The following is a 72,089-nucleotide window of genomic DNA, read 5'->3' as shown; positions in this document are numbered from 1 at the left end:
ATCTTCTACTGTTTGAAACACCTGACCAACGTACGGTTGCAGCTCGGGCCTGCAATCTGGAATAACTGCAGCTGCACACACGATAGAGAATCATCATCGAATAATGTCATAACTGAATGTCAACGGCCCAATTGGCAAAATATCGTCGCACACTATAGCAGACAAAACGCATTGCTGACAGCTAATGTATACAACATCAGAACAAGCATAAAAAATTAAATAAACTTACACAAAGTCTACGTTTCGAAAACACATTCAAACACATTTCGGAATATAACCTAATGACTATGCATAATATAATCTACATACGATGTCTTCTTTAGTCAAGAACAACAACTTCTATACTATATATTCAACAATTCTTAAACAAAAAAGTACAGAAAACTCAGCATCACCGAGAATGTCATCAAGGTTTGTCATCTCGGAATCTAACTGCAACTATACACCGATAGGGAAGCATCACCAAGAATGTCATCATGAAATGTCAGCGGCCATAGCTACAGATATAACATTGCGATAGAGAATCTACCTTGATCTATGTCAGACATTTCCATTTCATCACAAGCGAGGACGTTGCCCTTGGGCGGGAGAAGAACACTAAAACGCACGTCGAAGAAAATTTGGCTATGACTATCAACGGGAGATTGAAGTTAATATTGCAATGGTGAATAATTAATATATGAAATGATACTAATGGTAGTTTGGGAGAATGGAGATAAATTAGGGAGTCATCACAGTTACAAATAATTGAATATACCAGATTGGAGTAAAATAAGCGTGTATAAAATTGCTGATGCAAAAGGATTTCCATATACACCCCCGGTGCCATAAAATGAACTACCCGGTGACATTGACTTAGTAAACCCTTCCCAACCGCAGATTAGTATCAAAGATGGCGTGTGATTGCAGTTTGGAGTTTGTACGTAAGATGTGAGTTTGCATTTGATCACATCTCTCTCTCTCTCTCTCTCTCTCTCTCTCTATATATATATATATATATATATATATACAACAATTCATGCTTTAGGAATTGAGAATTATACCTTCAACTTGGTTGGTTTTGGTGGTGAAAGAACAAGAATGGTGAAAAAGAATCCTCCTCCTCTTCCCTTCGGTTTCTCTCTCGGCTCTCTCTCGGTTCTCTCTCACTCTCTCTTCTTTTTTTTCTTCTTTTGTGTAGTGTAATGTGTTGAAGAGATGGAAGGCTAATGTAAAGGTTTGGGGTGACTCTTGGATGGAAGCATTGATGGTGGTAGATAGAAGGTTTGCAAGGTGGAGGGTCTCCATGAAGGGGAGAAGCCGTCGACCATATTTTGAGGAAGAAGAAGAAGAAGAAGAAGAATAAACCTTGGGCTTGTTCCCATTTACTTAGAATTGTATTGGGCTTCAATTAATTTAAGTGTTGTTGGGCTCAAGTTATTGTAAGCCCATATTGGAAATATTATTATTTAGTTAGACTTTTAAATAGTTAGGGTCCAGCTATTTTGTAGATAGACAATTGGACTCTAATTAAATTTGCAAAGCCCAACATAAATTCATACTTTATATTTTCGTATTTTCCTTCGATAATTAAAATTACGGGTCTTTATTTAATTTTGTTATCTCGCTCTTCACAAACAAAAATTAAAGAACGTTTAACGGCACAACTTATATTTGGTGTTGTTCCAAATATAATTCCTTCACCCGTTCTTCGATTTACGCACGTCATCTTCCATAAGAAAATATTCATCTCCACGTATTTCATTCGTCATGCTAAATATAGAAATATCGTCGTCATTCTTTCGTAAAAAGTACGGGCGTTACAGAGACGCAAGGACGGAGCTGTGTCATGAATCTGTTACTGAAAAGCATCGTCATTCTAGAAGGAGAACATGTAGCAATCGATGAGTAGCTCACACTCAGCGTGAGCGAATATTCCCTGCCAATATCGTTATCCAGCTGGAGGTCGTGTCGAGCCTATAAATAGAGGATGTGCCACCACATTAGAGAGATCTGATCTTTTACTTTCCGTCTTTAGTTTAGTTTAGCTTAGCTCTCTAGTTTAGTTCAGTTATCTAGATAGCTTAGATAAAGTAATGCTTAGTTAGAAAGGGCGATCGAAGGAGCGCTGCAGAATACTTGATATCTGTCAGCGTATTCTTAAGTTTCCCGCCGAGGATCTCCTCGGTTTTACTTGCTTTCGTATTTTCTGAAATGTTAGCTTAGTTTAAATTTCACGTTGTAGTATTATGAGTTTTAGTTTTAATCAAAGTTGTTTTCGTTTTCATCGTGGTGTTTACTGTTTCACGTAGTTAATTTTCATTCCAGTCTGAAATTCACTTGACCCAGTAGTTAAACTTTCCTTGATCAAGTTAGTAAGTTAAATTCTGTCTAGAGTAAAATCAGTAGTTAAAAACTCCCAAAGTTAAAGCGTGGCAGCAGCCAACCCCTTGTTCACTACTCACACACTTGATACACTAGCTTCTCTGTAGGATCGACCCCGAACTTGCCGCTTTACTGTTAAAATAGTGCAAAATTGGGAGTTTATAAATTACTTTGGTAGGAAACAAGTGAGAGCGAGATTGCATTGATCAAGTGGCAACGACATTTGCTAACTGATCCAACCGGTTCGGGTATCTTGCATATAACTTGATCCATACTCTATTCGCGCTCATTCTCGAGGCCCATCCAGTCCCATTGACATTGTATACATTGTCATTATATATATGGCCCGTGGGTTCATTGCTATTGTATATATGATCCGTAGGTCCATTGCATTGATATCAGACCCAGAGCAAGACTGTCTCATATCCTCTTTAATACAAATGCTTCATATACTTTCAATATCATACGTGAAACATGTCAATTCTATCAACTATATATCCATATTATATTCTACTAAATAATTCCAATATAATATAAAAACATATCCCTTACACTATTCATATATTCATATCATATCCCACCACATAAACCAAATATTCACTCCAATTTAACTTCTCACAATCCACCACATAACACATACTCCCTTCAAAACTCTATAGTTACGTTATAATTCTAAAGTAAAAATATCAGTTATATATCAAGTAATATATAAATCTAGGTAAAAATATCATTTATATATCAAGCAACTGGAAGTAAAGAAAATATGAAAAGCTAAGAATTGGGATGGATGAAAATTTACGCAATTCATAGTCTACCTTTTAAATTTAGAGCTTAAAAGCTCTCGATGTATCTTCTCTCTTTCCCCTTTCTCCTCCCTTTTTTTTAATGCCAAACTTATATACATATAAGAACAAGACCTAGCAACGAACTAGCCAACTTACTTATGTAATTATCTATCTCTTATTATGGGACGATGATACAAACGGGAAGTCCAAGGCCCGGGCTGACCCGACCACGACTCCCCTTAAGCTGCCCGGAAGGCCCGTCACGAGATCAATGAGACAAAGGCTTCGGGAAGGCGTTTCAAACTTCATTAGGAGGGGAATGGAGGAGGCAGATGGAATGCCCGGTCGGGCGAATCCACACCTCCAAAACGCCCGACCGGGCGTTTGTGCGCTGAGCATCGTCCACAGTCCAGAAAGTTCGCCCGACCGGGCGATTTCACCATCCCAGAACGCCCGACCGGGCGTTTGAAGAAGCAGCGCCGAATCCAGAAAGTTCGCCCGACCGGGCGATTTCACTTTCCCAAAACGCCCGGCCGGGCGATTCAACTTTTACATCCGTTTTTCCTTGTTTTTTAGCCCTTTTCTTGGGTTTTCAACCCTAACTATAAATATCCTTTTTGTAAGACTTTAAGGGCAGACTTTGATGAATGTTATTATGAAGACTCCTTTGAGAGCATCTCCCATGTGAGATTTCTATCCAAATTCCTACATTGTAGGTTGCTTGTTTTATGTTCATTTGGCTAAATCAAGTATAGGTATGCATTTATGGTTGTGTAGTCATTAATGTGGAGCCAATGGATTATTTGCTTTGGGTGAAAGTAGCCTAGGGTTGCCCACATCTTTTTGTGGGAGGTCATAGGTCCTCAAAGAGGATTCCTCCTTCTTTACACTTTCTTCTCACCTTCTTTCTCTCCATCCAAAACCATTTTGAGTTTAGTTTTTGTGGCTAGCTCAACTTATCTTTACTTTATCTTTGAAAACACAAAAAAATTGAAATCAAACACCGCTTTGGGTATTTCTTGGGCACATGGAAGGTTTCCCTCACAAGGAACCTTATCATTTGGTATCTAGAGCCTAGGTGCCTACCAAGTGTTTGATTTTAAACCTCTATGAAATTTCATTTTCCTTGTTTTTCCTTATTTCTTTTGTTTTAGCCTTTGCTTGTTTATTGGTCAATTGTTGTAGGATTGAGCTGATTTTTGGTGTGCATGAACCTTGAGATATGAACTATTTTCCTGAAAAATCTCAGCCAAAAATTCCATCATTTGATAGGTCAAATTAATGTGTGAAGTTGCTGCCCTGTTTTGTTCCATAGTTTGACAGATTTGGGGAAAACGTAAAATCGAGGGTCTTCTCGAAAACCTGCTATATTGGGGATATTTTTCCCTCATTCTAAACCCTTTAATCTTGTTATCTACTAAGTTTCATCAATTTTGGGGTTGGGTAGCCATATCAAAAAAAATTCCTAAAGATCAGCCAAGAGTTACATAAATTTTCAGCTCAACTAAGTTTGTTTGTTAGCTTCCTTAGGCATTGAACCTTACTTTCACATGCTTTATTGGCTTTACTTGCTTGGTTATATTGCCTATGTGTATACCTTGATTGATTTGTCTTAGCACTTGCATTTTGGAAGTTGGATATTGAGAGTGAGTGAACCTAGCCCTCACTATATTCTAAGCCCTTTTCCGAGTGACACTGGTGAGTGAATTGGGGGTGGGATTACCAATTGGGAAGTGAGTTCTTACTAAAATCTCCCCTTCTTGTGTGTGTGAGTGTGGATTTTACTAACCCTTAGGACTAGATCCTAGTTTATTTTTATTTCTTATTGTAGGTACCATTGTGAATGCCACCTCGTACTAGATCCACCACGATGGGGGATCCGCAACCGGGTGCGAGCACGAGTCTTAGTGTGGCGGGGGATGAGTTGAAAAACTTGATGGAAAAAATTATGACGGATTTGAGGGATCTAAAAGAAGGCCAAACCACAATGCATGTCACTCAAGATGCTATGTTCGGGGATTTGAAGGAACTCAAGGTGAACCAAGCATCCATCCATGAAAACCAAACTTTTCTCCACGACGAGCTCAACGCTTTGAAGGCCGTGCGACTATCAAGGCCAAACACCCCTAGGAGCAATCACACACATCATGATGCCTCCGAGGGGAGTAATGGAGAGGAAGAGCCATATGGTTGGTACGATCATGGGGGGCGTGGGGGACAAGGAGGATGACGGAATGGGAATAGGAATGGTAGGTTCGGGAACATGGTGGGCGGAAGAGGGAATGGAAACATGGGGCACCATGGGTGGAATGGTAGGCATGGAAGATATAGAAACTATGAGGAGGAGATGGAGCCGCGGTATGATGATCCCACCAAGTCTATCAAGCACACATTTCCCGAGTTCCACGGCAAGTTTGATCCCAAGGCCTACTTGGAATGGGAGTCACAAATGAGCAAAATTTTCTCACTCCATAACTTTTCGGAAGGTGATAAGGTGAAGGTGGCAATAGCCGAGTTTCGTGGCAATGCGGATACATGGTGGAATGATACGATGAGGAGGAGAAGGATGGTTAGGGGAGGGGAAGTGGGTTCGTGGGCGGAGTTGTGTGAGCTCATGAGGACTACCTTTGTACCAAAGTCCTATTTCCTCCGACTTCGAGGGGAGTTTCAAGATTTGAAGCAAGGGACGAAGAGCGTAATGGAGTACTACTATGAACTCCTATCATTGATGAGCAAGGTAGGGGTGGAGGAGCGAGAAGAGGCGACTCAAGATTGATTTATCCATGGCCTTAACATCAACTTGAAGCACAAGGTGCAAGTGGAGGCATTGAGGGGAATTTCCTTGGATGAGGTGATTGGGTTTGCCGACACTTTTGAGAGGCAAAGTAAGGAGTTGGTTTCTAGCCGGGCTAAATGGGCGTCTAGCCAAACCGGAGGGACGGGGACTAGCAAGTGGAGTGCTCCCGGCAAGAAGGTGGAAAACATGGCCAATCCAAACACGTAAGGGAGGCCGATCGCGAAGGCTTTACCGGGTACTCAACCTATTAAAGCTATAGCCCCTATGGAAGACAAGAAGGTTCAATGTTTCAAGTGCAAGGGGTATGGCCATTATGCACGCGAGTGCCCAAACCAACGGGTAATGGTTATCGGGCAAGATGGTAGCGTGTATAGTGAGGAAGATGAAGAAGATGGGGAGGGTGTGGGCACTAAAGAAGTGAGCCCGGACACCGACATAGCTTTTTCTAGTGACGAAGAAGAAGATACACCCTTAAGGGCTATGGTTGTACTCCGAATGCTCAATGTACAACCCAACCTTGAGGAGCATAAGGAGAAAATGTGCAACATCTTTCATATGAAGTGTAAGGTGAAGTCCAAGACGTGCTTGGTCATCATAGATGGAGGGAGTTGTACAAATGTGGTGTGTGACCGGTTGGTGGCCAAGTTGGGATTGAAGGTACTTAAACACCCAAACCCCTACAAATTGCAATGGTTAGGGGACTCCGGAGAGTTGAGGGTGAAGGCTCAATGCAAAGTTCCATTGAAGATTGGAGAAGTTGAGGAAGAAATCCTATGTGATATCATTCCTATGACGGCATGTCATGTTTTGCTAGGGAGGCCATGGGAGTTTGATAGAAGGGCCTACAAAAATGGCTTCACGAATGAGTATTTCTACATGCTCAACGGGTTGAAGGTTCGTTTGAAGCCATTGCTACCTAGTGCCGTGTTTGAGGCTAGCCAACATCTACAAAAGGAAAGAGAGAGAGATAGGGAAAAAAGGCTAGTAGAAGAATGTGAGCTAAAAAAGCCAAGTGAGAGTGGGGGTGGTGAGAGAAAAATAAAAGCGCCCAAAGGAGAGCACCCACAAACAAGAGGGGGAAAGGAATGTTTGATAGCTAGTAAAACCGACCTTGGGTGGGCACTAAACAATCACCTCTCCGTTCTCCTCGTGGTCCGTAAGGATTTGTGCTTAGCAACTAACCTTGACCCGTATCCTTTGATTGTCCAAAGTGTGTTGCAGGAATTTGAAGATGTATTCCCGGAAGAACTCCCGAGTGAACTCCCTCCCATGAGGGGGATCGAGCATCAAATTGACCTTTTGCCGGGATCATCACTCCCAAACCGGGCCGCATACAAGGCGAACCCCAAGGAGACACAAGAGCTACAAGGGCAAGTCGAGGAACTCCTTGCCAAAGGTCTAATTCGTGAATCTCTATCTCCTTGTGCCGTACCCGTCATTCTTGTACCTAAGAAGGACGGAAGTTGGAGGATGTGTGTAGATTGTAGGGCAATTAACAAAATCACCATCAAATATAGACACCCTATACCTAGGTTAGACGACATGTTAGAGGATCTTTGTGGCTCTATATGTTTCTCTAAAATTGATTTGGCTAGTGGATATCACCAAATTCGCATGAAAGAGGGAGATGAATGGAAAACCGCTTTCAAAACCAAATTTGGCTTATATGAATGGCTTGTGATGCCTTTTGGTTTAACTAATGCCCCTTCTACATTCATGCGTTTGATGAATCATGTACTTCGTCCTTTTATTGGGAAATTTGTGGTGGTATATTTTGATGATATCTTGATTTATAGTCGTAGTGTTGAAGAGCATGCTAGTCATCTTAGGAATGTGCTTGAAGTGTTGAGAATGCATACTTTATATGCCAAGTTGCCTAAATGCACTTTTTGTGTTGAGGAAGTTGTGTTTCTTGGTTTTGTTGTGGGAAAGGAAGGAGTGCGGGTAGATGAGGAAAAGGTGAAAGCCATTAGGGAATGGCCAACACCTAGGAATGTGAGTGAGGTTAGGTCCTTTCATGGCCTTGCTAGCTTCTATAGGAGGTTTGTTAGGGATTTTTCCACAAAAGCTTCACCCTTGAACCACCTTGTCAAAAAAAATGTTGAGTTTAAGTGGGGGGAGGAGCAAGAGAGAGCGTTTAGTACTTTGAAAAATGACCTCACGCATGCTCCCTTACTAGCACTCCCTAATTTTGATAAAACTTTTGAACTTGAGTGTGATGCAAGTGGTGTGGGGATCGGGGGAGTTCTCATGCAAGAGGGTAAGCCCATAGCTTACTTCTCGGAAAAACTAAATCAAGCCCAATTGAACTACCCCACATACGACAAGGAGTTGTATGCTATAGTCCGTTGCCTTGAGAATTGGCAACACTACTTGATGCACAAGGAGTTTGTGATACACACGGATCATGAGTCTATTAAGTTCTTAGGAGGTCAACATAAACTTGATAAAAGGCATGCTAAATGGAGTGTTTTCCTAGAGACTTTTCCCTATGTCATTAGGTACAAGAAGGGAAAGGACAATCTGGTTGCCGATGCTCTTTCTAGGAAGCCTTTTGAGACCTTGCATGATGGCACTTTACTTGTGAGTGATACCGTGTGTTTGAGAAAGCGTGTGCTTACTATGTGTGCCTCCAAATATGTTGGATTTGAGTTTATTAAAGACCTTTATGAGCATGATCATGACTTTTCTTCTATTTACGGAGCTTGTGAAAAAGGTGCTTTTGATAAATACTATAAGTTGGATGGCTATCTTTTTAGAGAGAATAGGTTGTGCATACCTTCATGCTCTTTGAGAAACTTGTTGATTAAGGAGGCTCACCTAGGGGGCCTAATGGGTCATTTTGGGTTGCTTAAAACTTTTGACATACTAAGTGAGCATTTCTTTTGGCCTTGCATGAAGAAGCATGTTGAAAAGTTTTGTAGTAGTTGCTTAGAGTGTAGGCAAGCCAAGTCTAAATCTAACAATTATGGTCTTTACACCCCTTTGCCTACTCCTACACATCCTTGGGTAGACTTGTCCATGGACTTTGTTCTAGGTCTCCCAATGTCTCCTCGGAAAAATGATAGCATCTTTGTGGTGGTGGATAGGTTTTCCAAAATGGCTCACTTCATTCCATGTCGGAAGACAAGTGATGCCAAATTCATTGCTAGTTTATTTTTCAAGGAGGTTGTAAGAATCCATGGGGTCCCGAGAACTATTGTAAGTGATAGAGACGTCAAATTTTTGAGTTTCTTTTGGAAAACGCTTTGGGGTAGGATGGGCACCAAACTTCTTTTCTCTACCACCGCACATCCCCAAACGGATGGTCAAACGGAAGTTGTAAACCGCTCATTGGGAACTCTTCTCCGTGCCTTGGTTTTTGAAAATAAAACTTCTTGGGAAGAATGTTTGCCTATAGCCGAATTTGCTTATAATAGGACCATACATTCCACCACCCAACAATCTCCTTTTGAGGTTGTCTATGGTTTCAATCCACTCACCCCGTTGGACTTGTCCACGGCCGATTTGCCTTTGTCTTATATGGTTGATGTAGGCGGGATGAAGAAGGCCAAGTTTGTACAAGACGTGCACACTCGAGTGCAAGAACGAATCCGCAAGATGGGGGAACAAGTAGCTCAAAGGGTGAACAAAGGGCGAAAGAAAATGTTGTTCAACCCCGGAGATTGGGTGTGGGTACACTTTCGGAAAATACGTTTTCCCGACAAAGCAAAATCCAAGCTTGCCCCGCGAGGGGATGGCCCATTTATGGTCCTAGAGCGTGTGAACGACAATGCCTACATCATTGATCTTCCCGGTGAGTATAACGTGAGTTGTACTTTTAATGTGGCTGACTTGAGCCCGTTTGATTTTGTAGGGGACGACCCAGATTTGAGGACAAATCCTTCTCAAGAGGGAGAGGATGATACAAACGGGAAGTCCAAGGCCCGGGCTGACCCGACCACGACTCCCCTTAAGCTGCCCGGAAGGCCCGTCACGAGATCAATGAGACAAAGGCTTCGGGAAGGCGTTTCAAACTTCATTAGGAGGGGAATGGAGGAGGCAGATGGAATGCCCGGTCGGGTGAATCCACACCTCCAAAACGCCCGACCGGGCGTTTGTGCGCTGAGCATCGTCCACAGTCCAGAAAGTTCGCCCGACCGGGCGATTTCACCATCCCAGAACGCCCGACCGGGCGTTTGAAGAAGCAGCGCCGAATCCAGAAAGTTCGCCCGACCGGGCGATTTCACTTTCCCAAAACGCCCGGCCGGGCGATTCAACTTTTACATCCGTTTTTCCTTGTTTTTTAGCCCTTTTCTTGGGTTTCCAACCCTAACTATAAATATCCTTTTTGTAAGACTTTAAGGGCAGACTTTGATGATGTTATTATGAAGACTCCTTTGAGAGCATCTCCCATGTGAGATTTCTATCCAAATTCCTACATTGTAGGTTGCTTGTTTTATGTTCATTTGGCTAAATCAAGTATAGGTATGCATTTATGGTTGTATAGTCATTAATGTGGAGCCAATGGAGTATTTGCTTTGGGTGAAAGTAGCCTAGGGTTGCCCACATCTTTTTGTGGGAGGTCATAGGTCCTCAAAGAGGATTCCTCCTTCTTTACACTTTCTTCTCACCTTCTTTCTCTCCATCCAAAACCATTTTGAGTTTAGTTTTTGTGGCTAGCTCAACTTATCTTTACTTTATCTTTGAAAACACAAAAAAATTGAAATCAAACACCGCTTTGGGTATTTCTTGGGCACATGGAAGGTTTCCCTCACAAGGAACCTTATCAGACGCCTTTTTAATTTAGAGCTTAAAAGCTCTCGTTGTTTCTTCTCTCTTTTCCCTTTCTCCTCCCTTTTTTTTAATGCCAAACTCATACACATAAGAACTAGCAACGAACTAGCCGACTTATGTAATTATCTATTTCTTATTATGAGACGGAGAGAGAACTAGCCGACTTATGTAATTATCTATTTCTTATTATGAGACAGAGAGAGTAATAAAACGTGGGATCAAAGACAAATCAAACTTGAGTCGCACCAATTCCTTCTGCAACAATTGACAGCATAATGCCCTAAAAGCTTCAAATCAAAGGAATATTAACATACAATTTTGGTGGCAGAACGAATATTGTATTTCCCACACAAATAAATAAAAAGTATCTGAACCCAAAACAAACCATAGTCGACAAGTGCAAACAAGTCAGAGAGGCAATAACAAAATTCCACGCCATAATTCTCTCCCAAAAAATTGCTATATATTGTGCGATGCAAAACAGAAGACAAAAAATAAATATGAAACAAAAATCTATCAGCTCAGCAGATGCATTTTTAAGCAACATCAATACTCCTATTCTCTTTTGTTTTCTCAAAGCTCACACTCCCTTAGCGTCAGAGGCCGGTGACTCTCCCCCATCAGCCTCTTCAGCATGTCCATTTTCGGATTTCTCAGCAGGCCCGTTGGCAGACTCATCAGTACTTCAAGATAAACAAGTGTAGTAAAGGTCAGTGATGGCATCAATTACAAAATATTCAGGGAAGTTAAAGATGCAGAAACAAACAAGACAAATACCTAAAACTGATTCACGTTTCCATAGTCCTATCCATTTTTCACAATGGCTCATACGAATATCTCATCCTTCAATCCCCACAACTCAAGAGTGACAACAAGTCCATACATGGAGTACTACGTATTGCATAGTAGCTATTATCACCAAAGTCACTCTCTAAATCCATTTTATTTTAAACTTAGATGGTTTTTTTCTCTTCATCATCATCCAATATTATTCAACAATTTGTGCCAAAGCTAACTAATGAATTGTCAACATAATCCAACTTTAAAGAGAAAACAGACACGTTACAGTCACTAAAAATCCCCCAAAGCCAGGAATGCAGTAGAAACTAGCCACAATTACGGTGGTGTTCAGAAATGCCCTCTAATAAGGCAAGGAGAGGGCTTGGTTAACTATCTGAGTTTTTGTAGATGTAGACCTGGCCAGTGTGCACCAACCCACCAAAAGCTCCACGGCTAACTTATAAATTCAGGAAATATATGTGCATATCATCTGTAGAGATGCATACTTGCAAAATAACTACATGCAGTTGCAGGTGATACTATAACTACAAAGATACTTAAACTGAAAAGAAGATCTAGAATACCATAAGTAGTGTAATTCACAACTAGATATAGTAAACAGATTATCATTCATTTCAGCTTAAAGAGGTCTTCAGAAAACATAAAACTCATAACACTCATGCACAAATATCACAAGAAGCAAAGCATTCAAAAAATTCAAGCATGTCAATAAAAAATTCTCAATTCACCGACCTCTGGGGGTAGGAATCAGCAGATTCTGGCTTTCTCCAAGCCCTCTCAATCTTCTCTTCCTGCCGCCTCTCTCTCCCACTCCAAAAGTTCTTCCTAGGAGGATCCGGTCCATCAGAAACCACCTCCTTAATCTTGGTAGACTCGAGCTTTTCCTCAATCTCCTTCCAATCTTGGCCCTTCTCTTTCAACACCTCCTCTCTCGGCCTCGCCTCACCAAATGGATTGCTCCCTTTTGGCCTCACGGTAACAGCAACCGGAGAAGCAATCTCGGCCTTAGGCTTCTCTGGAGCAGCAATCTCAATCACCGGCATTGTTCTAGGCTGTAAATTCAATCTAGGCCTACTACCAGCACTCATATCCTCTCTTCTCCTACCCCAGCTCTCCGATTCCGCCCCTTCCTGCCCCCCTCTCCTCTCCCTCAAACTATCGAATGCGCCGCCCATCCTCGGCCCTTCCTCTCCTCTTCTCTTTTCCCAACTTCCTGAATCCGCGCCACCATTGCTTGATTCCAATCCAAAGCTTCCCCTCCGCTCATACCTCCTAGGCTCAGAAGGGGCAAAACTCTTATTCGACGCCCAATTATCAACCTCGTCCGCTCGCGATAGCGAATCAGCGAAGAAACCCCCTCTTTCCCCTCTATCCCTCCTCTCAAACCCACCACTAGCAGGAGACATCTTCCCCGTCGCCCAATTATCAGTCTCATCAGCCCTAGACGGCGCCAATTCATGATTCGACTCTCGATTGAAGCTCCCCTGGCGCCGGGGCTGCTCATCCCTCATTCCGCCGCCATAGGATCTGAATCCCCCTCCTAGCTTGTTCCGATCGATCTCCTCCGCCGTTCGCTCGCGCGGACCCGTCGGGAGAGCCATCAACTCGTCCGTCGTCAATCCCTTAGCCTGGAACGCCGCCGGCTTCGCCGCGCTGTAGGTCGTGAATTCCTGGAGCGAGAGAACCTGCTTCTTCTTCTTCTTAGTCTTCGCCGCCGCCAGAGACGGGAAATCCGCCGTCTCGGAGTGGCCATTAGTCGCCGCGGCCGACGTATCTTCCTTCTGTTGCTGGAGGAGCTCCGTCTCGTTCTCCTCCGCGTCCAGGGCCCACGCGCCTGGCTTCGCCCACGCCGTCTTCACCGTCGCCGCCATGATTACTGCTTCTCAATTTCTCTCTACGGTTTATTTCTGTGTGTTTTGAAAGGTGCGTTAGTGTGTGTGGCGATAGGTTTTGTGGGTATATTTGCGTCAATTGCAAGCCAAGGCCAATCTATTATAAGAGCATCCACAATGGCGGCGAACGGACCGGCTAGCCGATTCCCGGTGCTGGCCGGTCCGCTCGCCAAACCATTACAGCAGGCGAGCGCAAAATCTGCGAGAAAAATGGCGAGTGCATGCTTATTCCCGGGCGCTGACCGATGCTCTCGCCGATCGGCTGGCCGCCATTGCAGGCTCCCGATCGGCAAGCGATCGGCCAGCCGATTTTTTAATTCTTTTAATTTAATTTTCAAAACACTATATATAAGCGATTTGCACGTCATTTTCATTCGCACCACTTATTTTAACGAGTTTTCTCTTTATCTTAATTTATGTACAAGATCAATAACGCGAAATGAGTAACGCGGGTGGTAGTAATGGTGGTAGTGGTGGGGATGCTGAGGAGTACGAACGACGAATGAACGAAGAGTTGGAGGCCTATACGTCCCATGAGATAAACCGGCTGATACAAAGGGCCTTGCAGCCGGCGGTACCTCGACCTCGACCCGTTGTCCACCGCCGAGCAGTGATTGAGCGGGATCACGTAGCTGCACATCAGCGGCTATATGAAGACTACTTCGCACCGAGGCCGCGGTTTAACGCCAACCTTTTCAGGCGGCGTTTTAGGATGAGCAGGACCATGTTTATGCGTATTGTTGACGCTTTGGAGCGTCGATATATGTGTTTCCGCTTCAGGCACAATGCGGCTGGCAGACCCGTCCACACACCTATTCAAAAGTGCACTGTGGCAATTAGGCAGTTGGCCTAAGGAGGCGCGGCATACATGTGGAACGAGTACCTCCACATCGGTGAGACGACTGCCCTTAAATGTATGAAGTATTTCTGTCAGGGCGTGGTTGAAATATTCCGTGAACAGTACCTTTGAAGCCCTACCCCCGAAGACTGCGAGGAGCTGATGCAGATGCACGGGGAGAAGCATGGGTTCCCGGGTATGTTAGGCAGCATAGATTGTATGCATTGGGAGTGGAAGAACTGCCCCGCTGCCTGGAAAGGGTTCTACACGACCGGCTACAAGGGAAAGAATCCCACATAATCCTCGAGGCCGTAGCTGATTAGGATTTGGCATGCATATTTTGGGGTAGCGGGGTCGAACAACGACCTCTACGTCCTCAACTCGTCGCCCCTTTACAACGAGCAGTGCCACGGCGTCGGTCCGGCCATCAGTTTTATCGCCAACGGGAACCAGCATGATATGGGCTACTACTTGGCGGATGGGATATACCCTAGGTGGCCCGTCTTTGTGAAGACGATCAGATGCGCATCAGATGAGAGGAAGGCTTACTTTGCAGAACGGCAGGAGTGGGCGCGCAAGGATGTGGAGCGCACATTTGGTGTGCTCCAGTCTCGATGGGCGGCAATTAGGGGTCCAACGCGTTTATGGCACGTCGACTGCATTGCTGATATAATGTACGCCTGTATTATCATGCACAACATGATTGTCGAAGATGAAGGTGTACAACTGACTAGTTGGGCCAATGACGATAATGAAGCCGGTCCAAGCCACGGCGTGGCCGCCCCCAACGTACGAAGTGGGGTACCTCACGATGAAACCGCACGCCTCCTAGCACATGCCGACATGCGCCAAGTGGAAGCTCATATTCGACTCCAAAAGGATTTAATTGAAGAGTTGTGCGTGCAGAGGAATGCACGGCGTTAGTTTTTTTTTTAATTATGTAATTTTTTTTAATATACCTTTTTTTAATTTAAATAAAATTATTGCATTTTCTCGTATCTGTGTCGTAAGCTGAATTCCGTATTTTGTTTGATTGTTATTTTTATAATTTTTTCCTAATGATGTGACATGAGGAGTTTTTAGTGCTGATGATGTGGGAGGAGGAGTTTGTGGCTAGGCTATGGTTGGCCTATTGCCATTGTGGATGCTCTAAACACAGACACGTAGGTTTTGGAGATTTGATCGTACGGCTGTAATCCGTTTGAACTGAAGAATTCGTATCCGATTGGGATTTGTACATGCGATGCACGGCTAAGATTAGGTGTAGTTTTGGAGTTGGGGATTTTTAATTATGTATCTGAACTTTTTTTATATCAATTAAATTTCGGCAATGATACCATAATAATATCAAATAAAATAAAATAAAATAAAATAATCACTATTTGATTAGCTGGCGTGAGTGTTAGTTGACGGTAGTTGTTTCCATATTTGCCATAAATAATGTTTATTAATTTGTTATTTTCAATGATCAAAAGATAGCAGTTAGTCCACTATAAAACGGACACCCCAATAGCCCCGCCTCAGTTTTTGTTCACAGCCCCAAAATTATTGTCCAAAGCTCCAAAAATTTATTTCCGCCACTATGGTGGACACTTCCAATAGCCCCAAATTTTATAATCAATTTTCATTTTAAAATATTTTTAGTTTCAATCAGGTATAATTAAAATCATCGCAATGTAAATAATTAGAAAACGAGGTAATTTGGACCGAATATTCGTTGTATTGAAAATTATAAAATTATACAACGAATATTTAAAATAAAATACAAATAAAAACTCCGCTACCGTCTACTCGGTGTCGGAGTCGGCATCCTCGTCTTCTTCTTCTCCTCCTCCCTCACTGCTGCCAGCCGCGGTTCCCCCAGGAGCATCATCAGCCAACCCTAGACGACGCTCAATCCGAGTGATGAGCTTCTGGTATATATTCATGATGTACGGGTCATCGGTGGCTAGGTATTTGTTGCAGACGTCCTGCAGTTGTTGCATCAACTGCACATCGAGGTTCTCCCTCAAGACCTCGTGGGGACCAGGAACCATGTGCTGTGGGATTGGGGCGGGCTGCGGGATGCGCGATCCAGACGCTGCCGACGATAGGCGGGAGGCACTTCAAGCCCTTCTGGCGCTGCGGATAGAGGCATATTGTCCCGGGGGCCGTCCTCGCCGAGGGTGTGTAGAGGCGGGCTCTTCGACTTGCTCGCCGTTCTGCTCGAACGAGTACGAGCCGCTTCCGCTGCTGTAGTCCCCGGCAAGGTTGTGTCTTGTACGCTTCGGTCCGGGAGCTCCAGTGACTTCTTGTGTGCAGATTGCCTTGCATTTCGGACAATCCGCGAGGACTAGATACTCCTCCCACATTGTGAACTTCGGCCAGCCCTCCGTGTTGTATTGGCCCATCGACAGGGCCTTCACGTCTGCTTCGCTTCGGCCACTCTCAGCGTGGAGAAGGTTGTTCTGGTATATGCACGCGAACCGCTTGGTAGCCGGTAGAATCCTAGACCACTTTTTGCGGATTTGTTCTGGGTCGCGCTTCGGGCGGCGGCAGGTTTGAACTCGTCGTATGCCATCAGGACGCGCTGCCAAAAGCTCCCCTCGGTCTGATCGGTGCCCACTATGGGGTCCGATGTGATGGCATCCCACGCCCTTGCCACGGCAATGGACTCCGCTTTGGTGTAGAGCTTGCCCCGTTTGGAGCCTGAGCCGCCGCCACTGCCGACGCCGCTGCCCGAGCCGCCTCCGGCGCTGCTACCGCCACCGCCATTGCGGCCGCCGCCCCCGGCACTGCTTCGGGTCGGAACGGGCGTTTCCACCCGGGCTGCAGGCGTATCCGGGACGCCGGAACTGAGCATCCCCATCATGGTATCCAGTGCGTCTTGATCTGCTTCAGTGTAAGGAGATTGGTAGGATAGGAAAGGGGACTCTGGACGCGGAAGGTTAAGTGCGTCGATGTTGGGTCTGTCATCTCCAAACGCCGAGCGACTCAGATTCCGCTGAAAAGGTGGGGGCGTTGGAGAAGACCTCCACGACTGAGATGGAGGAAGGTTTGGACTCGATGCCCACGGCGAGGGAGATTGACCCCAAATCCACGGCTGGGACGGAGACCCGCCATATCCTGACAGCTGAGAAGGATAGCCGTCATATCCCGACGGCTGAGAAGGATAGCCGCCGTATCCCGACGGCTGTGAAGGATTGCCGCCATAGCCCGATTCCTGCGAGTCGGGTGATTCGTCGTCTCCACCGTGCATTTTTAGAGAGTGAAAGTGTAGATAGTGAATAAAGGAAGAGTGTGAAAATGGTGTAAAAATGGGTGGTGGATGAGTGGTATTTAAAGAGGTAATTTAAAAAAACAATTTTCGAGAACCGCCGGCGAGCCTATCGCCGGCGCACTATGGCCGGCGCGCCTATAGGCGCGGCTAATGGCCGACCGGCGCGTCCTCGCCCCGCTTTCGCCGAATGGGCATCCGCCCCCGTTTCTCGTCCGCCCCGGGGCGGACGTCGCCTACACTATAATCCGCCCCGGGATTGCCCCCGCCGGGGCTATAGGCGCGGCGATCCCATAGTGGATACCCTTAGTTCTTAATTACAGCCGTCTTTTTAAAATATTTTTTAAAATAATATTAATTTCAATAAATAATTGATAAAGTATGATAAAAGTAATAAAAACTATTTTTCCTCTAATCTATCAATTAGTATGCATTAAAATTTGCATTAACAAATAATGTTTATTAATTTGTTCAATGATCAAAAAGATGGCAGTATTAGTTCTTTGTTACAGCTGTCTTTTTAAAATAATAGAAGTTTTAATAAATAATTGATAAATTAAGAGAAAAATAGAAAAAAAGATTGAAATAATCCATCTATCTTGTAGAATAAATCATTTAAAGAAAATGCGAATTTTAATGCATAATTGATAAAGAAGACGAAAATATAGTTTTTATCAATTTGTAATAAGATTTTGAGATACTCCCTTCCGTCCCCAAAGAATATGTATTTTTGGGGTCGACACGAGTTTTAATAAAAGTATGTTACTGTAGAATGGGTCTCACCTCATTGGAGAAAAAAAACTTTCTAAAATTAAAAAGTGCATATTCTTGTGGGACGGACTAAAAATGAAAGAGTGCATATTCTTGAGGGACGGAGGGAGTATATTTTATTTTTCATTAATACTCCCTTCGTCCCACGTTACTTGGAGCGTTTCTTTTTGGCACGAGATTTAAGAAAGTTGTGTTTAATGAGTTATTAAGATATTACTCTCTCTGTCCCAAGTTACTTGAGTCGTATTCCATTTTGATTTAAAATTCTACATAAGATTATTTTTTAAGACAGATATGATATTGAATTTAAGAGGATGAGTTAGTAGAATGTGAATTCATTTATCAAAATTAATAAAATAGATGAGATAATCATGTCTGACGATTATTCGTAAAGATAGAGATTCTATTTTTTCTATTAGTAAATTATTTTTAATTGTCAAATATGTAAAATATCATGTATTAGTGAAATTTTAGACTTAGATTCATCGTCAAAATGTATAAAAGAATTCCATTTTTCAAAGGTTAAGGTTTCGTTGTGTTGTCATGACTCATATCATATGTTTATCCATTTATGATTAAGTTGTGGGATTATTTTAGTTGGAAAAGGGTGACTATGACTAATACATATTCAATCATGAGATATAATCTTCCTAATCAACAGCCCCTAAGTGTCTATGAAGGGGTTGACAGCGGAAGTGTGCGTTCAAACGGATCACATAACAATTCTGATCTATTTAGCAGATTATTCAGACAAATTCTATTCGCGTAATTCTCACATGTATCATGCTCATAACTTGATTAAACATGCTTTAGCGTAATTAACACATAAAACATGTTTGCTACGGAGTAAGCCAACTTACCTCGTTGATTCACTGAAGAATCGAAGACAGCTCTCGCCTTCTCCACGTGAAGATCTTGAGTACTAAACCACAGATCTTCTGACTGGTTCCCGGACTGTAATCTGATATCAGTGTGGGCTGATCTCACCAGAGTACTAGGACTTAAATAAAGAAGACGGATTCTGCTCGCGGAGGAGAGCAAAAATCGTCCCTCTGCTTGAAGGAGAGGGGGACAAAAATTTTATAAAATAAATCTTGTTTTTTTTTCTGTCTCCTTTATTCTCCTATATATATTAAGTCACATATTGGGCCCAGTCAGGGATCTATGGAAGAATTTGGATATGGCCTCCCCCAATTAGCTTTTTACTAATTAAATTGAACCCACAATTTAATATAAGCTTATATTGAAATATTACGAGCAGCCACTACCGAAGTAATATTGCACTGCCCATCCAAATCCGAAATTACAAGTATTCCGGGTTTCCATTTGTTTGTCATTTATTTCCCGTGTTTAAGATAGAAACATCCATTATTTAATCAATGTCTACTATGAACTTAATTAATTAACATATTATTATCTCCAAGAGTGGACTTAGCAAGAAACACTTATTCATTATTCATAGAGTAATCAAACTCCAACTAGCTAGGTTTCGAATAATAAAACCTTGTTTCGAGCTCCTATTGTGGATGTTATCAAACAAAACTCACCTCGCGCACGATTCCTGTCACGACCACAACTCCCTAGTGCTAGTGAGCGTACTTATTTCGCAACTATATTAAACTCATCAATCATAAACTAATCATAAAAGGAATACTTAACTCAAAAAAATAGTCTTGAAGGCGAATGAGTACAACCAAGTCAAAAACAGAGTATTTAGGCAGATTACATTGTTTTACTAGAGCAATACTTAAATATGAAGCGGAAGGTTCCAAGACAAAATAACATGCATGGAGACATGTTATTTTAGCTACCTAACTACTTATTCATAAGTCCTTCCCAACACCTTCAGCACCTCGATCACCTTCAACCTGCACATTAGAAAAAATAAACATGCATGGCTGAGTATTTGGTATACCCAGTGGACTTAGTGCCAAAAACAGTTCTTATTTAATTGTCAGCCATAGTTGAGTGAACACGGGATTTTTATTTGAAATAAGGCCCGAGTCACTAAATTTTTTTTTGCATTTCATGAATTTGATTGCGCAATCACATAAACATAATACCATATCTGAACTTATGTGAACCGAGAATGTGGCCACATTCCACGACGGTCACTGGACCCGCCAACTCGAAAGCTAGCACACAGTCTCCATATGTGTACACTAGTCCGAGAAGGGTTTGGGGCCTTACTGGGACCCGAATTCGATTTAACATATTTGGAGTTGCCAAGCAGATAGGTAATCATAAAACAAAACGTGCCATGACAACTCATTAAAATATATTCACGTTTTCACATAAAATCACGTTTTGAAAGAAAAAGCCCACCTCATTTTCTTAAACTCTCAAATGAGCGTCCCTCGACTTGATTTCACTTGTCGTGCGACAACGCCCCTTTAAAAGAATAAGATATACTTAAATTAGACTTAAGAACTATTTACTTAGCGTGCATGCATTCCTAAGCATGTGATCATTTTTATTTGTTCTTTTCCTAAATTTATACAAAATCCTTAAGTATTAACAATGCTCAACATAATTCGGTGGCCCGAAATAAATTAATTTCATGGTCCAAATTAATTTAAATTTAGTCAGAGAGTTTAGTCTCATGGCCCTAAATCAATTAATGTAGGGGCCCAATTTAATTTAGGCAGTGGCCCAAATTAATTAAAAGCAACATTGGGCCAATTACTAAAATAAAGTCCCTGACCCGAAAAAAAAAGAAAGAGGCCCAAACAAAAGAAATATACACTCCCTCCCCACGGAGAAATTTCGTTATTAGGGGTTAATTATGCTGACCTTTTGAAATTAGGGGTTAATTTCGCTGACCTTTCAGAATATGGGATCGAGGCGTGCGTATTTTTCAGAACAAGGGATTTCTAATCTTTTTTATCTTTATTCTAATTTTTTCCTATTATTTATTTCCCATCATTTATAAGTGGACTAAACTACCCTTTTTATATTTTCAAAAACACTCTAATAAATCAGCCGAGATTTGTCAATCTTTTAAATGTCTTCCCTTTTAATCATTTCCATACACAATGATATAATAATATGAAAATATTTATTTCAATATCTTCTCTTTTTATATTAAAACTCTCGACAGCCGCCTCCACCCTCTCGACAGCCGCCTCCGCCGTTCGCTGCCTCTATCTCCGCCCTTCTCTTCCCCGTCGTCTCTTCAATCCAAAATAATTGTGATTCTGTAAGAAACCTGTAAATACATATATTCATATTTTCTGTTTTCGATGCATATGCAATATACTTATATGAATATTTATTGTGTCTGTCCACATATGTAGTGTACATATATCAATTTTTTTGTTTAATATTCCATATACACATATAAAATGTCTCAAAAAGTGAAGAATACATGCATATATACATACGTTAAAATAGTGTTATAGCTAATAAGTTTAAATTTATTTGTGTTTTAAAATCACTTGCTTGCTTAAGCAATTGAAAAATCTACCATACATTTATTTGAGGTGTTGTGCTAGAGCATAATACATCTATATATAAATATGTTTGTTTGTGCTAGAGTAGAATGCATACATATATACATTTGTTTGTACATATATATTTGTTTGGAAATTTGTATAATTAAAATTTTTGATATATAATTCTTTTTTTATTCGGTAGGATGGATCACATAGATGAAATTGATATTATTGACTGGGATAGTATAGAAATTACTCCACTTGAAGAATCACAGATTGGTGCTCCTGAAAGCTTGATGGATGAAGAAACAATGTTTGCATTTGTTGGTCTAACCTTAGAGAAACCTAGTGATGCAGCAGTAGATGGAATGAATTATGGTCCAATTGTTGATGAGGTAATGGACATACCAGTTGATGACCGTATTCCTAATGAAGAGAATGTATTTTATGATATGGATGACCCTCCGATGGATGTTGGAACCATATACACAAATATGAATGATTTTAGGAAAGCAGTGAAGCAACATGCTATAAAGACTAAATTTGAACTAGGAACAGAGAAATCCAACCCAAATTTGTCCAGGGGCTTCTGCAAAGCTGAGAGTTGTCCATGGTCAATTGTTGCTAGGTGGATGAAAAATGAAAAGCATGTGAAGGTATAATATGCTAACTATTGATGTAATTAATAAATTTGCTCATTTTAATAATGTGTGCATTTTGTAACTAATATTTTTGTGTCCCTAGGATACAGATTTGTTTGAATAAAGGTGACCATTTTTGTTCATCCACTGGCAGAGTAAGGACCAAGATGGCATCGTATCATTGGGTTGGAGAAAAGGCAATTCCTTTTTTAAAGAAAGATCCAAACATGGGAGCAATTAAGTTGCAAAATGAGTTGCAGGAGAAGTATGTCACCACAATTCATTATTCTACTATATATGCCGGTATGCAGATTGCAAGTGAAAAATTTTATGGAACATGGGAGGACAGTTTTGGGAATTTGTTTAACTTTAAGGCAATGGTTGAGCTTAAAATTCCAGGGAGTGTGGTTGAGATAGGGTTGAAAGAGACTGAAGACGGGGTGTACTTTCAAAGATTTTTTTGTTGCTTCAAACCAAGTATCAATGGCTTCCTAAATGGGTGTAGGCCATATTTAAGTGTAGATGCAACGGCTCTTAATGGTAGATGGAATGGACAGCTAGCTTCAGCTACTGCATTAGATGGGAACAACTGGATATTTCCACTTGCTTTTGGGTTGTTTGAAAGTGAGACCAATGAAGAATGGATTTGGTTTATGGAGCAGCTAAAGAGGGCAATTGGAAGTCCACCTCATTTAGCTATTTGCTCAGATGCATGCAAGGGGTTGGAGAATGCTTTGAAGGCGGTGTTTCCATTGGCAGAAAATAGAGAGTGTTTTATCCACTTGATGAAGAATTTTTCTAAGAGGTTTCAAGGTCCGATTTTTGGAAACATGTATCCAGCAGCTAGGACATTTTGTCCAATTTATCATGAAAAACTAATGCACAAGATGTACGAAGCAAATGATAGGGTGCAACCATTCTTAGAGACATATCACAGCCTGCTTTGGATGAGGAGCAAATTTTTCGAAGATATCAAATGTGACTATATTACAAACAATATTGCAGAAGTGTGGAACAATTGGGTAAAGGACCTTAAGGACCTTCCAATAGCCGAGCTAGTTGACAGTCTGAGATCAAAGTTCATAGAGCTCTATGCAAGGAGGAGAGATATAGGTGAAAGATTGGAAGGCCACACCATGCTTCCAAATGTTGTTCGCCATCTCAATGTTCTTAGTAGACAATTGGGCAACTTGTAGGTCAAAGTAGGCGGTATGGGTGAGGCAGAGGTGACTGAGATCACAGATAGACACAAGGTAATTAGACATGTTGTGAATCTTGCACAACACACTTGCTCATGTAGGGAGTGGCAAGTCTCAGGGAAACCATGCCCACATGCATTAGCAGTGATAACTTCACATAGAAATCCTAAAATGGAAGATTACCTACATCCTTACTTTTCAGTGAGTCTATTTAGGCTAGCATATAGAGGGGTAATTAGCCCATTTCCCGACAAGTCTCAGTGGCCTAGCATAGACCTTGGCTTCAAGGTGTTACCACATTTGAAAAAAAAAGCTCCCGGCAGACAGAGGAAGCATAGGATACATGGATGCTTAGAAGGCAAAGGAAACAAATCTAGAACAAAAGGATGTGGCAGGTCCAATGTAAGCAATGCAAAGAGTTTGGTCATAGGGAGTCATCAGCTAAATGTGTCTTTAATGGAACAAAGAAAAGGTAATTATTTGGATTGCATCTCCTCTTCATTTTGTTATATCAATCTTATTTTTGTTTTGCTTACTTGAGTGGCAGGAAGAGCCGTGCAAAGGGACGACCTTTAGGTGGGATGCATGCCAGTACATGTCAAATGCATGGAGTAGTTGATGAACCAATGAGGTATGAAGAATTAAATATGTATAATTGTTACATTGAGCCAATTGTTTTTTTTTATAACTTGACATTAATATCAAATATTTTCAGCCAAGTGAATTGTAGCATGGAGGAGGAGGGAAGCCTAAACCTAGAAGACTACCAATAAAAATATGTACGAAGAAGAAACTCACTCCAAGGAAGTTAATTTAGTGATAATGTATTTTGAGGAACTAAGCTTTTGAAGAACATGTTCATGGATGAACTATGCTTTTGTTGAAGTATTTTGTGGAAGATCTATGTTTTTGTGGAAGTATTTTGTGAAACTATGTTTTTGTGAATCCATACTTTTGTGGAAGTATTTTGTGGATGATATATGTTTTTGTGGAAGTATTTTGTGAAACTATGATATTGTGAATCCATACTTTTGTGGAAGCAGTTGCGGAAGAGGAGTTTTGATGGTTGCTTTTTTATATAAACATGTTTTTTTTGGATTTAAAAAAAAAAATCATTAGCAAAAAAATTAATCACGATGGTATACGATTAAATATTGCCTACTTTTTCACATAGCTTGTTAGTTAATAGGAGTAGTGATGATAAATTGTTTAGTGAATAAAATTGTTATTTAATAGACACTATAATAGTTTACGCACAAAGACAATATAAAAAGAGAAGATATTGAAATCAATATTTTCATATTATTATATCATTGTGTATGGAAATGAGTAAAAGATAACACATTTAAAAGATTGACAAATCTCGGCTGATTTATTAGTGTTTTTGAAAATATAAAAAGGGTAGTTTAGTCCACTTATAAATGATGGGAAATAAATAATAGGAAAAAATTAGAATAAAGATAAAAAAAAGATTAGAAATCCCTTGTTCTGAAAAATACGCACGCCTCGATCCCATATTCTGAAAGGTCAGTTAAATTAACCCCTAATTTCAAAAGGTCAGATTAACCCCTAATAACGAAATTTCTCCTCCCCACGTCGGCCTACTCCTCTTCCCTCCTTCACCAAAATTCACAGATTGGGAGGGAGGAATCCTAGCTGCTCCCCCTCCCTCGACGATTCTCGCCGCTGCCCGGCCGCCACCGCCATCTCCGACCTCACCCCGAACTACGCCTCTCCTGCCTCTCTTCTCAAACTCTCTCTCATTTCAAAACCCTAATCTGAAAGGGACAAACCCAAATCCCCAAATCAGTGTAACCCTAGAAGAAAAAAATCGGCGCCTCTACTCCCGTCACCAACGCCGACCACCACCGTGCCGGACTCCGCCTCGTCCCCGTCTCCTTCAGGTGACGACACGGCGTCGTCGCCACCGCCGCAGCTTTAGCTACAATCCACGGCTCCTCCAGCCGTCCGTCGTATGTTTCGGCGACTCAGCGCCGTTGATCCTTCCATCCCGGTGCCATCGGAGCTAAAAGGCGTAGCCTCTCGGGGGAAAAACCGCCGGCGAGCCTAGATCGGGGCGGCTGCCCGGCGTGATGCGAGGCGTAGGCTTGACAGCGGCTTTGCCGCCTCTCCTCCGTGACGCAGCAGCTAAGTCTCTAACTCCACTAAATTTAGGTTTCCTTAGACGAAATTGGTTCTTATTACCGATTTAGAATTTGGGCAGATTATGGTGTTTCTCCTATGGGCTTCAAACTAGAGTGTGAACTGCAATCTCTTGAGCATATCGCCTAGTGTTATTATGCTAGTTCCAGTAGATCCCTATAAGGCATTTGAGTAGAGTTTTTAATCGGTTATGGAATTATTTGCTATTGCTACTATTTCTATTGTTTCTACGGTTATGGATTTTACTTGATGATGTTGCTATTTGTGATGCTTCCTAATTGATGCAAAGGTGATGGCTTTACCTCTTGTTGGGGGGGGGGGAGAGGGGGGTTTCTGTTAGGGTTTTGTATACTAGAAATCACCTTTCGAGTGATTGGATACTGTAAAACTCTAATGGTTATTTTCCAATAAATGCAACAGATTATTTTTGCCATAATGTTGTTATGTTTTACATTTAATGGTTGTTTATTGCATATTTAAATGTATGAGCAAACGTAACAAAGTCTAAGTCTTTGTTTTAGTAGACCGGTTGTGGGCGTCGTCCAATTTAAGGTAACACGGTCAGTTCTAAACAAAGAAAAATAAGAATTTCACAACCTAGATAGGCCTAGACTACCTATCGCGAAAGGTTGCAATGTCAGTCCGATTATTTCTAAACCTTATTGAAATAAGATGACGTTGGTGTGGTATAGCACTGAATGGATCTAACAGCAAGACGAGTCTTTATGCTATCTACTGAAAGACGAGGTCTTGAGAATTAATTTCTTAATCAATGTACGTTAGCATTGAGCATACGATATTGAGTATCCACTACTTTGACTTACCAAAGGTGCGGGTTTTTCGTAACCCAACGATCCAAGTATATTGGGTAGTGGTGATCATTATCTAGAGGTGCTAGGATTGCTATTATGTTGAAACGTGCGCGAGGAGAGTCTCGTTTGATAACATCCACAAGAGGAGCTCGAAACGAGGTTTTATTATTCGGAACCTAGCTAGTTGGAGTTTGATTACTCTATGAATAATAAATAAGAGTTTCTTGCTGAGTCCACTCTTGGAATTCGAAATATGTTAATTAATTAAGTCTATAGCAGACATTAATTAATTAATGGATGTTTCCATCTTAAGCGCGGGAAATAAATCAAATACAATTAAAGGAAACCCGGAATACTTGTAATTTCGGATTTGGAAGGCAGTGCAATATTACTTCTGTAGTGGCTGCTCGTAATATTCCAATATAAGCTTATATTAAATTGTGGGTTCAATTTAATTAGTAAAAAGCTAATTTGGTGAGGCTTGTTCCAGATTCTTCCTTAGATCCCTGACTGGGCCCAATATGTGACTTATATAAATAGGAGAATAAAGGAGACAGAAAACACAACAATTTATTCATAAAATTTTCGTCCCCCTCCTTTAAGAGAATTTTCGAAAATTGTGCTCTCCTCCGTGAGCTGAGTTCTGTCTTCCATTATTCGAGTCCTAGTACGTTGGTGAGATTTGCCCACACAAATATCAGCGTATAGTCCGGGACACCAGTCAGAAGATCCGATGTCATGTATTGAAGATCTTCACGTGGAGACGGAGCAAGCCATCATCGATTCTTGATTGAATCAACGAGGTAAATTGGCTAATTCCGTAGTAAGCATGTTTTAGGAATTTAATGTGCTAAAGCAAGTTTTAATTCAAGTTATGAGCATGATACATGTGATAATTGCGCGAATAGATTTTGTCTAAATAATCTGCTAAATAGATCAAATTCATGTGATCCGTTATGTTACGCACGCTTCCGCTGCCAGCCCCTTCAGTTGGTATCAGAGCCAGTCTTTGGCTCTGATTATTTGGATTAAAATTTCGCCAAATTCATGTATGCATGTATTATTTGATTGCGAAGCATGTTCTTGGTGTTTTGTTTAATTTATTATGCATGGTGAACTCAAGAACTATCGAATCAAGAACTTGAATTACTCGATTGTACGAGACGTGCGATCGAGATAGGGATGTCGAGACAGTGGGAACTGGGGAGCCGGGATCACGGGGCGACGCACAGGCGAGCAAGGGCTCGCGCGCGCTGCCGGCCGAGACCCCTGGCCCCAGACGCACCTGCGTCGAGAGCGACATGGTGGCTGGCGTGGTGTGGTGGCACGTAACTGAACCACCGAGACACTGGGCGCCGGGAGCCGCAACCCTAGGCGGAAGGCCGAGAGCGGGCGCACCTCCGTGTGCGCCGCTGGCCGAGAAGCTCGCGCCGCCTGATGGCTTGGTTGTCCGAGACGGGCGCCGAGACACTGGCCGAGAGCGAGCGCGCCACCGTGCGCGCCGCTGGCCGAGAGATGTCGGCACCCGACGAGCCGAGAAGCCGCGACAGATGCTCACCGTTGGCCGAGAGGAGCTGCGCCTCCGCGCACGTCCTGGCCGAGACGCTGGCGAACCGCGACCACCCGCTGGCCGAGACGATGGCGCGCCACCTGCGCGCCTGTGGCCGAGACGCCATGTGCATCGTGATACAACAACGAACTCGTCGGATTTTCGTCGTTCATCGTTCGTGCGAACCTCGTACGATGAGATAACGATGATGAATTATTTTAATAATTATTTAATTATTTTATTAAAAGATATCATTAAAATATTATTATTTAATAGAAATAAAATCTTTTTGGAAGATTTATCTAGATTTTAGGAATATTTTGATTATTATCTATATCTATGGAATTAAATAATATTATTTTATTCCTAGAAGATATGGATGAGAATAATTTAATAGTTTCCTAATATTTTATCTAGATTTAAGGAATATCTTATTATTTTCTATATCTATGGAAATAAATAATATTATTTTGATTCCTACATGATATAGATAAGAATAATATAATAGTTTCCTAATGTTTATATATCTAAGATCCTAATAAGAATAGATATGTATAAATACGTTAAATAATATAATATCTCTTCCTAATCTTGAACATGGAAATAATTTGAATTTAATTTTTCATGTCTTATTAAGAATTAAGTAATTTAATTATTTTAGATATATCTTATAGTAGACATGAATAAGAATTAAATTCTAGAACAATAATTCCTAATGGAAGATACCAATTAATAAAAGATTTAATTATCCGGTAGATTAAATACCAACATAATTTAATTAAGCCTTCAACTGCCTTAAGGCTAAGGATAATTAAAGAAAAACCATAACCCAAATATCTAAGCTATAATTATGAACTCAACGTTTGTATATGGTCTCCATCAATTGGTCTGCAATTCATGAAGCCTTTTTCTAATATTATCGCCACCTGCTCTGTGGGGATAATAATCCTAAGAAAATAGCAAGTTCATGAGGGCGGACTTCTCAAATATAAATAGTATGAACTAGAATGTAGTTTCGAATATTATCGCCACCTGCTCTGTGGGGACAATAATCCTAAGAAACTGCGAGATTCAGAAGTTCACACATAATTTATGAGATAGCTTGATCTTGTTAGCAGCACATAAGTATTGTTATGGGAGTGTGTTGTAGAAATGAGACTCTGTAATGCTAAAGAGATGGTCTTGCTTAGGCAACATTAGGCGGCCATGTCACTCTGTGGTCTCTGGACTATTCGTCGGTGTTGTGACCAGTAAAATTGTAAGATTTTAATGCGTATTGACTTCCTCTGGAGGGTACAAAATTTTAATTTTACAGTTGTAAGATTTTGAAAAGTTTTATGGTTAATCTAATCAAACTTCTTACATAAGTTTATGACAATAGTAAAATACTCTGTTTTGCAGTGCAAATCAAATCGTCAATATGTCATTCAATCCTCTTTCCGCAATTCTCAAAGAAAATAAACTCGATGGCCAAAATTACATAGAATGGAAATAAAATTTGGACATCGTTCTCACAGCCGATGAGTACATCTTTGTGCTCACCACCCCGCGACCTCCAGTGCCGGCGGCTACCGCTGCGGCAGGAGTCAGAGATGCACACAGACGGTGGCATAAGGCGAATGAGATGGCTAAGTGCTACATGTTGGCATCTATGTCTTCAGTACTCAAGCATCAGCATTCAGCCATGGAAACAGCCGTCGAGATCATGCAGAATCTCAAAAATCTTTTTGGTACTCAGAATCGAACGGATAAGTCTCAAGCCTTTCGGAGTATCATGTCGAAGACAATGAAGGAAGGCTCGTCTGTGAGGGACCATGTCCTCGAGATGATGGGCCACCTCAACCAAATTGAGGTCTTGGGAGGGACAATCGATCCCGAGTCCCAGGTAACTATCATCCTTCGAAGTCTTCCCCCTAGCTTCCAACAGTTCAAGCTCAACTTAGAGATGAACAAAAGGAATTACACCTTGGTAGAGCTGTTGACTGAACTTCAGTCGGCAGAGGACCTTATGTTCCAAGCTAAGGCGGCCATGATGATTTCGGCGCCTCGTTCCTCTGGCTTGAAGCCTAAGAGCAGGAAAAAGGCAGGCACCGAACTCAGGACCGACCGCTAAGGGAAAGAAGAAGAAGAGGGCTAACAAGAAGCCTACGGGGAAGTGTTTCAAGTGTGGAGAGAAGGGGCATTGGAATCCAGACTGTCCTAAACAGGACAAGGCTACAGGTATGCACCAGGCTCTAGTTGTCGAGTCTTGTTTGACTTCGACATCAATTTGCACTTGGGTTATTGACACAGGAGCCACTGATCATATTTGTTTTGATCCTGACTTATTGCAGGGGACAAGACGGCTACATGATCGTGAGATCGAAGTCCAGCTGGGCGACGCTACCAAAGTGGCGGCCGTTGCAGTGGGAGACATTTATTTGCGTTTTAGTAGTGATAGATTTTTGATTTTGAAGAATGTTTTGTTGATACCTTCTTTTAGAAGAAATTTAATTTCAGTTTCTAAATTGGTTTATGATGGATATTCGATTTCTTTTAATGACAACTGCGTTATTAAGAAAGATGGTTCTTATATCTGTCGTGGTATCATGGAAAACAATCTGTACACAATCACTTCTACACAGTTTAATAATCGCAAATCAGAACTCAATACAACATCGAAAATTTCAAAGAAACGAAAAGAACCTTCAAGTTCAATGAACGAAACGTACTTGTGGCACCTTAGACTTGGTCATGCCAATGAAAGGAGGATCCATTCTCTTGTTCAACAAGATCTTATCAAAGGTCTAGAGGAGGAACCTTTTCATAAGTGTGAGTCATGCTTAGAAGGCAAGATGACCAAGAGGCCTTTTAAGGCTAAGGGCAATAGGTCCAAGGAAGTACTTGAGCTCGTTCATTCCGATGTATGTGGACCAATGTCAACTGAGGCAAGAGGTGGTTTTCGATACTTCATCACATTTATTGATGACTTCTCGAAAATTGGATATGTCTACTTGATGCGTCACAAGTCAGAGTCTTTTGACAAGTTTAAAGACTTTAAGACTCTTGTGGAGAAGTATCATGGGAAGAATATCAAATGCCTACGATCTGATTGTGGAGGCGAATACCTCACTGCCAAATTCTTGGACTACTTATCGGAAGTGGGAATTCAATCCCAACTGACTGCGCCGGGCACGCCCCAGCAGAATGGCGTGGCTGAAAGAAGGAACATGACCTTATTAAACATGGTTCGATCGATGATGAGTTATGCACGTCTGCCTATTTCGTTTTGGGGACATGCCTTGCTTTCCGCAAGTCACATTTTAGACAATTTACCATCAAAATCCGTACCTAAAACTCCATATGAGTTGTGGACTAGGCGTAAGCCCAATCTAGCACATCTCAAGGTTTGGGGTTGCCCGGCTCATGTATTGGAAAAGGATCCAACTAAGCTAGGATCTAGGACGGAGGTATATTTGTTTATAGGATACCCCAAAGGAACGAAAGGTTATGAATTCTTTAGTCTCCGAGATAAGAAAGTCATTGTGAGCACTCACGCGACATTCTTAGAGGAAGACTATGTAATGAATCATAAACCCAGTAGTGAAGTGGCTCTTGATGAGCTAACTTCAGTCACAAGTTCCATTAACCAAGAACAAGTACCAAGTGTACAAACAATTCCCGAAACTTCAACTTCTACTCAAAATATTGTAGTGCCGCGCCGCAGTGGGAGGGTCTCGCATGAGCCCGACAGATACATTGGTTTGGGAGAATCTATGGATCACTCCTCGGACAGCAATGTATTAGATCCCTGGAACTTTGCGGAGGCGCAGGCAGATATCGATCATTGCGAATGGGTAAAAGCAATGGATTCAGAACTACAATCTATGATAGACAAAGACGTCTACGATTTGTCCGTCCTACCTGAAGGTTGTACTGCCATTGGAAGCAAGTGGATATATAAATGTAAACGTGGACCCGATGGACAAGTTAAAGTCTTCAAAGCAAGACTAGTAGCCAAGGGGTATACCCAAAAGGAAGGCATCGATTATGATGAGACCTTCTCCCCAGTGGCCATGCTCAAATCGATCCGGATACTGTTGTCTATTGCAGCTTATATGGATTGGGATGTATGGCAGATGGACGTTAAGACTGCATTTCTAAACGGCAGTCTTGAGGAGACCATCTACATGGAACAACCCGAAGGATATGCCATAAAGGGCAAAGAACACATGGTTTGGAAGCTTAAGAAGGCCATTTATGGCCTCAAGCAAGCATCTAGATCGTGGAACCAATGTTTCGATCAAACTGTTTGCAAGTTTGGATTCGAAAAGTGCCCAAGTGAAAGCTGCGTGTATAAGAAAGTTGATAAGGGGAATGTGGTGTTCTTAGTTTTATATGTAGATGACATTCTTCTGATTGGAAACAATAAAAAGATGTTGTCATCAGTTCGAACATGGTTGTCAAACCAGTTCGAGATGAAGGATATGGGAGACGCGGGACACATCCTGGGGATCAAGGTTCTTCGGAATCGAGATAAGAAGATGTTGTGCTTATATCAAGAATCTTACATCGAAACAGTACTTAGTCGTTTTAGCATGCAGGACGCCAAGAAAGGTTTCTTACCTTTTAGACATGGCATCCATTTATCTCAAGAGATGTGCCCTAAAACGCCGTCTGAGATACAAGCAATGAGAAGGATTCCATATGCTTCGGCAGTTGGAAGTCTCATGTATGCTATGCTTTGTACTAGACCAGATATTTGCTTTGCTGTTGGCATGGTGGCAAGATATCAGTCGAATCCGGGCCAAGGACATTGGACTGCCGTAAAGAACATACTCAAGTACCTTAAACGGACTAAGGACTATGCTCTAGTTTACAATGCAGTCGAGCTCTGTCCTTTGGGATATACTGACTCAGACTTTCAAGCTGATCAGGACTCGAGAAAATCTACTTCAGGATATGTGTTCACCTTAGGAGGTGGAGCCGTAATTTGGATGAGTGTGAAGCAGAAATGCATCGCGGACTCGACCATGGAAATCGAGTATGTGGCCGCTTCGGAGGGTGCAAAAGAGGCTGTATGGCTCAAGAACTTCCTTATGGATTTAGGTGTGGTTTCGAATCTGCCCAAGAGCATCACCATTTATTGTGACAATTCTGGTGCTGTGGCAAACTCGAAAGAACCAAGAGCTCACAAAGCGAGCAAACACATAGAGCGGAAGTATCATATCATTAGAGATATAGTGCAGAGAGGAGACATAAAAGTGGTCAAGATTGCGTCAGAGAACAACCTGGCAGATCCTTTTACAAAGGCTTTGGCGGTAAAACCGTTCGATTGCCACGTAGAAGGGATGGGAGTTCGACTCATTCAAGACCTCAACTCGCTTTCAGTATAAGTGGGAGATATTTAAGACGTGTGCACTACCATTTTGTATACTCGAAAGCTGTTTTGAGTATAAGTGGGAGATTGTTAGGGTTTTGTATACTAGAAATCACCTTTCGAGTGATTGGATACTGTAAAACTCTAATGGTTATTTTCCAATAAATGCAACAGATTATTTTTGTCATAATGTTGTTATGTTTTACATTTAATGGTTGTTTATTGCATATTTAAATGTATGAGCAAACGTAACAAAGTCTAAGTCTTTGTTTTAGTAGACCGGTTGTGGGCGTCGTCCAATTTAAGGTAACACGGTCAGTTCTAAACAAAGAAAAATAAGAATTTCACAACCTAGATAGGCCTAGACTACCTATCGCGAAAGGTTGCAATGTCAGTCCGATTATTTCTAAACCTTATTGAAATAAGATGACGTTGGTGTGGTATAGCACTGAATGGATCTAACAGCAAGACGAGTCTTTATGCTATCTACTGAAAGACGAGGTCTTGAGAATTAATTTCTTACTCAATGTACGTTAGCATTGAGCATACGATATTGAGTATCCACTACTTTGACTTACCAAAGGTGCGGGTTTTTCGTAACCCAACGATCCAAGTATATTGGGTAGTGGTGATCATTATCTAGAGGTGCTAGGATTGCTATTATGTTGAAACGTGCGCGAGGAGAGTCTCGTTTGATAACATCCACAAGAGGAGCTCGAAACGAGGTTTTATTATTCGGAACCTAGCTAGTTGGAGTTTGATTACTCTATGAATAATAAATAAGAGTTTCTTGCTAAGTTTACTCTTGGAATTCGAAATATGTTAATTAATTAAGTCTATAGCAGACATTAATTAATTAATGGATGTTTCCATCTTAAACGCGGGAAATAAATCAAATACAATTAAAGGAAACCCGGAATACTTGTAATTTCGGATTTGGAAGGCAGTGCAATATTACTTCTGTAGTGGCTGCTCGTAAAATTCCAATATAAGCTTATATTAAATTGTGGGTTCAATTTAATTAGTAAAAAGCTAATTGGGTGAGGCTTGTTCCAGATTCTTCCTTAGATCCCTGACTGGGCCCCATATGTGACTTATATAAATATGAGACTAAAGGAGAGAAAAAAACACAACAATTTATTCATAAAATTTTCGTCCCCCTCCTTTAAGAGAATTTTCGAAAATTGTGCTCTCCTCCGTGAGCTGAGTTCTGTCTTCCATTATTCGAGTCCTAGTACGTTGGTGAGATTTGCCCACACAAATATCAGCGTATAGTCCGGGACACCAGTCAGAAGATCCGAGGTCTTGTATTGAAGATCTTCACGTGGAGACGGAGCAAGCCATCATCGATTCTTGATTGAATCAACGAGGTAAATTGGCTAATTCCATAGTAAGCATGTTTTAGGAATTTAATGTGCTAAAGCATGTTTTAATTCAAGTTATGAGCATGATACATGTGATAATTGCGCGAATAGATTTTGTCTAAATAATCTGCTAAATAGATCAAATTCATGTGATCCGTTATGTTACGCACGCTTCCGCTGCCAGCCCCTTCAGTTGGTATCAGAGCCAGTCTTTGGCTCCGATTATTTGGATTTAAATTTCACGAAATTCATGTATGCATATATTATTTGATTGCGAAGCATGTTCTTGGTGTTTTGTTTAATTTATTATGCATGGTGAACTCAAGAACTATCGAATCAAGAACTTGAATTACTCGATTGTACGAGACGTGCGATCGAGATAGGGATGTCGAGACAGTGGGAACCGGGGAGCCGGGATCACGGGGCGACGCGCAGTTCGGAAAGTAACCCGTTGTATTTTATTTACTTAAGGAAAAAACGGACACATTTCCATTTTATTCGATCCTTGCTTGCTTTCTTTAAATTTCCAGATCCATGTTAGTTATAAATCGTGAAATTTGAACGTATGGATTATATAATTATCGCACTTAAAGTATTTAGGAAGAGGCATTCGCTTCGTAGTTCAACATTGTTTTATATAGTTGAGGCAAATTAAAACGTGGTCATTGTTTTATATAGTTAAGGCAAATAACACATGCATACATGAATTTCACTAAATTTAAATCCAAATAATCAGAGCCAAAGACTGGCTCTCATACCAATGGAAGGGGTTGGCAGCAGAAGCGTGCGTTTAAACGGAAAACATAACAATTCTGATCTATTTAGCAGATTATTTAGACAAATTCTATTCGAGTAATTCTCACATGTATCATGCTCATAACTTGATTTAAACATGCTTTAGCGCTAACACCTTAAACATGTTTGCTACGGAGTAAGCCAATTTACCTCGTTGATTCACTGAAGAATCGAAGATAGCTCTCGCCTTCTCCACGTGAAGATCTTGAGTACTAAACCACAGATCTTCTGACTGGTTCCTGGACTGTAATCTGATATCAGTGTGGGCTGATCTCACCAGAGTACTAGGACTTAAATAAAGAGGACGGATTCTGCTCGCGGAGGAGAGCAAAAATCCTCCCTCTGCTTGAAGGAGAGGGGGACGAAAATTTAATAAAATAAATCTCATTTTTTTTCTCATTTATTCTCCTATATATATTAAGTCACATATTGGGCCCATTCAGGGATCCACGGAAGAATTTGGATATGGCCTCCCCCAATTAGCTTTTTACTAATTAAATTGAACCCACAATTTAATATAAACTTATATTAGAATATTACGAGCAGCCACTACAGAAGTAATATTGCACTGCCAATCCAAATCCGAAATCACAAGTATTTCGGGTTTCCATTTATTTGTCATTTATTTCCCGTGTTTAAGATTGAAACATCCATTAATTAATCAATGTCTGCTATAGACTTAATTAATTAACATATTATTATCTCTAAGAGTGGACTTACCAAGAAACACTTATTCATTTTCATAGAGTAATCAAACTCCAACTAGCTAGGTTCCGAATAATAAAACCTTGTTTCGAGCTCCTCTTGTGGATGTTATCAAACGAGACTCACCTCGCGCACGATTTAACATAATAGCAATCGTAGCACCGCTAGATATTAATCACCACCACCCAATATACCAGGGTCGTTGGGTTACGAAAAACCCACACCTATTGGTAAGTCAAAGTAGTGCATAACCAATACCGTATGCTCAATGCTAACGTACATTGATTAAGAAATTAATTATCAAGACCTCGTCTTTCAGTAGATAGTATAAAGACTCGTCTTGCTGTTAGATCCAATTCAGTTATATGTCACACCAATGTCATCTTATTTCAGTAAGGCTTAGAAATATGCGGACTGACATTGCAACCTTTCACGATAGGTAGTCTAAGTCTATCTAGGTTGTGAAATTCTTATTTTTCTTTGTTCAGAACTGACCGTGTTACCTTAAAGTGGACGACGCCCACAACCTGTCTTCTAAAACAAAGACTTAGACTTTGTTACGTTGCTTATACATTTAAATATGCAATAAACATCCATTAAATGTAAAATATAATAACATTATGACAAAAATAATTTGTTTCATTCCTTTGGAAAATAACATATAGAGTTTTACAGTTTTCAATCACTCGAAAGATGATTTCTAGTATACAAACCCTAACAGTCTAACTGAAGTAATCGAAGAAATCGGTGAATCTATTATTGGAACATTCAATTCAAATTATTGATTGGGTTAGACTTAGAGCACTCATGGTAGTGTCGGTCTATTCCTTAGCCCATCTCCATTTTCCTCCTGCCACATAAGTATTTTATCATCCAGTCCATTTTCCTGCAATGATTTGCTCTATCTATCAACCTATCTCCATTTTTCACATCACCACTATTATGTTTATTTTTTGTAATTTATATATTGCGTTATAAAATAAAATAAATAGAAATACCCAAATAATATTATGTTGGGTTTGGAGCCCCGTGCACAGCGGAAGACTTGTGCAAAACATATAAATCAGACGTATGATCTATTTGACAGATTATGGGATTAATCTATTCACATGCTTTATGGGATTAATCTATTCACATGTTTTTTTTAAAAGTTAACTCCTATATAAGGGAGGAAATTACAAATAAACTCCTATACTATAGATAGGAGGAAATTACAACTGAGGTCAAGAGGGCTCGAACTCGGCACCTCATGCAATAATGTCTAAGCTCCTTGCCGCTAGGACAAAGGCTCTAGACGATTAATCTGTTCACATGTTAACACAGAATTGCATGCTATAACGCAAATAATTCATGCTTAAAGAATATAAATCCTAAAATACGAATTCTACGGTTTAGAGTTACAAATTTGATTCTCCAAAGAATCGTCGATTGCTCGCGCCTTCTCCACGATGATCTTCAAAACTAGACCACGAATCTTCTGACTGGTTCCCGAACTGTATCTTGGTATCAGGGTGGGCTGATCTTATCAAAATATTAGGACTCGAATAAAGAAGACACAAATTCCTCAAGGAGGAGGAGAGAGAAAATTGCGTCCACTTCAGAGAGAAGAGGGGGAAGAAAATTTCTTGCAAAATTAATTGTGTTTTCTGTCTCATTTATTATCCTATTTATATTAAGTTCATATTGGGCTCAGTCAGGGATCTATGGAAGGTTTTGGATATGGGCTCACCCCATTTAGCTTTTTACTAATTAAATTGAACCCACAATTTAATACAAGCTTATATTGGAATATTATTAGCAGCCACTACAGAAGTAATATTGACCTCCCCATCCAAATCTGAAATTACAAGTAATCCGGGTTTCCGTTTTATTTATTATTTATTTCTCGCGCTTAAGATATAAATGTCCATTAATTAATTAAAGTCTACTATGGACTTAATTAATTAACATCTTATCAATTCCAATAGTGGATTTAACAAGAAACACTTATTTATTATTCTTGGAATAATTAAATTCCAATTGGCCAATTTCCGAATAATAAAAACCTTGTTCAAGCTCCTCTTGAGGACATTATCAAGCGAGACTCACTTCGCGCACGATTCAACATAAAAGCAATCCTAGCACCGCTAGATATTAATCACCACTACCCAATATATCAAGATTATTGGATTGCGAAAACCCGCACCATTTAATAAGTCAAAGTAGTGCATAATTAATATTGTATGCTCAATGCTAACGTATGTAGATTAAGAAATAGTTATTTATCAAGACCTAGTCTTTCAGTAGATAGCATAAAGACATGTCTGGCTGTTAGATCCATTCAGTGCTATACCACACCAACGTCATCTTATTTCAATAAGGCTTAGAAATAATCGGACTGACATTGCAACCTTTCGCGATAGGCAGCCAAAGCTTATCTAGGTTGTGAAATTCTTCTTTTTCTTTTGCAAAGCATTGCATAGAACCGACTGTAGTTATCTTAAAGTGGACGACGCCCACAACCAGTCTACCAAGCAAAAGAGTTAGGCTTTGTTTGCTTCTTATGCATTTAAATGTTTATAAAACATCTTATAAATGGACAAGCAAACACAATGTAATAATATACTGATTATATTCGTGCAAACTGCTCGAATAATACCGAATCAAGTTAAAAGTGGATTGTAGAGTTTTTCCGTATGCAAGCAAGATTCTATTCGCGCGAACTTGCTCAAAACATGCTTTTTAGTATACCTAACCTAACATATTAAACAAAACTCTTCGTTGTAATACAAGATAGGGTAAAAATACAACAAGAAACAAACTTACAAAAAGAACAAATATGCATCAATGGTTACATGCCCAAATCTCTTCAATCATATCGTGTTGGAGTCGTTGATGGGCTTCTTGCTCGCGGGTACTGACCAATGCTTGAAGAATCCGAGAGTTGTAGTACACAGTACACCCTTACGTACGGGCTCGCGGGCCACACAGTGGCTTGGCCCAACAGTGTCTTCATCTGCCTAACTGGTGACTGCTTTACCTTTATCCTTGACTATCATGTTATGCATGATGATGCAGACATACATGATATCAGCGAGATAATCTAGGTAAAAGAAATGCATTGGGCCTTTAACTAAACCCAACGCGCTTGAAGCACACCAAATTCCCACTCTACATCCTTCCATGCAGCCTCATGTTGTTGCGCAAAGAAAGTTCTCTTCAACTTCGTTGGGCAAATGATCGTCTTCACAAATGCGGGCCACATCGGGTATATGCCATCAGTCAAATAGTACCACATATGATACTGGTTGCCTTTGGCAATGAAGTCGAGGGCTGGGCCTAAACACTTGCATTGATCGTTAAAGAGATGCGATGAGTTAGGGACGTCGAGGTCGTTGTTTGACCCAGCTACACCGAAGTAAGCTTGTCAAATCCATAGCCGCTAGTCAACAATGCTCCGAGAATGATCGTGGGGTGCGTGCCTTTGAACCCGCTAATGAACTAGCCTCTCTACAATGGTTCTTCCATGCCTAATGCATACAATCTATGCTGCCCAGCATTCCATGAAAGCAGCAGACCATCTTCGGGCAAGAATTGACAATCGACAGTAGTCGGCTTCTTCAGATATGTGGCACCAAAAGTCTTGATGCAAACAATCGCATCAAGTCGTGTCGGCGACGTGAAGATAATCATCGAACATATCGGCTACTCCTCCATAAGTCATTTGCCTCAATGTAGTCATGCACTTCTGCAGCGGTGATAGTCCGAACCTACCATCGGCATCGGGACGTTTCTGGAAGTATTCATAACGCGACTTTGGCGTGTTAGCAATGCACAAAAGATCTCATCGCATTCTAAAATGTCGACGGAAAATCGTCGGCCCCCACCGTGGCTCCTCAGCACAGTAGTCCGAATACAGCCGTTAGGCAGCCAGACATGGTCACGGTCGACCTTCTGCCGATGCCGGATTGGACTAGGGACCGCATGCTCCTTCTCCCGTTCTTGTCAGCGTCGTTAATTCATACGCAATACGTAGTATAACATGGTTCGATCCAAATATTCGAATATTGGGTCCTCATCATCGGAAGACATTTCAAAAGTGCAGAAGAGAGAAAAGTTGGTGTAGGAAATGAAATGGGATAAGTGGTATTTATAGGATGTGACTTTAGGAATTAAATAAAAAAACAAATTTTGCTGAGATCGGCTGTCGCACCACAATGGGCGTCAATCGACCACCGATCTTGGTGCTGATCAACAATGTGTGCGGACGGGAGAGGCGGTGGGAAGAGACCGCCGATAGGTGGTTTCGCTGCAATGGGCGCCGATCGGCACCCTTATTGTACGTGCTCTTAGAGAAAATAGTAGAATAATCTATTTTTCAAAATCCTTATTCGGTATTATATTTCATCATGTAACATGGGTTACATTTAAAGACCTAGACTAGATTTTTTAGAATCTTAAGTCACAAAAATATTGTGTGGAAAAATAAAATATTCTAATTATTCATGAAGACAATATTGCGTTCTTTGCGGTTATTTTTTAAAGTATCATTTGATGCAAATGATTTTGTTGCTTTTTATTTAGTCATTTTTACGGTACATAAAAACTTGTGGTTGACCATTTTACATGTACTCCCAACTTCGCCATTAGAAGTCACATTCTTTGATAGTACGGGTTTTAAGAAATGGTAAGAAAAGTAGGTGGAAAAATATTAGTGGAATATAAATCTTATTTGTACATATTAGCTTTAAATGAAATGTAAGTGAAATGAGTGAATGGAATATGGAACCCTATTACCATTTATGTTAAAGGTGAACCGGGACTCCTATTTACGGACGGACTAAAATGGAAACGAGACTCCTATTCGCGGACAGAGGGAGTATATTTTATATATATAATAGTATTATGGGAATCCACTTTTAATTCGAAATAAAATAAAATAAAATTTTGCTGAGAAAATATATTAACATCAAATCGTGTAAGGCTCTATATCCCAGTTAGCAAACAAGCCAACGGAATAATAAAAATTGTTACAAAACCCAAACCATCAAAAAGAAAAAAAAAGAATAATTTACATATTCTACTCACAAAATACAAGAACATCGCAAAAAATGAAATCCACACCCTTCCCTATATGATCATCTCCCCATGCTGCTCTTGCTGCAGCCGATTGCAGTGGAAGCCGAGGTGGCTCAGCCGTCAACGGCGGTCGAAATCTGTGTAAAGCTATGCTGCCATCACTTTGTCTCCAGAGACAAGTTCAAAGTAATCAGAGCTATGCAATGAAATAAAATGAGCTCCTTCTAAAGCTTTCGATGAATCTTCATCGTACCAAACTATGGTTCCTGCACAGATTTCGAGTTCGTGTTTGGTCATCTAATCATTTAAATATTCATTTAAGAAGACTGCCCCGACTCAACCCCTACCTGTTGGAGGTGATGACGCCTCCTCTTCTCTAGTCATGTGAAGAATGATTGTCCCCGAGAGTACTGTGATGAAACCACACACTTCGGAGGTTATGCTGCTCGCATTCTGACCCGACCAGTCCTGCAAAAGAAGGTGAGACAAGATATTGTTAGCGCAGTGGAAGGTGGGGATAGCGACATTGTGCATCTGTCGAGAGCTTGCTGTTACCTTGAACATGATGGAGCTGGCGATTATGGTCAGAGTTGTGAACATCACATAGTGTATCGGAGAGACTATTGCAGCATTGAAAGTGTCGAGCGCCTGCACGAGCAAACGTGTTGAGGCAGAGAAGCATGACTTTAGGGTGATACAGTTCAAGAAATCAGTTGTAATGGAGAAAAGGGTACACTTATTGATGGATTAACGCATATTTCTACACAATCGCCACAAATTTGGTCGTGCAATCGGTTTATGGAATGATATACCTATATGTTGGGGTGTGATCTGTTGCTAACTTTTCTTAAGTTGCTAGCTTGCTAACTCATCAACATAGTGTATTAAAAATGTCAATACGATGATAATGAAATGTCAACATAAACTTAAGTTGATATTTTAATACATTGTGTTGACATTAATATTTAAATGTCAACCCAGTTTATTAAAATGTCAACACAAATATGTATTGACATTTTAATGTGATCGTGTTGACATTTTTAATACACTACGTTGATGAGCTAGCAAGTTAGCAATTTAAGAAAAGTTAGCATTATAACACACACCCCTATATGTATTAGTTCACCAAGGTTATCTTTTATCAAGAACTCAAAACGATATTGCACAAACCTTACAAACAAGGGTGCAAAACATGTATACGCTTCAAAGAAGTCAAGACCAGCACGTGCTTTCACTATTTCTCAAGAATCGAGCAAGACAATGGCATTGACAAAATAAGCTATTAACATGGAGGTCACCTTGTTCAGATAATTCAACTGTGTGATCAGACAAAATACTGCAACTGAAAGGAAAAACCAAGTCTGAGTAGATCCGAACTGATTAATCCCCTCCAGGGTGAGTTTTATCGCAATGCCAACGGCCTTCACGCTCATAACCTACTTGAGATTGAAACACAGCACAAGGCGAAAAAGGGTGACTGTTTCAGACAAATGCTCAGCATCATGAGGCCTAAAACATAGGGTTTGCAACAGGAAGGAATTACCGTGATTGCTCCCAATATAGAGCAAATTCCTAAGTAGACGAGTATGTTTGTCTGCCCGTAGAGAGGCTCTAAATACACAATGAGAAGTAGCACAAGTGATACCGAAGCTGCCACATAAATGAGGAATGCTGTGGATGCAATAAACGAGCACAAAAATTAAGTGATAGTCTAACAAAACAGGATTATGCACAATTAAAAATGAAAAAGAGAGAGAGAGAGGGATAGAGAGAAAGAGAGAGAGAGAGAGGGGACCTGGCTGGGATGCCAAATCCCAGACTTCTTGAACAGAAGATGGAGTTGGTTCTTGTGGGGCATGAACAACAATTACAACCGACCCAACTATGCAAGATATAATTCCCAAAATTCCCATCTGTCGCAGCGGCTCCTTCAGCAGAAAGTGTGCTAAAATAGCACTTTTCAGGTTCATGAAAAGCTCAGTCAGCTAAATGTCATCAAGAAACCCTCAAACAACCAAGACCATCTTTATCGAATATGTTACAAAAAAGTCGAAGGCTCAAGAATTCCTACCTAACAATAATGCTCAATGCACCAAGGGGGGTAACAAGAACAGCAGGGGCATAGATATAAGCAACAAAATTCGCAATCTCCCCAACAATCACTGCAGAGAACACAGTTAGCAAACCAAAAGCAAGAAATTCCTTCTAAACCACAAGTTAAAATCTCTCGACTTACTAGAAATCATGCCGGCCCACCAAAGAGGCTCTAACAGGTAAGTATAGCCCCCGACACCTGAGTATTGCAAGACAACCAACAGCCTAAAATGACACAAAGCTTCAACAGTTTTCATAACAACATGCTAAACTAAACCATAAATGAATACGAAACATCAAACATTGATCCACAGATACAAGCAAGAAAAAACAAGCTCCTGCATTGACTAACTAAACCAAACCAACAACTTTTCCCCCTTTTTCTTCATAAAACCTACATTCCACTAAAAAAATTCCTAAAATTAAGATAACTAAATTGTTCTGTAAAACAAACACTATCATCATCAGCAGCTCCAACTCTACATCAATCAATCAGCAATTCAGCATACCGATAAAACAGCTTCGAATTTGGAAATACAGCATCAAACAATGATAAAAAACCTCGGAAAAAAACTCTTTCACATCAAAAAACAGATTACATATTCACACAATTCAGTTAAATTAACAAAAATGTAAACACAAATAATTCGATTTAACTCTAAATATAAGAATGAATCCATGAATACCTGCGCGTGTACCAGCAGCAGCAGCTCGGAGAAGACCTTTCTTCTTAAATATAAAGCTCGTTCCTATAAACAAACTCGACACCATTGCCAATAATAATCCCCTCGTGTTATCCGAAACCCCCATGTCCATCAATCTATACAAACACGAATTCCCTATCTAAAACGATTTGATATGAAGTAGCAATACAAAGTTAGGTGAACTGCAATTTCTTGTACAACACCAAATAAAGCCAAAGATCGAAATTTTTAACAAAATTCAAACTCCCGCCAATCACAAAGGGCTTGAGAAAAATCCAATTTCTAACCACAAACGAACGTTGATAAAACAAATAATAGAGAGATGGATAAACAGTTAGCCACCGGCAATTAACTGTTTCCTTCTGCCCGAGAAAAATGTAGTCCCTGAATCAACGATTTTGTGTCTGCGGGAGGTATTCAATATTACCGATTGAATCCGCAAACCTTTTTTGATGAAAATATTACGATGAAAATAAAGTGAAAAAAGATATAAAGTTAACGGTCAACGGCACATCTACAATTCTTGTACAGGTGTTTATCCAGCTGTAATTAATTTATTTATTAAATTCATTCTTATGTGTTTTTTTATTTTCGTTTCTCTTCTTCAAAATCCATTGTAAAATCGATTATAGACCAAAGAGAAAAAGGGATTTAGTTTTTGGAGTTTCCTACGAGATTTAGAATAAAATTAGTACAAGTTTATATGTCGATGTGGTTGGTCAGATTTGTAAAGCGTATTTAATTATTGTTGTGATCGGATCTAGGTCCCCCTAACAGGTAACGGCGTCAAAATCGCGACGCCGATTTTTCGCCGACGCCGGTTCTGACGCCGAACCATTGGAACCGGCGTCGGTGAAATCGGCGTCAAAATCGGCGTGGCCATGCCGATTCGCGCGATGACGCCGGTTCCGACGCCGATCCTCACGGCGCCATTGTGGGTCCCGAATCGGCGTCAAACCGGCGTCAGATTTTTTTTTTCTTTTGAAAACACTATATATACGCGCTTTAAACGTCATTTTCATTCGCACCACTTGTTTTAACGAGTACTCTCTCTCTACCTTACTTTCTGTTCAAGATCAATAACGAGCAATGGAGAACAACTACGAAGGTACTCCAGTGACTCCCGGGGGATGGTCTCAGACTCCCCCGCCTCCCGGTGTAGGGTCTCAGACGGCCCCGACTCCCGGGGTATGGTCCCATACTTCCCCGGCTCCTGGGGGAGGTGGTTGGCCTCCGATGACCGGGTACTACAACATGTACCCGTGGCAGCAGATGATGCCGGGGTGGGCACCCGGCATGCAGCTCCCTATGCAGATGATGCCGGGGTGGGCACCCGGGATGCAGCCACTGGCGCAGCAGATGATTCCACCGGCACAGCAGATGATTCCCCCGGCACAGGGGACGCACGGGGGGGACAACGCCTATCGGCCGATTTTTTATTTTTCCACCGGTTCTTCGCACACATCGACCCCAACGGATACACAGTATACGGAGACCTTCTCCTTAGCGGACTTGGGTTTTGATATGAACGAGGTTCCGGAAACTCTCATTCAAAGCCAGGGAGTAGGGCGGGGTAAGAAGAAGGGCAAGGCCAAGAAGGTCGGCGAGTCGTCGCAGCCGGAGGCGGAAATCTGGGGCCAGAGGAAGTGGACGGACACGGAGAACGTTGCGGTTGCCAAGGCGTGGGTGAGTGTCTGCGACGATCCTCTCGTTTCGAACAACCAGAGGATCGTCAACTTGTGGGCCAAGGTAGCCGCAGCCTACAGGGCATTTTGCCCTGAAGGGAGACCGTGCACCGGGGAGGAGGTCCGGAAGTGCTGGGACCGAATCAGGTCTGGCGTCTCTCGATTTTCGGGTTTGTACGCCAACGCCCTCCGCATGCAGACCAGTGGCCAAACAGAGGAAGACTGCAGTAGGATTGCGGAGAGAGCCTACCCCGATCCACAGAATAAGTACTATGAGTTCACCTACTGGAACTGCTACGTTGTGCTCAACGAGTCGGAGAAATTCCGGGCAGGCGTCGACGCTGGCTGGCCGAAGAGGCAGAAACTGAACTATACCGGAGATTATAGCGGCAGCAGCGGTGGTTCGACAGACCTCCCCGAGACGGCCCAGGAGGTCCCGACTCCTCGTTCGTTCGGTCGCCGACCTCGCCCGGTTGGCCAAAGGCGGGCGCAACAGGTTGCGAGGGGGGGCACCCCGAGTTCCCAGGGGGTCCATTCGACATCCCCCCTCGGCAGGTCTACCGAGGAGCTCAAATTCTTCGCGCGCCAATAAACGCGCGCTCAAATGGTGAAGACCTTAGCCGACTTCCAAGCGGCGGTGGACCCCGAGGTGAAGGATTTTCTTCGTGTATTGCTCCAGAGCCAGCGTGAAGAATTGGAGGCGATGAGGAGGGACACCGGCGGGAATAGCCGCGGCGTAGGTGGCGACGGAGGCGGCGGCGACGACGGTGAAGAAGCGCTGGGCGACGACGGTGGCGAGGACGGTGGCGAGGAGTGATTTTGTTTTACTTTTTTAAATTAATGCACTTTTTAATTTTTGTACTTTTTTTAAAATTATTGTACTTTTTTTTTAAAATTAATGTACTTTTTAAGTTTTAATATTATTATTCGAATTTTCCGTATTTGTCTCGTAAATTAAATTCCGTATGTTGATACGAGTGTAAATTAAATTATATAATTGTTATTAGTGATGTGGATAGGTAGTGTGAAGGCTATGTGGGGGCTATTTGATGTCCAGTTGATGTGGCAAGCTGATGTGGCAGGAGAATTGTAGTGCTGATGATGTGGCAGTGTGAAGGCTATGTGAGGGCTATTTGACGTCCAGTCTTACTGGAGATGCTCTAACTAATAACTATGAGAATGAATCTTCACGAGCATATAAACGAGATTCCAAATTATCTTTCCGGACTATATATATATATAGGTATTGTCTCACAAGGATCCTCCCCTTATAATATCATAATTCAAAATCAAAATCAAATTTCCATCCTTAGATTTTGAAATAAGTGAATGAAATTAAATCATACGAATTTCAATAAATAGTAGGCAAAATATCAACAAAATGGTAAAATCGTCATTCTGTTATTATATCATAACTTTCGTGTTTTTTTATATCAAAATAGTGTATTATAAATATCAATACAATGACATGACTATTTCAACACAAGTACACGAAAATATCAACACAGTTATATTGAGATTTTTAATGCATTATATTGAAATTTTTTTATTTATTTGGTGATAAAAATCTGTTTATCAACATATACGAAAACTGAAATAAAATCATCAAATTTCGCCATCCGAACGTCGTCGGAACATGTGCAATTAAGATCACATTAGAATCCTTAAAAAATTACCTTTAATTTAATATATTTTTTGCCAAAAAATAATTTAAATCGAGAGAGTTACGTAAATTTTAAATTTTAAGATAATTTTAATAAGAAACAATCCACAATAATACCCTTTAATTTTAATTAATAATTATTTAAATTTAAAATATAATCCACTTGGCATTATTTCAACCACTAGATCTCATAATCTAATGGTTAAAAATCGATCTTAGTTTTAGATTACTAATTATTAGCAATTGATCATATCATTTCTCTTACATTACCATATTTATACATTAATATGTAACACCTGGCTTTTCGAACCATAACGAAATTAATTTCTTTTAATTGTTGTTACATCGGTGAAATAAATGAGACATGCCGTAAAATGTTAATGCTTTGATAGTTATATTAATTGGAGTTAATAATTGCATTGTGGTGTGAAATCATAGCTTGTTGTGAGTCGATATGTAAATAAAGTTTAGTACTTTTGTGTTTCGATCGAATATAATTTATTTTCATACTAAGTGCTTGGAATAACACCAAAGCACTGATCAATTCCATACGTGAGGTGAGGTTCAAAATCGACTAGTGACTTACAGAAATTAACACAATGATCTTTTACACAAAAATTATTTAATTGGCTAAATTTCGTGTTAAGTAAGTAAACAAAATAAAATAGTTAAAGTTTATTAAGTGAAATTCTATGTTTGGGCTAAACAAAATAAAATAATTACAAGGAGTCTTTGGGCTAAAAAAACGCAATTAATCTCCTACACTTCTGAGCCCAAATTCTAATTCCTTTCCTTGAACCCAAAGCTTTTCAACTTGAAAAGACTTCTTTTACCAGAAACCAAAAAGGAATCGGAAGAGAATAATCCCCTGCCCGTTTTTTTTCACAGTTGGTACCCAAGGTATAATCACTCAACCCTAACCTCAATTCCTTCCTTACTTACAACAATGATTATAATCATGTATGAACGACCCCTCGTGAATCTAACCCCTCATGAGCCCATAAGCTCATATGAATCACGCACGACACAACAATGATTATAATCATGTAACCACTACGCCTACAGATAAAGTAAACCCCACTTGGCAAGACGCAATTCAAAATAACCTCCTTAAACTTGGTTCGATTGTCCGTCCTCGAGCCTTGGATGCGCCACTCCCAACACTTGAGCATTTTAACTCAGTTTATAAAATTCCATACATAAACTTTAAACAAGGAATTTGATCTCATTCCAACTTTAGCAAACTTAAACTTACAGCATACAACATCAAACAAACTAAAAAGTGTAATCTTCTTTAACCATTACTTACAACCATAATCTCTATCATCTATAGAATCTATCGAATTCCATTAACTTACAAGTTACAACACACAAGACGGTTAAATATATGAATCTCAGTCAAAGGATCTGTCAACACATAAGCACATAATACATTCACCATATGTTTCAAAATATTTTACCTCACTCAATCATATCAAATTGTCAAGGTATAAAAGCGGTCACACTTACTACTCATGTGGTCTACAATCGTAATTCCCAAAAACAATGCAAAAACGGTTTTAAACAATTTCCAAGAATAATCACACATAATCCTACATCATTATTTACAGCATATCTCAAGTTCATAATCATCTCACACCAATAGCTTACTCATAAAACTAACAAAATCACTTTTACTATTATCAATTACTATTCACGGTGGATTGCGCTAACTTTGCAAAACAATTCAGCTCGACTCATAAGTCGAAAACCAACGATACCAAATGCAAAAGATAAGAAGAAAAGTCTAGTTTATGAGGATTTATTTTGATCTTGAATTTCCTATCCGTTTATGAGGATTTATTTTGATCTTGATATTCCTATCCGTTTAGGAACATGGCAGCTTTTCAGAAATTTCATAATAAATTCATATGAAGTCTGTTGAAGCTGAATATTGGTGAAAATGTAAAAGACATCTAAGGATACATCTATACATAAGTGATAGTTTTTTGGACTGCTATGTGCCACAATTTTAGCGGGAAAATGAAGTGGTTTCCTTTTTTATTTTTTAATAATTTTCGATGCCTTTTATGGTGCACATTGTACATACTATACATTTTAGCTGATTTTGGCCATATTTCGAAAATTGTTGTGTGCATGATGCAGCCTATTTGTCTTAGGCTGGATAGGTTTTATAAACCAATATTACTATTTTATTCTAATACATAAATCTATTCTACTATTCCAAACATCAGAGTCATCTTTTAGGTGTTTCTAATTCAATACCTTAACATTAAAAATCACAATATTTAACCTCTGTTATCACGATGAGAATAAATCACATCTTTACAAGATTAAAAACAAGAGACTTAGAAGAACAAAATCAGAATTATAAACCATGAAAAATAAGACAGGGAGAGAGAGGTGGAGAGAGATATTCATAACACTATGGAGTTTCCAACAAATAGAGAGAGATTCATATTTGATATTTCCAATTCAATTAAGACATGAACAAAGATCACTAATATATTTAAACAAAGATCACTAATATATTTAGTATTCATATGTAAGAACAGAGAGAGCGCGCTTATTAAATACAAAAATCACTCCAGTAAATCAATAGCAATTAATACATATGTTTACAATGCAAGATCTCATTGAACAAAGTTAAATAATGTGTATTTAAAACCTATTATGTATATGTTTGAAATTATTTATGAAGCCGCATTATGAAATCAGTAGTACAAAAGAGAATATCAACACAAATTTAGAATATCTAAGCTAAGAGAGAAAGAGAGAATAATGTGGAACCATAAGGCCATCCACATCCGTGTCTCTTAACCGTCTCATCCCTTCACTATTCATGGACCCCACTGCAATTTTTACTCCATCTATTAACTAAGAGACAACGCCTGCATCCCTACATCTCTTAACCATCTCATCCCTTAACTATCATTCAATTTCATTTTTTTTATTTCTAACAAATTCAATTAATAAAAACACACTTCATTAAATAAAAGAAAATTATAATTTAAAATCCTAAGAAAATAAAAAAACACATAATTAAAATCCTAAAAAAATAAAAAGACATAATTTAAAATACTAGAAATTAAAAATTGCACCCTTAAATTATAAAAACTACCCCACCGGTGAATCATCCCCCGAAGACGGTGGCGGTGCCCTCAAGCTAGGTGGAGGCGAAATACCAAGTTGATTTGCTAGATACTAAATGCCAGCAAGATGGGCTTGATATTGGGGAGGCGTCATGCGGGAAGTGTCAGCCATCGTGGCGGTGAAGTACATGGACATTAGGGAGGAAGGCGGCCCTTGGGAGCCCGCCTGGCTTGATTCGCCTCGGCCCCTCCCCCTCCCTCTAGCCGCCTTCGCCGTCTTGTTCCCTTGCGGCCGACGTCGTGTACCGGAGGAGCCCCCTGCATCGGATGTCGGGAACTCAACCTCTTGTGAGGCGTTGCCTTCCCCTCTCTCACTAAACGAGTATTGGCCACCCACCGTATGCTTCGTGCGTTTTGAGATCGAGCCCAAGCTGGAATCGACACCGCCAGCCCATCTATCAAGATGTTTGACCGCCTCCCAAACATTGGAAAATTTGAAATCATTCCCGGTGTCGGATTTGAAGATTCACAAAGCCGCTCTCAGAATGTCGGATCCACTGACTCTGCTTTGGTATTGCTCTGCTTCCCTCTTGTAGATCCCACAAAATCTTTTAACCTCTCTGTCGGCTCGCTCAAAATGAGCGCGAAGCATCTTCAGGTTGCGGCGGAAGGCCCCCCTAGGTTTATATGCGTTGTATACAACGGTGACCCAAAAAACCTTGCGGTTTTGTTGATTCTCGATGATGGGATCGTTCGACGTACTGATCCAAGCGTCGAACAGATCCATCGCCTCCAGAGTGGGTTCCTCCGGAATATCCCCCCTAATTTGGGATAATCCCTACGTTTGCGAGCTCCTCATCCCCAAGGGAGGAGGACGATAGTATGCATCAACTGTAAAAGATGGTGTTTGGTACGCCGGCGTCGCCGAGCCTTGGGTGCTCGGCGATGAACCGGAACCGGAAGCACCGAAAATAATTTACATGCCCCCTAGTCGACAAACTCGTTCCAGTCGTAGCCGCCACCCTCGCCGCCGGAGTTTCCTTCACCAGACATTTTTTGCAGAAATTGAAGAGGAAAGAGAGATGATATAGTGTTTGTGTGGAAAAAATGGTGGGGGAATTGTGTGTGTGTGTAGTGTTATTTATAGATGAATGTGACAAAAAAGAAAAAAGAAAAAAAAATGGTAAAAAAATAACGGCAAAAAAAAGGTCGATTTTTTTTATTTATATTTAAAAAAAAATTAAAATAGCCCTAATCGACGCCCACTCGCACAGCCAGGAGTGGGCGTCACGCACTAACCGCTGCTCGCCACGTGGCCGATGCGCATGGTGAGATAGCCCGCATCCCGCCCCTCCTCCACGAGCTATGTGACGAGACGGAGCATCCGCAGAGGCGTCTCGCTGCGGTCTCATCTCGCCGGGACGAGACCGAGCCCGCAACAAGACGCCGCTACAGATGCTCTAAGGCATACAAAGAGTTTTATACCTTTTGTTTTTACCTTGGTATATTGTTTATTTGATGTATTGCTGATCTGGTAGAGTAGGTTCTAACTTCCCACGTTTGTTGTGTCATTTGTAGGAGGTGTGTGAGTGTGATGGTTGTGTTTGTGTTATCTATGGTGTACTACTATTTCTTTTTCTGCAGAGAGAAGGGTGAGAGGGGTGGCTTCTTGGTTTTTGGGTTTAGTTTTTCATCTTATAATTTCCCTGTATATAACACATAAATAAGTTAATAAGTTAATAAATGCAATAATGTAATGAGCCTTAAATAAATGCACAATCTTATAAGATTAAGTAATTGGGCAGAATCTTACGCAATGTTTCACAAGTGTTGATATTAGTGTTAATATTATAATATAAATGGCAATATTAATATTTCACATGCTATTTTTAGATTATTATTGGTTAAATATTATGTTCTACTAATTGTAAAAGATTTTTTTAATGTATTTATTGTTATCTGATAATACTTTCTAATATTTTTATCTTATTATTATCTTAAAAGTCTCTAATGATTATGTTTTTATGGGGAAGATGCATCTTTTTAACTTGCATTCTGAAGATGGGAGTCCTATAAATACCCCTCTCTTAACACTCACACTGTCTTTTATTTACTCTCTCAACCAAAATCAGTAAAGGAATCCTCAGACTAATAGTCCAGTTTCTTATTTCTACCCTAATTCATGCTCTTCATACCCTCTCTCTCTCAGTATCTATTCTTTCTCTGTTTTGTTATGCTTCTTCACTCTCCATTCTAGATATATTTGTTTCTTTTTTTCTTTTCTGATTCATATCATCACCTTTGCACAAAACATTAATTGCTTCAAATACTGCATATACATTAAATAAATGAGTGGTTTTTGAATTTTTTTTTGTGGTAGAAAGCACCAACTGAAGTAATGGCACCTTTCATTACCATGATCGTATGGTACGTTTACTAATTTTAGGAGATGCTAAAACTAAATTTATAAACAAAAAAATCAATATTATAATAAACAATCTAAATGAAACAAGAGGCTTTAAAAGATCAGTTTTATATATAACCGAAGTCTTTTTTCAAAAGTTTTTATTTTTATTTTTCTTTATAGGGCACCAGGATCCAAGCATTATCTACAAAAAATTCATGCTAGAAAGTTGGTTCTCAACTTAGGGAATGAGGGATTTTCTTCATTAGGATTTTTGTGAGGGCAAACAATCTCATAAATGAGTCTACCAGATACCAATATAGGCTTACCATGATTCCTAAAACAGAAAGTTTTTAAGTGACTGACTGTAAATTCCAATTTTGCATGTTTTCATATAAGAGCTTTTAGGAAATAGCTAGACTTTTCAAAGCTGCGGAAGAATCATTCTTTGGGACTAAGAGGCTACCCAACTATTAGGAAATAAAGTTTCTGATGTTGTTTCTGCAAATGAGGTATGTATCTTAAGATATCTTATACTCCATTCGTCCACGAAAAATATGACACATTGTGAATGACACAAGTTTTAATGTGGAATTGGTAAAGTAAGAGAGAAGAGAAATAAGTAAGAGAGAAGTAGTGTTAGTGGAATGTGGGACCCATATTATTAATATAAGAGAAGGGAAAAAAGTAAGAGAGATGTTGTTGGAAACTTTCTTTTTTTAAATGTGCTCTATTTTTCGTGGACAACAAAATATAGAAAATGTGCTCTATTTTTCGTGGACGGATGGAGTATTATATTATAAATAGTAATTTTTGTATCTTTTTTTGTTGCAGATTCATGTAACTGATTTTAGCCAGTAACAATGAGGAGAATCTATTGAGACACTAAATACGAGGCGTATAACATCTATATATCACATTCACCACCGTTTTATTCTTTAACTAAAAATCTCATCTTTAATGCAAAGTAAATTAGCATTTAACATCCATATTGAGACCAAACTGATCACAAAGTTTTAAATATCAGTAAAGCGTGCTCATATATTGCAAGCTCAAGGGGTTGGCAGCGGAAGCGTGCGTTCAAACAGATCACATAATAATTCTGATCTATTTAGTAGATTATTTAGACAAATTCTATTCGCGTAATTCTCACATGTATCATGCTCATAACTTGAATTTAAACATGCTTTAGTGCAATTAGACAAATTCTATTCACGTTGATTCACTAAAGAATCGAAGATAGTTCGCGCCCTCTCCATGTGAAGATCTTGAGTACTAAACCACGGATCTTCTGACTGGTTCTCGGACTGTAATCTGATATTAGTGTGGACTGATCTCACCAGAGTACTAGGACTTAAATAAAGAAGACGGATTCTGCTCATGGATGATACCAAAATTCGTCCCTCTGCTTGAATGAGAGGGGGACGAAATTTTTTTAAAATAAATCTCATTTTTTTCTGTCTCCTTTATTCTCCTATTTATATTAAGTCACATATTGGGCCCAGTCAGGGATCTATGGAAGAATTTGGATATGGCCTCTCCCAATTAGCATTTTACTAATTAAATTGAACCCACAATTTAATATAAGCTTATATGGGAATATTACGAGCAGCCACTACAGAAGTAATATTGCACTGCCCATCCAAATCCGAAATTACAAGTATTTCGGGTTTCCATTTGTTTATCATTTATTTCCCGTGCTTAAGAGAGAAACATCCATTAATTAATTAATGTCTGCTATGGACTTAATTAATTAACATATTATTATCTCCAAGAGTGGACTTAGCAAGAAACACTTATTTATTATTCATAGAGTAATCAAACTCCAACTAGCTAGGTTCCGAATAATAAAATCATGTTTCGAGCTCCTCTTGTGGATGTTATCAAACGAGAATCACCTCGCGCACGATTCAACATAATAGCAATCCTAGCACAGCTAGATATTAATCACCACTACCCAATATACCAGGATTCTTGGGTTGCAAAAAATCCGCACCTTTTGGTAAGTCAACGTAGTGCATAATCAATACCGCATGCTCAATGCTAACGTACATTGATTAAGAAATTAATTATCAAGACCTCGTCTTTAAGTAGATAGCATAAAGACTCGTCTTGCTGTTAGATCCAATGCAGTGCTATACCACACCAATGTCATCTTATTTCAGTAAGGCTTAGAAATATGCAGACTGACATTGCAACCTTTCACGATAGGTAGTCTAGGCCTGTCTAGGTTGTGAAATTCTTATTTTTCTTTGTTCAGAACTGACCGTGTTACCTTAAAGTGGATGACGCCCACAACCGGTCTACTAAAACAAAGACTTAGACTTTTTTTACGTTGCTTATACATTTAAATATGCAATAAACATCCATTAAATGTAAAACATAACAACATTATGACAAAAATAATCTCTTTCATTCCTTTGGAAAATAATATATAGAGTTTTACGTTATTCAATTACTCGAAAGGTGATTTCTAGTATACAAAGTCTAACACAATCATGCATCAATCAATATAAAAACATACAAATCATGCAAAGTAAATTATTTGACTTCAGAATTAGCTTATGTTTACTACAAACACTCATATTGAACCCAATTGTTCACATTATCATAAATATTAGCAAAGTATGACATATATGTCAAGAAATGTTTAAATTACCTTAATTGCGTAGCTTCGGTTTTAGTCTTTTTGTACTCAAAAAAACCATTCACTTCCTGTACATAATATGAGAGTGAACTTTAGTGGAAAATAATTACAGAGATGTTGAAAAAATTCAGAGTACAATTTAAAACTTAAAAAAGGTCAGATTGCAATCTATTAGTATTAAAGTATTGCATACATATTAAGTTATTATTCTAATGGTGAGTAAATTACCTCTAACACAAAACACCAAATTCAGTCTTTTTGTACTCTTAAAATGTCATTCTCTTCCTATGTAGAATAAGAGAGTAAACTTTATATGTTTTTTTAATAAAAAACACCCAGTGCGGGCGAGGGGTTTAGGCAGACCCCCAACCTGTGAATAAAATCAAAATATAACGTTCCAAACCAAGATCCTAGCCCAAAAGTGTCTAGGATCCAAACCAAGGATTTCTCTGACGCAATCTTGACCACTTGTATGTCTCCTCTCTGCACTATATCTCTAATGATATGATACTTTCTCTCTATGTGTTTGCTCGCTTTGTGAGCTCTTGGTTCTTTCGAGTTTGCCACAGCACTAGAATTGTCACAATAAATGGTGATGCTCTTGGGAAGATTCGTAACCATACCTAAATCCATATGGAATTCTTGAACCATACAACCTCTTTTGCAACCTCCGAAGCGGCCACATACTCGGCTTCCATGGTCGAGTCCGCGATGCATTTCTGCTTCACACTCTTCCAAATTACGGCTCCACCTTCTAAAGTCAACACATATCCAGAAGTAGATTTTCCCGAGTCTTAAATATCCCAAAGGACAGAGCTCGGCTGCATTGTAAACTAGAGCATAGTCCTTAGTCCGTTTAAGGTACTTGAGTATGTTCTTTACGGCAGTCCAATGTCCTTGGCCCGGATTCGACTGATATCTTGCCACCATGCCAACAACAAAGCAAATATCATGCCTTGTACAAAGCATAACATACATGAGACTTCCAACTGCCGAAGCATATGGAATCCTTCTCATCTCTTCTATCTTAGATGGTGTTCTGGGGCACATCTCTTGAGATAGATGGATATCATGTCTAAAAGGTAAGAAACCTTTCTTGGCATCTTGCATGCTAAAACGTCTAAGTACAGTATTGAGGTAGGGTTCTTGAGATAAGCACATCATCCTCTTTTCACGATTCCTAAGAACCTTGATCCTGAGGATGTGTCCCGCGTACTGATGACAACATCTTTTTATTGTTTCCAATTAGAAGAATGTCATCTACATATAAAACTAAGTACACAACATTCCCCTTTTCAACCTTCTTATAAACGCAGCTTTCATTAGGGCACTTTTCTAATCCAAACTTATTCACAGTCTGATCGAAACACTGGTTCCATGATCTAGATGCTTGCTTGAGGCCATAAATGGCCTTCTTAAGCTTCCAAACCATGTGTTCCTTGCCCTTCACGGCATATCCTTCGGGTTGTTACATGTAGATGGTCTCCTCAAGACTCCCGTTCAAGAATGCAGTCTTAACATCCATCTGCCACACATCCCAATCCATGTAAATTGCTATAGACAATAGTATCCGGATCGATTTGAGCATTGCCACCGGGGAGAAGGTCTCGTCGTAATCGACACCTTCCCTTTGTGTATACCCCTTGGCCACTAGTCTTGCCTTAAAGACTTTAACTCATCCATCGGGTCCACGTTTACGCTTGTATGTCCACTTGCTCCCAATGGCAGTACAGCCTTCGGGTAGGACGGACAAATAGTAGATGTCTTTGTCTATCATAGATTGTAGTTACGAATCCATTGCTTTCACCCATTCGCAATGATCGACATCTGCCCGCGCCTCTGCAAAGTTCCAGCGATCTAATACATTGCTGTCGAGGAGTGATCCATAGATTCCCCAAACCAATGTATCTATCGGGCTCATGAGAGACCCTCCCACTGCGGCGCGGCACTACAATACTTGGAGTAGAAGTTGAAATTTCGGGAATTATTTGTATAGTAGGTACAAGTTCTTGGTTAATGGAACTTGTGACAGAAGTTAGCTCGTCAAGAGCCACTTCACTGCTGGGTTTATGATTCATTATATAATATTCCACTAAAAATGTCACATGAGTATTCACAATGACTTTCTTGTCTCAGAGACTATAGAATTCATAAGCTTTCGATCCTCTAGGGTACCCTATAAACACACATACATCCGTCCTTGATCCTAGCTTAGTTGGATCCTTTTCCAATACATGAGTCGGGCAACCCAAAATATTGAGATGTGCTAGATTAGGCTTGCGCCCAGTCCACAACTCATAAGGAGTAGTAGGTACGGATTTTGACGGTAAGTTGTCTAAAATATGACTTGCAGAGAGCAAGGCATGTCCCCAGAACGAAATAGGTAGCCGTGCAAAACTCATCATTGACCGGACCATGTTCAACAAGGTCCTATTCCTTCTTTCAGCCACGCCGTTATGCTTGGGTGTGCCTGGCGCGGTTAGTTGGGATTCAATTCCCGCCACCGATAAGTAGTCCAAAAACTCAGCACTGAGGTATTCGCCTCTCTTTCCGTGATACGTCTCCACATATGCCTTAAACTCTTTGAGCTTGTCAAAAGATTTAGACTTGTGGCGCATCAAATAGACATATCCGATTTTCGAGAAGTGATCAATAGAAGTGATGAAGTATCGAAAACCACCTCTTGCCCCTGTTGACATTGGTCCACATACATCAGTATGAACGAGCTCAAGTACTTCCTTGGCCCTATTTCCCTTAGTCTTAAAACACTTCTTGGTCATCTTGCCTTCTAAGCATGATTCACACTTATGAAAAGGTTCCTTCTCTAGACCTTTAATAAGGACTTGTTCCACAAGAGAATGGATCCTCCTTTCATTGGCATGACCAAGTCTAAGGTACCATAAGTACGTTTCGTTCATTGAACTTGAAGGTGCTTTTCTTTTCATTGAAATTTTTGATGTTGTATTGAGTTCTGATTTGCGATTATTAAACTGTGTAGATGTAACTATGTATAGATTGTTTTCCATGATACCACGACAGATATATGAACCATCTTTCTTAATAACACAATTGTCATTAAATGAAATTGAATATCCATCAAAAACCAATTTAGAAACTGAAATTAAATTTCTTCTAAAAGAAGGTATCAACAAAACATTCTTCAAAATAAAAAATCTATCACTACTAAAACGCAAAAAAACATCTCCCACTGCAACGACCCACTTTAGTAGCGTCGCCCAGCTGGACTTTGATCTCATTGTCATATAACCGTCTTTACACCTGCATTAAGTCAGGATCAAAACAAATATGATCAGTAGCTCCTGTGTCAATAATCCAAGTGTAAGTAGATGCCGAAGTCAAACATGACTCGACTACTAGAGCTTGGTGCATACTTGTAGCCTTGCTCTTTTTAGGACAGTCTGGCTTCCAATGCCCCTTCTCTCCACACTTGAAACACTTCCCCGAAGGCTTCTTGTTAGCCTTCCTCTTCTTCTTTCCCTTAGCACTCTTAGCCACAACTTGGTTCGGCGTTCTCTTCTTTCCTGCGCCAAGCTTAGAGCCAGAGGAATGATGCGCCAAACTAAGCATAGTTACCTTAGCCTGAACCATAAGGTCCTCTGCCGACTGAAGTTCAGTCAACAATTCTGCCAAGGTGTAGTTCCTTTTATTCATCTCGAAGTTGAGCTCGAACTGCTGGAAGTTAGGGGGAAGACTCTGAAGGTGAATTGTTACTTAGGACTCGGGATCGATCGTCCCTCCCAAAACCTCAATCTGGTTGAGGTGGTCCATCATCTCGAGGACATGGTCCCACACAGATGTGCCTTCCTTCATGGTCTTCGTCATGATACTCCGAAAGGCCTGAGACTTGGCCGTTCGATTCTGAGTACCAAAAAGATTTGTGAGATTTTACATGATCTCGGTAGTAGTCGTTATGGCAGAATGCTGATGCTTGAGTACTGAAGACATATAAGCCACCATGTAACACTTAGCCATCTCATTTGCCTTATGCCACCGTCTATGCGCATCTCTGACTCCTGTCGCGGCGTTGGCCGCCGGCACTGGAGGTCGTGGGGTTGTGAGCACAAAATTGTACTCTTCAGCTGTGAGAACGATGTCCAAATTTTGTTTCCATTTTATGTAATTTTGGCCCTCAAGTTTGTTTTCTTTAAGAATTGCAGAAAGAGGATTGAATGACATCTTGACGATTTAGTTTGCACTGTAAAACATAATATTTACTATTTGTCATAAACTTATGTAAGAAGTTTGAGTAGATTAACCATAAAAATTTTCAAAATTCTTACAATGTAAAATTAAAATTTTGTACCCTCCATAAGAGGTCAATACGCATTAAAATTTTACAATTTTACTGGTCACAATACCGACGAATAGTATAGAGACCACATAATGACATGGTCACCTAATGTTGCCTAAGCAAGACCACCAGATTTAGCATTATAGTATCTTATTTCTACAACACACTCCCATAACAATGTTCATGTGCTGCTAATAAAATCAAGCTATCTCATAAATTTTGTGTGAACTCATGAATCTCGTAGTTTCTTAGGATTATTGTCCCCATATAATGGGTGGCGATAATATTGGAAACCACATTCCAGTTCATACTATTTATATTTGAGAAGTCCGCCCTCATGAACTTACTATTTCTTAGGATTATTGTCCCCACATAATGGGTGGCGATAATATTAGAAATTAGCTTCACAAAATTGCATACCAATCGATGGAGACCATATACAAACATTAAGTTCGTAATTATAGCTTAGATATTTGGGTTATGGTTTTTCTTTAATTATCCTTAGCCTTGAGGCAGATAAAGGCTTAATTAAATTTTATTGGCATTTAATTGACTAGATAATTAAATCTTTCGTTATCTTTAAGTATCCTACTTTAGGAAATTAATTGTTCTAGAATTTAATTCTTATTCATGTCTTCTATAAGATATTTTCAAATAAAGGAATTATTTAAATCTTAATTAGACATGAAATATTAAATTCATATTATATCCATGTTCAAGATAAGGAAGAGAAATTATATTATTGTATTATTTAATGTATTCCTATATATCTATCCTTGTAAGGATTCTAGATATATAAATATAGGAAACTATTAAATTATTCTTGTCCATATCATCTAGGAATCAAAATAATATTATTTATTTCCATAGATATAGTCAATAATTCAAATATTCCTAAAATCTAGGGAAATCTTCCCAAAATATTTTATTTCGATTAAATAAAAATATTTTAATGATATCCTTTAATTAATGAATTAAATAAAAATTAAAATAATCCATCGTCGATATCTCATCGCACGAGGTTTGCACGATCGATGAACAACGAATATCCGATGAGTTTGTCACCAGAATCCGACGCACATTGCGTCTCGGCCAGCAGCACACAGGTGTGCGCATGCTCTCGGCCTTTTGGCCTGCACAACGGCTTGTCGGTGTCTCAGCAGCTCTCGGCAAGCGAGATGCGCACAGGCGTCACCTCTCTCGGCCAGCCGCTGACTCCGTCTTGGTGCCCTGGCTCGTCGGGTGCCGCGATCCTCGGCCAGCAGCGATGACCCGTCTCGGCCAGGCTCGATCCACCGCTCCCACCCGTCTCGGCCATGGGGCGCGTCGCTCTCGGCCTAGTCTGGGGCTAACAGTCGGGACCTTCCGCCTAGGGTTGGGGCTCGGCGTCTCGGTGTCTCGGTGTGTTCTCGGTCTAACCGCTACACCGCGCCATCCACTATGCATCGACCTTGGTGCGGGTGCCGCCTAGGGTTTGGTCTTGGTCGGCGGCGCGCACGAGCCCTTGTTCGTCTGCGCGTCGCCCCATGATCATTAACCCTCGGCTCCCACTCAATCGACAACCCTCTCTCGATCACGCGTGGTGCGATCTGTATCGGCGCGAGCGCCGACGGATCGCACGTCTCGAACGATCGAAAAATTCTAGTTCTTTGATTCGATAGTTCTTGAGTTCATCATGCATAAAATATAAACAAAAACACCAAGAACATGCTTCGCAATTAAATAACACATGCATACATGAATTTCGCGAAATTTAAATCCAAATAATCAGAGCCAAAGACTGGCTCTGATACCAATTGAAGGGGTTGGCAGCGGAAGCGTGCGTTTAAACGGATCACATAACAATTCTGATCTATTTAGCAGATTATTTAAACAAATTCTATTCGCGTAATTCTCACATGTGTCATGCTCATAACTTGAATTTAAACATACTTTAGCGCAATTAACACCTAAAACATGTTTGCTACGGAGTAAGCCAATTTACCTCGTTGATTCACTGAAGAATCAAAGATAGCTCGCGCCCTCTCCACGTGAAGATTTTGAGTACTGAACCACGGATCTTCTGACTGGTTCCTGGACTGTAATATGATATTAGTGAGGGCTGATCTCACCAGAGTACTAGGACTAAAATAAAGAAGACGGATTCTGCTCATGGAGGAGAGCAAAAATCGTCCCTCTACTTGAAGGAGAGGGGGACGAATTTTTTTTAAAATAAATCTCGTTTTTTTCTGTCTCCTTTATTCTCCTATTTATATTAAGTCACATATTGGGCCCAGTAAGGGATCTATGGAAGAATGTGGATATGGCCTCCCCCAATTAGCTTTTCACTAATTAAATTGAACCTACGATTTCATATAAGCTTATATTGGAATATTACGAGCAACCACTACAGAAGTAATATTGCACTGCCCATCCAAATCTGAAATTACAAGTATTCCGGGTTTCCATTTGTTTATCATTTATTTCCCGTGCTTAAGATAGAAACATCTATTCATTAATTAATGTTTGCTATGGACTTAATTAATTAACATATTATTATCTCCAAGAGTGGACTTAACAAGAAACGCTTATTTATTATTCATAGAGTAATCAAGCTCCAACTAGCTAGGTTCCGAATAATAAAACATTGTTTCGAACTCCTCTTGTGGATGTTATTAAACGAGACTCACATCGAGCACGATTCAACATAATAGCAATCCTAGCACCGCTAGATATTAATCACCACTACCTAATATACCAGGATTATTGGGTTGCGAAAAACCCGCACCTTTTGGTAAGTCAACGTAGTGCATAATCAATACCGTATGCTCAATGCTAACGTACATTGATTAAGAAATTAATTATCAAGACCTCGTCTTTAAGTACATAGCATAAAGACTCGTCTTGCTGTTAGATCCAATTCAGTGCTATACCACACCAATGTCATCTTATTTCAGTAAGGCATAGAAATATGCGGACTGACATTGCAACATTTCACGATAGGTAGTCTAGGCCTATCTAGGTTGTGAAATTCTTATTTTTCTTTGTTCAGAACTGACCGTGTTACCTTAAAGCGGACGACGCCCACAACCTGTCTACTACAACAAAGACTTAGACTTTGTTACGTTGCTTATACATTTAAATATGCAATAAACATCCATTAAATGTAAAACATAACAACATTATGGCAAAAATAATCTGTTTCATTCCTTTGAAAAATAACATATAGAGTTTTACAGTATTCAATCACTCGAAAGGTGATTTCTAGTATACAAACTCTAACACAAGCATGCATCAATCAATTTAAAAACATACAAATCATGCAAAGTAAATTATTTAACTTCTGAATTAGCTTATGTTTTCTACAAACACCTATATTGAACCCAATTGATCACATTATCATAAATATTAGCAAAGTATGACATATATGTCAAGAAATTTTTAAATTACATTAATTGCATAGCTTCGGTTTTAGTCTTTTTGTACTCAGAAAAACCATTCACTTCATGTACAGAATATGAGAGTGAACTTTAGTGGACAATAATTAAAGTATAGCATACATATTAAGTTATTATTCTTAAAAAAAATTAACTCCTACATAAGGGAGAAAATTACAAATAAACTCCTATACTATAGATAGGAGGAAATTACAACTGATGTCAAGAGGGCTCGAACTCGGCACCTCATGCAATAATGTCTAAGCTCCTTGTCGCTAGGACAAAGGCTCTGGACACATATTAAGTTATTATTCTAATGGTAAGTAATTGCTAAATTACCTTCAACGCAAAACACCAAATTCAGTCTTTTTGTACTCTTAAAATGTCATTCTCTTCCTATGCAGAATAAGAGAGTAAACTTTATAAGTTTTGTTTTTAATAAAAAAAACACTCAGTATGGGCGGTGGGTTTAGGCAGACCCCCAACCCGTGAATAAAATTAAAATATAACGTTCCAAACCAAGATCCTAGCCCAAAAGTGACTAGGATCCAAACCAAGAACATGAGAAAGTAAACTGGAGGTCCCACAAGTCGGGCTCCCCCATGCTATCAAAGATAAACTAGAAACTAAATAAATAAATGGAAGAAACCATTATGTAGCAATAAGAACTACCAAGAGAACACGATCAATCCACATCTCTATGTCGGAAGCGGAAGTTAGGATATCCCATCTGGTCCATCCTAACAAGTGCCTTCAAGTACCGAGGCGCAGAGATTGAATCATAGTACGTCGGGGCAAGAAAGTTGGCAGCACAGTTTCCTTCTCTGTAGATGTGTGAGAATCGAACCTGCCACTGAGAAGTCATACTTCGGATCAAAGCCATATGATGTCTAAGATCCGCAGAGCCAAGCTTTCCAGATGACAGCAAGGTAACCAAAGCTGCTGAGTCTAGCTCTATCCAAATGTGTGTAGAAAACTCCATATCCATCTCCAAACCCCGAATAAGAGCCAAAAGCTCTGCCTCAAAGCTCGAAGAAGCAGCAACTGGAGAACAAAAAGCCCGCAGAAGGCCTCCATCAGAACCACGAACCAATCCTCCCTCTCCCACCTCTAATGTCGAAGTAGAGAAGATTCCATCAGTGTTCAACTTCACCCAAGGGGCATCAGGGGATGCCAAAGGACCATGAGCGAATGCAGAACACGCTGTCTAGGAGAAGAATGCATGAAATCAACCGACGACGAACATCCCCTCCAGTGAATAGGGGCGATCCTGCTGGCTAGCACGAACGTATGCAGGTGATGAGTGACCTACCAAATAACATGAGTATGACGGAAAGGCCGACCGCGATGCTTGCAGTCGTTCTTCTTCGTCCAAAGGAACTAAACGATCAAGCAAGGAACAAGAAAACTAATGTGCATGGCGGGGGCCCTAGAGAACGAGGACCTCCGCCAGTGACCTAGTCTAAGTGCAATATCAGTGCTCGTATGAATCCGTGTGTGCGAGGAAGGTATCGAAATACTCCCACACAGAAATCGCCGACTGACTCGAAAGAAAGACATGACTGAAAGACTCAAAAGGAGACAGACAACACTGACATCTAGAAGCTAACTCAATACCCCGCCTCTGCAACTTCTCATCCATTGGAATCTACCAAACAACAACCTCCAAATGAACACCGAGATGGTGGGAGTTAATCCACCATTCCAAATCAACCCAAAAATCTCCTGCTTCGGCAGTCTCGTCCGGATGCTCTCCCAGGCTGAGGTCACAGTGAACTCGCCATGGCTAGTCAGACTCCAGCGCCTCACATCCTTCGCCCCCAACTCCATCGTCGTGGCTCTAATCTAGTCGATCGCATCGAGAGGTACGCCTAACCTGAAAGACAAGCAATGCAGCATATCCTCATCCCATGCATGCTCATGCCAGTATGATGCAACGGCCTGAGATTGAAGAGGACCATATCCCAGGACGCACAGACTCCGGAAAAGGCTAGCCCCAAGCCAAACAACATCCCAGAAGCTGATCTTCCTCTCACCCAAGGACCAACGAATATAATCATGCATGAATGACCAAATACGATGCAAACGACGCCAAGTAGGACTATCATGTGACCAATAAGGAGATGTATGCAAATGACAAGGGAGGATACTGTATTTCTGGATCATGAACTGGGCCCAGAGAGAATCCTAAGCGATAAGTCTCCACCACAGCTTGAACCCAAAATCCACTGCTACCTCCCTGAACCACCGAATACCCAAACCACCCTCATCAACAGGTAAGCAGATCTGTCTCCATGAGATCCAATGCAACTTCTTCTTCTCCCCCACAGTGGAATGTGCCCTAGAAAAATCTAGCTAAGATCCGCTCCAACTCATCAAGAAAGCCAATCAGGCGGCTCATAACCTATAGAATGTGCAGGGGAATGGCGGCAAGCATGCTGTTAATCAGCAAACTCCACGTACTCGCCCCTCGAAATATCGGCACTCCCAAGTATGTGAAGGGCAGAACTCCTCTCTAGAACCCTCCAACCTTCTCCACTGTGTCAGCAAACTCCATGTACTCATCCACCAAGTATAAGTGAGTCTTCCCATTATTCACCATCTGACCGGACACGGCTATGTAGTGGTTCTGACATCCCACCAGCTTCTCTACCGCCTCCCTATGTGCTCTCAAAAAAATGATGATGTCGTCTGCATAGGAAAGATGAGTAATAACTAGTGCTTTCTTGCGGCATCTGTAAACCATCTCACCATCGAGAGGTAGTCTGCCGCCAGCACAAAGAGGGAAGGCGATAACGGTCCCCCTGCGTCAACCCCCTGGAGGACTGGAAGAAGCCTGACGGACCACCATTCTCCAAAATAGAGAACCAGCACAACGAGATGCATCTACTAATCATACCCACCTAAGTAGGCGAGAATCCCATCTTCTCAAGAACCTTCAACAAGAAAGGCCACTGCACTCTATCATACGCCTTCGCCATGTCTAACATGAGGGCCAGATTGGGCGACCTCCCTCTGCTCGATAGCTTCTTTCCCAGGTCATTAATCAGGTCCTGCGCAAACAGGGCATTGTCACTAAGGAGGCGGCCCTTGATGAATCCACTATGATTCGACGCGATGACAAGAGGGAGCAAAGGTGCAAGTCTCGAGGCTAAGATCTTTGTGATGATCTTGTTCGTGACATTACAAAGGCTAATCGGTCTGTATCCTCCCCACATGACTGGGTTCGGTTTCATCGGTATGAGAATGATCATGGTCGCCGTGAAGCTCCGAGGCATGAACGCCCCACTGAGAAGTCCCCAATGGCTGCAATCACATAACTCCCTATAATGTGGCAACAATGCTGAAAGAACAATGAAGAAAACCCATACGGTCCGGACACACTATCTCCAATGATACCAAACACCGCATCCCGAACGTCCATCTTCTGTGGTACTGAACACAAGGCATCCTGGTGCACTGAGTCTGGGAGGTTGTGAATAAGTGCCAGGTCTGGTTGCGCAAGGTCTCCAACATTAGATGTCAAGAGCTGCTCAGTCAGGTCTGGCTGCGCAAGGTCTAGAAGAAGGTGGCCACCGAGTTCCTGATCTCTGTCTCCTCAGTCAGCACCTCCCCCCCGCCTCGATCATGTGTATCCTCAACTTCACTCTCTTCTGCCTGACCCAACCATGGAAGGACTTGGAGTTCCTCTCTCCATCTGCTGCCCATCTAACTGCCGCCTTCTGCGTCCAGTAGCCTTCTTCCATCTTGGTCATGACTAAGAGTTCCGCAGAGACTCTGCTAAGGCCGGCTCTGTGTGCTGGTGTGGGCACGCTATCATATAAGATCCGGGCCTCTAGAACTGCCTCCTTAGCATTCTTCAGGTTCTGGTGGATGTTGCCAAACACCGCTCTGTTCCAGACCTTCGGGAACTTCTTAATTCTGATAAGCTTGAATTGGAGGTTCATTATACCATTATATCATGTCCCTGCCTCCCAAACTCTGACAATCTCACTCTTGAAAGTCTCGTGCCTCACCCACATGTTCTGAAATCTGAAAGCCGGCCTCGTAGTCTGAACAGAGAACAACTGACATCTCACTACTAGCGGGGCATGATCATAGCTAAATCTTGCCAAATGTGTCACCCTAGTCTTCGCGAAAAGCGATGTCCAATGCTCCCGAATCAGTATGCGATCCAACCTCTCCCAAAGACCTGCCCTATGCCATGTAAGATCGGCCCATCAATTAGCAATCTTCAATTGCATCATCGAACTCCATCATGTCTATGTGTCTGTCTGGTTCACTCCCCTGTCTCTCATCATTGGTCAGGGATATGTTGAAGTCGTCTCCCACTAGCCATGGCCTGCCCTCCACAGGGAGATGTCCCCTAATGTCACGGCCGCCCTTACTAAGGATAGTAAAGATGGGGAACTCGTGACTAGGGGAGGAACTAAGAAGCAGGGAAGAAATGGGGGAAATAATAAAAGACGACATTTAACACAAAGCTCGACTAAACTTCAAGAGAAAATATTTTAATGTATTGCATGGTTAAGCAGCAGATTAATGTCTCAAGGTACTTAATATCATAAAACAGTATGGAGTAAAATGAAAGACTTTTAGAAAAACAAATTCAAACAAGCAGCGGAAATAAGTTATCTAAAGGGAGTCATAGGATGACGCATATGTATGCAAATACGACGCATCCATAAATTCTTAAAGCCCGACTCAACATCTGCCGCAACATCACTGCTCAACCTGCACATACCATAGTGAACTCGAGTTTTACATTTAGAAAGAAATATCATCAAGTATCACAAAAACAGTTTCATAGCCTGTTCAGGCAAACAATCTCCCCACTTTCTCAACAATCAAACATTCACATCCTCATACCATAGTGCGACAAAAGTGTGGCCACACTTTTCGCCCACGAGACTGGCCGACTAGCAAGGACGACTCACGATCCCACCTGTGTACACAACCTGATAGGATTTGCGGCCCTACTCAGACCCGAATTCGTTTAACATAGCCATATAGCCTAACGGAGCAAGCTCAACGAACTAGGCATCAGGCAACAATCTCAACATCAAAACATTCATGGCATGACATAACACTTTAAACCACCCGTATAACACCATAATCATACTTTTGAAAACATAAAAGAGTTTAGTAAAAGAAAGCCCACATCGCTTGCTTATAAAACACAATTTACAACTGTAATGTAACCCTTGCTCTTTGTACCCACGTACGCACAACAACCCTTGTCAACACCATAACACGATCAGTTTTTCCATCAACACATTTATCATGCATACCCTATCGTTCCTTTCATCGTTTTCTTATATTGCCCGTCCCAAACGTTCACCAACATAAACGAAACGAACACTCTAGCATACATCAACAAGAAACACATAAACACATCATAGGATACGTTCCTTAATCACACATGTATCATGTAATTCGTCCAAAACTTGTCAACAAAGACCATTTCAACAAAACCAGAATCTGGCATAACAACGCAGTCATTTTGTAAAAATCATTAAAATTCCATCTGATCTTATATGAAGATAAAATTTGGTCACCACACAGTAGACACATAAAGATTTATCCAGTTAAAATTTCACACCAAAATCATATCTTTTGATCGGTCAAAACAAAAACGAAACTCACTGGACGAGACACATATTCAGGCAGGACTGCGCAGTTCACTTGAAAAATTTGTTAAAAATTCATACGTCATCAAATGAAGCTGAAATTTTGACACAACACAGAGGACATTTAAATCTTCATCCAGTTAAAAATTCAAGTTAAAATAAGATCGTTTGACTGGTCAAAAACTAGTCGGAACCTACCATCCGAACACAACAACTTTCATGCTCAACATTCACAAACCCTAGTTTGTTTATCATACATTCACACATACAAATTCATGCTTCCAACACATATTCATGCTTCAAAAACGAGATTACAACCATGCTTTCCTTTTCATACATAACATTCACAAACGATTCATCCACACACTTACACACACTTGTACATACGCGCGCACAAACACATATATTCTTGTGTAACCATCAACCAATTAATTCTTAGATTTAAGATTCTCCACTCACTATATGCATGAGGGGTTCATGAATCATGGATTCAACGATAAGAAGGGGAAAGGTGGATAAAAAATTATACCTTTCTCTTGAAAACCATCAGTAGGAATGACAGTTGATTGATTTCTTCGATGAATCCTTGAGTTTCCAACTCCAAAGCGAAGCAAGAACGAAGAAATTGTGAAGGAGTGATTGAGAGGGGGAGAGGCGTGTGGGAGGAGAGGGAGAGGTAGGGTGGCGTTGAAAATGGGGGCTAGGGTTAGGGTTTTCTCTTTTAATAGTCTAGATTAAATCCCACACTTAATAATACAATTAAAATTATGGGAGAATAAAATAGAGGTCAATGAATAAATCCCACAATTAAACAAAATAGGCGTGTAGTGTGGGGGAGGGATTTTCGAAAATTTGGTTATTTAGTTAGCATAGAAATTGATTTGGCATTTACTTGAAGAGAAATATACTCACAAGATAGGTAAAAAGATATTGAGTATCCCATAAATAAGGTAACATGACAATTCAAAAATCTCCAAGTAGGAAAGGAAGGGGGCGTGTAATATGGGAAGAAATAAAAGAAAAATATTCAAATCCCAATGAATTAGGCATAGGAATTAACTTGATATTTATTTGAATAGAAGAGATCCCACAAAATGGGAACAAAATATTAATTCCCTTAAAAACAAGAAAGGGGTCAAAAATTTGGGGGATTATTTCCACAAGGAAATAATTTAAATTCTAATTTAAATAGGCTAAGGAAAGGTATGGTAAGATTTAATTGGATTTAAATTCAAGGAATGAAACAAAACAAAGTACCAATTAAATCTATAAAATAATTTCTTCTCCTAATTAATAGGAGATTTTCGAAAATTTCAAGGAATGGGGCAAATGTTGAAAATCATGTAGAATAACATAGTGAAGGGGTTGACAGCGGAGGCGTGCATAAAAAACCGATCACATGAATTTGATCTATTTAGCTGATTATTTAGACAAATTCTATTCGCGTAATTTTCTCACGTATCATGCTCATAACTTGATTATAATCATGCTTTAGATCAAACAATCCCTAAAACATGCATACTACGGAGTTAGCCAATTTACCTCGTTGATTCACTTAAGAATCGAAGATGGTTTGCGTCTTCTCCACGTGAAGATCTTCAGAACTCGACCTCGGATCTTCTGACTGGTGTCCCGGACTGTAGACTGATATTTGTGTGGGCAAATCTCACCAGTGTACTAGGACTTAAATAACGAAGACAGAAATCCGCTCACGGAAGGAGAAGAATTTCGATCCTCTCTCAAATCTGAGATGGACGAAATTTGTTATGAAAAAAGGTGTGTTTTCTATCTCCTTTATTCTCCTATTTATATTAAGTCACATATTGGGCCCAGTCAGGGATCTAAGGAAGAATTTGGACATGGCCTCACCCAATTAACTAGTAATTAAATTGAACCCACAATTTAATACATGCTCATATTGGAATATTACAAGCAGCCACTACAGAAGTAATATTGCACTGCCTTTCCAAATCCGAAATTACAAGTATTTCGGGTTTCCTTTTATTTGTTTAATTCATTTCCCGCGCTTAAGATAGAAATATCCATTAATTAATTATTGTCTGCTATGGACTTAATTAATTAACATATTTTAATTTCCAAGAGTGGACTTAGCAAGAAACTCTTATTTATTATTCATAGAGTAATCAAACTCCAACTAGCTAGGTTCCGAATAATAAAAACTTGTTTCGAGCTCCTCTTGAGGATGTTATCAAACGAGACTCTCCTTGCGCACGATTCAATATAATAGCAATCCTAGCACCGCCAGATAATGATCACCACTACCCAATATACTTGGATCGTTGGGTGACGAAAAACCCGCACCTTTGATAAGTCAAAGTAGTAGATACTCAATATCGTATGCTCAATGCTAATGTACATTAATTAAGAAATTAATTATCAAGACCTCGTCTTTCAGTAGATAGCATAAAGACTTGTCTTGCTGTTAGATCCATTCAGTGTTATACCACACCAACGTCATCATATTTCAATAAGGCTTAGAAATAATCGGACTGACATTGCAACCTTTCACGATAGGTAGTCTAGGCCTATCTAGGTTGTGAAATTCTTATTTTTCTTTGTTCATGACTGACCGCGTACCTTAAATTGAGCGCAGCCCACAACCGGTCTACTAAAACAAAGAATTAGACTTTGTTATGTTCACTTATACATTTAAATATGCAATAAACATCCATTAAATGTAAAACATAACAATATTACGACAAAAATAATCTGTTGCATTTATTAGAATATAATAATTAGAGTTTTACAGTATTCAATTACTTGAAAGGTGATTTCTAGTATACAAACCCTAACACATAGGGACAATTTGGTTTGGACTTAATTTGGATAAATATCCCAAAATAATTAATTAAATCCAAAAGAGAAAATATTATTTCCAATAAATGGGAGGGCCGAAAATTCCAATAAAATGGCTAGAACAAAAATGCATGATCCCATTTAAATTAAATTCCCACATTGGAAAATATATCACATTATTCCACATAACTCACATCAATTAATTTCACATTGTTAACTCAATCGCATACAAATCAAACTCCATAAATAATTTCCGAATTAACATC

General features: G+C 40.3%; 5 protein-coding genes across 6 annotated transcripts in view; 1 reads left to right on the top strand and 4 right to left on the bottom strand.

Moving 5' to 3' along the window:
• LOC121745885 (protein FAR1-RELATED SEQUENCE 5-like) overlaps positions 1-554 on the bottom strand; it is a 2,879-nt gene extending 2,325 nt beyond the window's left edge. The window contains exons 1-2 of the mRNA XM_042139827.1: positions 530-554; positions 1-71 (exon numbers count right to left, since the gene is read on the bottom strand). The exon at positions 1-71 is cut by the window's left edge and continues 674 nt beyond it. Of these exons, the coding sequence (XP_041995761.1) occupies positions 1-71; positions 530-554 (96 nt within the window). The remainder of the gene's footprint in view (positions 72-529) is intronic.
• A 10,490-nt stretch (positions 555-11,044) lies between these two features.
• LOC121743001 (eukaryotic translation initiation factor 4B3-like) lies at positions 11,045-13,471 on the bottom strand. Its single transcript, XM_042136168.1, has 2 exons — positions 12,256-13,471; positions 11,045-11,405 (listed from the first exon to the last, which is right to left on the bottom strand). The coding sequence occupies exons 1-2, from the start codon at positions 13,392-13,394 to the stop codon at positions 11,303-11,305; spliced, it is 1,242 nt and encodes a 413-aa protein (XP_041992102.1). The 5' UTR covers positions 13,395-13,471; the 3' UTR covers positions 11,045-11,302.
• Positions 13,472-22,522: 9,051 nt separating this feature from the next.
• On the top strand, positions 22,523-23,551 carry LOC121745884. The gene has a single exon (XM_042139826.1). It carries the CDS (start codon positions 22,523-22,525, stop codon positions 23,549-23,551), a length of 1,029 nt encoding a protein of 342 aa, XP_041995760.1.
• Positions 23,552-41,197: 17,646 nt separating this feature from the next.
• LOC121745077 (probable magnesium transporter NIPA6) lies at positions 41,198-44,616 on the bottom strand. Of its 2 annotated transcripts, none has more exons than XM_042138849.1 (9): positions 44,140-44,616; positions 43,596-43,678; positions 43,431-43,521; positions 43,155-43,315; positions 42,903-43,030; positions 42,658-42,795; positions 41,915-42,007; positions 41,707-41,827; positions 41,198-41,625 (listed from the first exon to the last, which is right to left on the bottom strand). In XM_042138849.1, exons 2-9 carry the CDS (start codon positions 43,603-43,605, stop codon positions 41,507-41,509), a joined length of 861 nt encoding a protein of 286 aa, XP_041994783.1. In that variant the 5' UTR covers positions 43,606-43,678; positions 44,140-44,616; the 3' UTR covers positions 41,198-41,506. The 2 variants fall into 2 exon arrangements, with proteins under 2 accessions (XP_041994783.1, XP_041994782.1); XM_042138848.1 differs by having other exon boundaries at positions 43,596-43,652.
• Positions 44,617-66,279: 21,663 nt separating this feature from the next.
• On the bottom strand, positions 66,280-67,323 carry LOC121745883. Its single transcript, XM_042139825.1, has 2 exons — positions 66,986-67,323; positions 66,280-66,700 (listed from the first exon to the last, which is right to left on the bottom strand). The coding sequence occupies exons 1-2, from the start codon at positions 67,321-67,323 to the stop codon at positions 66,280-66,282; spliced, it is 759 nt and encodes a 252-aa protein (XP_041995759.1).
• Positions 67,324-72,089: the final 4,766 nt, after the last annotated feature.

This window comes from Salvia splendens, chromosome 8, assembly GCF_004379255.2.
Source record: "Salvia splendens isolate huo1 chromosome 8, SspV2, whole genome shotgun sequence".
NCBI classification, from domain to species: Eukaryota; Viridiplantae; Streptophyta; class Magnoliopsida; order Lamiales; family Lamiaceae; genus Salvia; species Salvia splendens.
Note: the sequence above shows the minus strand (reverse complement) of the source record. Positions and strands in the feature narration are given on the sequence as shown.

Excerpts from the sequence above, each read along its gene's own strand:
- LOC121743001 (XM_042136168.1), bottom strand. The coding sequence starts at position 13,394 with ATGGCGGCGACGGTGAAGACGGCGTGGGCGAAGCCAGGCGCGTGGGCC. Across the intron at positions 11,406-12,255 it reads GCTGATTCCTACCCCCAGAG|TACTGATGAGTCTGCCAACG; the intron begins GTCGGTGAATTG and ends TTTATCTTGAAG.
- LOC121745884 (XM_042139826.1), top strand. The coding sequence starts at position 22,523 with ATGGCATCGTATCATTGGGTTGGAGAAAAGGCAATTCCTTTTTTAAAG.
- LOC121745077 (XM_042138848.1), bottom strand. The coding sequence starts at position 44,269 with ATGGACATGGGGGTTTCGGATAACACGAGGGGATTATTATTGGCAATG. Across the intron at positions 43,653-44,139 it reads TGCTGCTGGTACACGCGCAG|GTGTCGGGGGCTATACTTAC; the intron begins GTATTCATGGAT and ends TGCAATACTCAG. Across the intron at positions 41,626-41,706 it reads GGCGTCATCACCTCCAACAG|GAACCATAGTTTGGTACGAT; the intron begins GTAGGGGTTGAG and ends AAATCTGTGCAG.
- LOC121745883 (XM_042139825.1), bottom strand. The coding sequence starts at position 67,323 with ATGAACCTCCAATTCAAGCTTATCAGAATTAAGAAGTTCCCGAAGGTC. Across the intron at positions 66,701-66,985 it reads ATGATCGAGGCGGGGGGGAG|GGAGTTATGTGATTGCAGCC; the intron begins GTGCTGACTGAG and ends GCCACATTATAG.